The sequence below is a fragment of the Lolium rigidum genome, chromosome 1 (assembly GCF_022539505.1).
Source record: "Lolium rigidum isolate FL_2022 chromosome 1, APGP_CSIRO_Lrig_0.1, whole genome shotgun sequence".
In the NCBI taxonomy this organism is placed as follows: Eukaryota; Viridiplantae; Streptophyta; class Magnoliopsida; order Poales; family Poaceae; genus Lolium; species Lolium rigidum.
The window spans coordinates 233491765-233563686 of NC_061508.1; the positions used below are offsets into that span (position 1 = coordinate 233491765).

The 71922-nt window shown below is 42.4% G+C and overlaps 4 protein-coding genes across 4 annotated transcripts; 2 read left to right on the forward strand and 2 right to left on the reverse strand.

Moving 5' to 3' along the window:
* Positions 1–5952: 5952 nt before the first annotated feature.
* On the reverse strand, positions 5953–10933 carry LOC124691418 (choline transporter protein 1-like). The gene is made up of 10 exons (XM_047224707.1): positions 10635–10933; positions 9377–9735; positions 9116–9261; positions 8544–8727; positions 7978–8051; positions 7687–7800; positions 7233–7589; positions 6831–7109; positions 6458–6685; positions 5953–6359 (listed from the first exon to the last, which is right to left on the reverse strand). The coding sequence occupies exons 1-10, from the start codon at positions 10847–10849 to the stop codon at positions 6168–6170; spliced, it is 2148 nt and encodes a 715-aa protein (XP_047080663.1). The 5' UTR covers positions 10850–10933; the 3' UTR covers positions 5953–6167.
* A 2425-nt stretch (positions 10934–13358) lies between these two features.
* On the forward strand, positions 13359–18445 carry LOC124691428 (protein odr-4 homolog). The gene is made up of 11 exons (XM_047224715.1): positions 13359–13449; positions 13556–13789; positions 14169–14267; positions 15205–15293; positions 15599–15715; positions 15976–16081; positions 16233–16317; positions 16409–16518; positions 17242–17378; positions 17629–17725; positions 17941–18445. The coding sequence occupies exons 1-11, from the start codon at positions 13366–13368 to the stop codon at positions 18238–18240; spliced, it is 1458 nt and encodes a 485-aa protein (XP_047080671.1). The 5' UTR covers positions 13359–13365; the 3' UTR covers positions 18241–18445.
* A 2128-nt stretch (positions 18446–20573) lies between these two features.
* On the forward strand, positions 20574–22127 carry LOC124683321 (molybdate transporter 1-like). The gene has a single exon (XM_047217863.1). It carries the CDS (start codon positions 20574–20576, stop codon positions 21966–21968), a length of 1395 nt encoding a protein of 464 aa, XP_047073819.1. The 3' UTR covers positions 21969–22127.
* Positions 22022–26301, reverse strand: LOC124656096 (single-strand DNA endonuclease 1-like). The gene is made up of 14 exons (XM_047194904.1): positions 26234–26301; positions 25980–26137; positions 25772–25833; positions 25554–25681; positions 25404–25455; positions 25260–25332; positions 25028–25101; positions 24440–24499; positions 24149–24293; positions 23958–24057; positions 23722–23804; positions 23525–23625; positions 23314–23444; positions 22022–23092 (listed from the first exon to the last, which is right to left on the reverse strand). Exons 1-14 carry the CDS (start codon positions 26299–26301, stop codon positions 22138–22140), a joined length of 2190 nt encoding a protein of 729 aa, XP_047050860.1. The 3' UTR covers positions 22022–22137.
* Between the last annotated feature and the right edge of the window lie 45621 nt (positions 26302–71922).

Sequence of the window (71922 nt, forward strand, 5' to 3'; positions counted from 1 at the left end):
TATATTTGAAATGATTTGGTTCAATTATTTTTAACCCGCTATGTGTAAAAGTAATGTGACTTATATCTTATCGTACGTTATATAGCACATAGTGAAAGATATGTGTGAATTATCAGAAAGGAGTTGTAAGCAAGTATACAAGTTTAGTGTAAATAATTCTATGCTTACCTTATAAAAAATATAAAGAGAAACCAACATGGTTCCATTGTAAAATATGTTAAACAAATATCATATTTACATATAGTGCAGACTTACAATAAACAAACACTTATATGCGAAACATGTAAATACATTTGCTTAGTGTTCTCGTTTGAGTTAGAGCATTATCCCTTTTTGATAGGCAGGATATAATTTGTAAGAAATTCAAGCTTGATAAGAAGAAAGTATTGGCTGGATGAAATTTAACAACGCATATATGTCATGTTATGATTCATAATTATAAAAATAGAACAAATGGGTAAAAGTAAGAGGAGCCAGACCAGTCGTGAATGAAGGTTAAGAGAGCAATAAGTCAATATGTCTTGATAAATGGGGTTAACCTTTTTCACGCAAATGATATGGTTCATTACGGTGGTGACATGGAGATTTAAGATCATTTACTTTGTGTGCTTCATCCAACACTACTAGATTTAGATGTGCGCCTTGGTGCACTATCTCGTGAAACTCGAACCGATCTACATCTAAATAGAAATACGCTTTATAGAATTTAGAAAACAAAGTTAATAAGGTGAAACTAGACCCAACCACATAAAAACAAACAGAACAACAATAATTATATACAATCATGAAAATAGTTAAATATACTACTTCCACCTATCCGAAAAAGTGCCAGATGATTAATACAATTGTGTTTGACAATTAAAACCTTCTAGAATCAAAAATTTCATCTTTGGTGGCGTTTCAAGTTCATCGGCACTAACCGGGCGAGCAGGCGCTTGGCGAGCTCGACGTGGATGGGATCGGAGCCTCCATCTCAAGCGCTAGCTTCAGATGCTGCTTGGGCTTTCTGCCGGTGTCGTATGGGTCAGTGGCGGATCCACACCTCGGGTTGTGTAGTCATTTGACTACACCCTTTTTTGTAATGCAAGTTTAAAGTATGTAAAAAATAATTTAAAAATTTGTACAAATACATATATTTGACTACACAACTTTAACATTTTTTTTAACTTAACTCTGAGGCAACAACCCCACATCATAATTTTATTTAAACCGCACAACTTTAACATGACTACACACTGTTGTTGTTGTGTTGTTGTTCTGGCTCCGCCACTAGTATGGGTCCGCCATCTCGAGGAAGGCATAGCCACTGGAGGCCAGGGTCAACCCTATCGCGGGCGTGGTCGCAATATGCATAAGATGGTAGATGCAGAACATGATACGTCACTATATGCTTAGTAACAATGGCTTAATTGCACCAAAACGGTTCAATATAATAGGTGGTTTATTTCAGTAGTTTGGTAAAGTTGTAAATATAGTTACTTGAATCAACTAGAAATTATACATGGACCAGTCTAATCCAATCAACCAGAATCAGTGAATGAATTCTAACAGCCAGATATCTGAAACTGGTATTAGACTGTTTAGATAGCGCAACAATCAATTATCTATGTAGCTTTTAATTTTTGCTAATCGGACGGTTTAGAGATGGTTCGTTCGCTCGCGCCGATTCAGTCGAGTTTGGGTTTTGTGGAGGGAGGCAAACTCACGAAACCAAGGGGACGGACTGGATCGGCGCTTGTTTTGTTAGGTACAGGTAGGACTTGCATGAAAAATGGATGAATTCCAACTGAAATGCACTTTTAATCCTAGGTGCTTATGCTCTCTTTACTAAAAAATAGAAATTTAAAAATCATGGAAAAAAATTTGCCCCGTAAATCTCCACATTCTATGTGCTTGCTTAAAATTCCGTAAAAAACTGACATTTTCTATGGCATGTTCAAAAGGGACAAAAAGGCTCGCAAAAAACCCTATTTTTGCAACGAATTTTATCTTTTTTACACACGCCACATAAAAATTTGGTTTTTTTTCTTGAAACCACATAGTGAGCACGTAGATGTGAATATGTAGGCACAACATTTTCTTTAGAAATAGTATAACATTTTTATTATGCTTAAATGTATTCTAAATAAATGGAGCATATGCATCCAAGAGCAAGAAGGCCATTCATGAATCCCAATCCATTTTTATAATTAATTTTATTTTGGCTTTGTGGGCAGCCTCTAAACGAGCTCAAATTATATAAAGCAAAAAAATTCTTGGATCGGGGTGGCCAATCCCTTGTTGCAGGAAGCTGAGGCAAATGATCGATGCATTGCATCGTCACCCGAACACACGCAAGCATGTGGCTTTCTCTCTTCTAGGGTGAATGGCTTATTGCAACCACCAGCCATATCCACGACGTCCAACACATCGACGGCAAACTGGTTGTTGCTCCTCCTCCGTTATTGATCCTCTTCTACCGTCCTCATATGTTCCCCCCTCCTCCTCCACGTAGGAGGATGCCTGCAACCATGGATGATCTCAAAATCGAGATTGATGTTAGTGTGGACCTCGAGAAAATGGGATTCCAAGCGGAATAGATTCAAGGTCGCTTGATCTGACTTTGGTGCTAACGAATTTAGTGGACTTTCTTGACATTATGGGTAGCTAAACTGGCCTCTAAGAATGATTTTTTTAATATTGTACTAGAAAACGCATACAGAGCATGCTAACGAATTTAGTGATCATGTGTAGCATGGAAACAAAGCACGTGCGCGCGCACACACACATATACAGGTAAACTAACTGGTGCACCATGGTGCACGAATCATAAAAGAAAATCTGCACAATAACTAGGAAGTGATTTGTCCCGGTTTCTGATAATTGGAAAGTGTATTTTCTCTCCTATTGATATTTGGAAAGTGATTTTCTCTCCTTTATACACCTATAACGCAATAGTATTTGCAAACACTATTGCAAATACTATATTGATTGCTTTGACTAAGACAATAGTATTTGCTTTGACCAAGACAATGTATATATCAATTGCTAGGATAAAACAAAACAATACTCGTAAGCATTTAAACTAAATGTTAATGTGGGTTAATGCAAGGGTGTTGTTAGTCTCTCTCCATTTAAGGCCCTACAAGTTCTACTAGAGCCTATATTGTCTATAAAGGCAAAATTCTAGTAACACATATGGAGCATACACATGTCATCAACATATTATTCAGCTCAATCATACATATAAGATACACTTGACCCAAAAAGGGACAACACCATCACAATTCTCAATGCATATATACTCTTCATTCTTATATTTGGGTATATCTTGTTAGATACAATAAATTTATATTAATATATCATCTAGTATACAATATAAAGATCTTTATTAAGATATATAAGGATACACGCAAATATATACACAATATCCATGCTATTATTATAAATTAATCCAAGAAGGCATGGGATCTTGTCTTTTATTATTTCCCCACACTTGAAATGATTTGGTTAAATGTGTTTCCAATGTGATATATATAAAAGTAATATGATTTATATTTTATTGTATGGTAATATAGAACATCAAGAAATATGTGTGTGAATTGACAAAAAGGAGTTATAATTAAGTATACAAGTTTAATGTAAATAATTGTAAGCTTACATTATAAGAACATAAAGAGAAACAAACTTGGTTACATTATAAAATATATTAAACTAATATCATTAATATCTACATATATAATGCAAACTTAACACGAACAAACACTCATATGCAAAATTTAGAGGAGGCCAAAATACATCAAGATCTCTAGATAGTGTAGTATCGGTCGTTAAAACCCTTTTCAGACACAAGATATTTTTGATTGCAATGGTGACTTGGGCTTCATCCAGTACCATGTAGTCTCACTTTTAATTGGGTGGTCCTAGTTATTCGTGCACTTTGGAACACATTTCATTAGTTGTCAGCAGAACATCTTTCCCCGAAACACTTTGGAACACTTTGAAAGGTATGCTACATATAAGCACATTTTCATAAAGGATGTTTTATTGAATTCATAACAACACAATGGTTTTACAAGTTGGGTAATTAAAGACATCATTGGCCACATGCTCCAACCGCATACACACCGTTGCAATCAACTCGTGATGTTCCTTACGGAGGCATATACACGTAGATAATCTAGAAAAAGATGAAACTTCGCTATCAAACACCATACAATCTCTACACATATATAGCGACCAACCTAAGGTCTGGCCACAATTTTTTAGGTAAAAATCCAAGGTCTGGCCTTCATTGGTTGTACCTGGCAATGGCTTGTTGAATCCATTGTTTTAGAAACTTGGACTTTCTCTAGGGTGAAACCCCACGATTTTCGGGCATGCGACGCCAATGCTTGTGCATTGTTTCATTTTTGGAGGGGTTGCTTTTGGAAAATCTCATTTGTAGTCCGGATGTTGTCTTCAGTGGTGGTTAGAGTGCTGTTGTTGCGAGTGTTTCATCACCTTGACGGGGTCTTTGTTTCATTTTTTTTTATCTTTTTTCTTGGCTATGTGCGTCTTTGTTGTCTTTAGACATTTTCTTGATACGGAGATTGAGTATAATTGGTATCTTCGCGATATTAATATATTATTTTTATAAAAAAAGAACTATAGCGACCAACCTCCCACCTGAGTGAGGATTCTGAACTTGGGGTCTCACCCTTTTCACCAGTTTTCCACTATACTTGTTGTGGCTACGGTGTTGTGCACCAATACGGGGCTGAAGCACGATCGCAAGCAGCTATCTAACCAGCGATCCATTCTCATTTTCTAACGAGGCTGCCATCCATTGAAATCCGTGGTGGATGGCATCCTCGAGCTCTTTGGCGGGTGAGTTATGTGTTTCAAAGATCACGTTTGGTAATTAAAGATGGTGATCAGAATGCCTATGCCATATTTGTGCTGCTGGGGTTGATTCACTAGAGACGGGCGAGAGCTCCGACGTTGGTCCTCAATTCAGCGGAGAAGATTTCTAAATGTTGCGAGTCATCACTTCAATGTAATCATCAATCATCTACCCCATTTTTTTTAGATCAAAAGGGGTGAAATCCATTGGTTCCATTCAACATGCAACCAAAATGTCACCGAGTTTTCAAGGTGAGCTGTGGACTCGCCCAGTTGAGTTCGAAGACAAGACAAACAAAACAAAGAAAAGAAAAAGACATCCAAACGGAACTGGCTCCACGAGAATATATCTAGAAGGACAGGCGAAGACGACATTCTTCTACTTCGTGACATTCTTCCACGAGTATAAGTTTCTCGCAAGGCAGTTCCTGGTGCCAACGATCCACGCGCTCATCTGAAGAAGATTTGGCCTGAACTTTGTCAGTCAAATCATATACGGAGTACCTCATATGTGTGTGCAAACACGGTTGAGCCACTGGCTCTACGCACGTGCCGGCGACGCGTGGCGTTGTCCGGGAACAGCTCGGCGAGGCCGAAGTCGCCGATCCTGGCGCCGTAGGCGGCGTCGAGGAGCATGTTGCTGGCCTTGATGTCCCGGTGCACGATCGTGCCGGACGCCATGCCCTCGTGCAGGAACGCGAGGCCGTGCGCCATTGCCGACGCACACGCCGCGCCGGACGCTCCAGGTGAGCGTGGCCGGGTCGCTGGAGGCTGCCGTGGCTGAGGTGCTCGTAGACGAGGATGCGGTGGGCTGAGGAGTGGCACGAGGTTGGGGTGCTTCACGTTGGCGGTGACTCTGATTTCCGTCCGATTGCCAATACTCACAGCACATGATCATCAATCATCACTGAAAATTCGTCTTAAGTGCAATGTGCAGCAAAAGTAGCAAGTTTTGGAGTAGTACGAAGAGGAACGCAGGCCATTCCTTGACTTGCTGGTCATGACAACGAATGCCAGTACCGGACAGCTGCTATCAGAATTATCATGCTGATATATGTTGGCTGGTTGAATTGTGAACATAACCACGCATCAAAAACAAACATCATACACTGGACCTTTTCATCTTGGTTACATCATCCAGTAGAGACTTCTCCATCTTTCGCTAAAAATGTCAGTCATCACCAAGATTCAATAGTCATAAGTCAATTACCCACCCAACAGCACAGGCCAAACAACTGTTACATTATACTGAACTACCGTAATAACAATACTACAGTAAAATCAATGATGGGAAGAAAGCTTCATCAAGGTCCCTGCGTGAGTCTCTGTAGCTGGCTTGGGTCACCCAGCGTCTCCATTAGGAGACGGGGCGCATACTGAGCCTCCCCATCGTGCTCCTCTGCATCCTGGCAGAACGACATGATTATCGTCTCGACCCCCACCTCCACCACCCCGAAGAAAAGCTGAGCCACCACGTAACCAAGCGCCCAGCACAACTGCAAGCGCCGCCGATTAGTTAACTCCGGATACGTATGTATTCATCAAAGATGAATGCTGTGTTCAACCATGTTTCGAAATGATACAACTTGCTTACCAGCACAGGGAAGAGTGGAGATGATATCTTGTTGTGAGCAGACCTGTACTTGTGGTTGTCCAGCATCAGGAACGCGAAGAGCGCGCTGAACAGGCTCACGCACAGCTTTCCCAGGAAGAGGATCACGTCCCCTATGACGTTCACTTGTCCGATGCGCAGTATGTTGTTCATTATCAACCCGGTCGCGAGCTCAGAAGCTTTGCAGAATCCCTTCCCCGTAGTGGCAATCTGCACTAGCCATTCGCAATGGTGAGAAACCCATTCATATCCCACAAGCTAGCCTAACAAGGGAAACTAAAGCAGCACATATACTGTCAAGAAGATAACATACACAGTTAAGAAGGAAACATGTAGGATAAGCGCTGATACTTACCACAATATAAGCATTCCGGTTCACTGATTTGATGGTCCAATCTATGCAGCCCAAGCAGCAGTTAGACGAAGATGACACTGTCTTCTGGAAGCTGCTTCCACCAGCTGAATCAACCGTTTTCAGCCTACGGCGTAGTGATTTAAGTATCGACTGCACCCACTCTACGGTGGACACGATCAGTGAACCTAGAGCCACAGATCCAAGACTGTAGCGCAGCAAACGCTTCAGTGAAGACACCACGGTATGAAACGTTATGTCATGCTGCATAACATCGTTGTGCTGCACAAAGTAGTACCTTCTAGTGTTATCTAGAAAAATACTTAACTAGGTCGAGGTGATGAACATCACTGGGAAGTTCACGTCTATTATTGTTTGCCAGAGCAAGATTTGTGTGGTGCTTACCGACGTTTCACCACGTGCCCAGTAGTATGAAGCAACTGATCCAGCAATTACAGTTGAAGAGCATGCGATGAAGAATTGTGTTGCCCAGTAACAACCAAATAGGTGGAAAAAAATGGCAATGCCAATATGAGGGGTGTAATGGACACTGTACCCACAACAGTTGTCACAATTCACTTTTCCCTCCTTTAGATCAAAGGTACAGCAGTTTGCTTTGCAATCATTTTGTAAAACTTGACCAGAGCTGAAAAGATATAGTGTGGCTGCAAACCAGAACATATAGATGATAGCAAGGGCGAGGTATGGTACGACCGGAACAATAATGAGTTCCTGGACTTCACCAATGACCTTTGCAGCCACCTGCATCCAATTCATCCTGATGAGTGCTCAGAAAATACAAAGCTTATTGAGGGAGACAATGTGCATGTGAAGCCAGTTGATTCAGCACCATACGCACCTTAAGGACAGATGTCGCTTTCAGTATACGCCGAACTATAGCTATTGAAGTCAATAAAGCAATGATCATTACTATTGTCATCAATACAGCAGCAACATGAAGGTGGGTTATTTCCTAACAAAAAGATAAATGGTGAGATAACAAGAAGCTTAGCAGTATAGTGCTAAAACTACTCCCTCCGATCCATAATAACTATCGTGGTTTTAGTTCATTTCTAGTCAAATTTGAACTAAAACCACGACACTTATTATGGATCAGAAGGAGTAATATCAATAGGAGGCACAAGCATACCCGTCCACTTATGCTGACATATGGATCACTTGGACCAATTACAACAGTTAAGGGATCATTGCCAATCCAGCCAGCTGAGCACGTAAAATAGTCAGAATACATGAGAATATGTATAAGACAATCTGCGCTGATAAAGATCACATGATGCCATTTTACCAACTATTACCTCTGTTCCGAAATATAAGCCTTTTTAGAAAGCTAAATTAGCTTTCTAAAAAGCCTTACATTTTGGAACAGGGGTAGTATAATACTAGTATCAGTATTTATTAGTTATTACTACCTCCATTCCATAAGAGAAGGCATATAAATTTGGTCAAAAGTCAAACTATGTACAGTTTGAGCTAACATTTAGAAAAAACTATCAACAATTATGAAACTATATTCATATATTATGAAAAATGTATTTCATGATGTATCTAATACGATTGATTTGATATTATAGAGTTTTTCTTTTTTGTATAAGTTTGGTCGAACTTTATCTAGTTTGACTTTGACCTAATTTATATGCCTTGGTTTATGGAGCACAGGGAGTAGTTATTACTTACGAGTAGATTGGTGCATCCTACCTTTTATATAGAAGAACATTGTGACGGATATTACAAGGGCATTGAAGAGGATCACTGTTATCCATGGCATCCCCGCAACAAAATAACGGATCATCGCTAACCATATCACTGCTAGAAACTGTGGGAGTAACCCCCCACAAGCGATTAACACAGGCCAGGATTTCCCAATATCTGCAACATATCTCTGCACAATATAAAAAGGTATCAGTTCCAAGAATCTACACGTGGGCATGCAACCATGTGCAAGGCTCTCAGTTTTTTATCTATTTATTTGCAGGACCATAATTCTCCAATTGAATCTAATAAATTTAGCCAAATAATATTAATCACACGTGGCTGCTAGTTTTTTTAGAAACACATGTGGCTGATAGTTTATTTTAGAAAGACATGTGGCTGCTAGTATTTCCTTGTTGTATGAACATTTAATGTTATGTAGCTTGCAGAAAAATAATGTTCAACCAGAGAACAAAACTATGCTTTTCCTATACATGGACAGACCTGTCAGATAGGCACAATAAATTTCTTGTGAGACAGATAGATGGACTGACAGTGCAAGCAGTACAAAGACAAACCTTTAAGACAGAAGATTTATAATTGATGGTATTGTGAATAGTCTTGTCTATTAACATGTTTTCATCGATGCTGGCACCACCCATCCGCTGCCAATGCTTCAGAGAGACATTGGATGGCCGTGCAATAAACTGGCAGCTCCAGTAGACTGCGGTGACAGAAAAGGAATAAAATTAGCGGATGTACTTTGCATTCCTCAGATATTGGCAGCATCTTGCTGAGTATTCGCGGACTTGATATTCAACTATTCATGCCAGACTTACCATTTATACTTGGAAATATGATGGGGTAACATGGACCCTGCAACTGAAGAGAAGTGTTCCTCATCTCGGGAGTGAGGTACTCAAAATAATCATAGTCCCTGTCAATCCAATCATCGACAGAGAGCCGTATGTCACCTTCCGGGTAATCACAGACAAAGTTCAGCCCATCTTCTGCAGGGTAGGGGCATTCCATCAGGCAGATGGACTTAGCATCAGCTAGATCAATTTTGCTATCCTTTAGCCCACTTTGGTACACCTGGTTGGGGTTCATCCAGTAACGGACATCCAGCTCACTCAAATCTGGATCAGCATGTTTGCTGCCACATATGTTCCCTTTGTAGTCTAGTCCATAAGTTAGCCTGCATGACCAGAGCAGAAAATATCAATTATATATGGATATCTTCGCCAACAAAGGCCATTATAAGTTCTTAAAACATTTTTTTAACAACGCAAAATGAGTAGCACACGAAATGTTTGCAACAAAACGAATCTTTCGTGCTGCGCAACTCGCACCCTGTAGAATCATCACTTTCTTTGTGGGGACTGGGGACTCAATGTTCGTAAGAGCAGACAACTACAGCAATAAATCTCTGCAGCTCCTTAAAAGAGCTGTGCCAAAAATGGGAACAGCAATACATGAATGATGGCAATGTGAGCAACGGACCGTTTTAAGGACCACACTGTTTTGCTGTCTTTGTGTGTGTGCTGAATTGGAGGGTGGAAGCAAGGATTCTCCTCGTTTGGTCAAAACCTCACTTCTAAGATTAGTGAAACAAGAATGCATTGCATAGAGTGGACGGAAGCTCCACAATAGGCAACAAACACTTCTTGCGTTTTCTACTCAGTTGGAACTAGCAAACATCAAAAGGGGGCTAAAAGTAGAATTATAAAGGACCATATTCCGTGCTGCAAGGGTGCCGAAACTAGGGGGCAAATACATGGTTTACTTGGAATAAATTGAGCATAGATTCAACGCTATGGAAGCTCCATAATGGAGCAGACAGTAACTGTAACTGAGAGTAGAAAAAAGGAGCAAAAAATGAACGAGCAGGAACCATTTAGGAGTATCATGTTTTAGCCCCCTAAGCTTAACTTGTCCTCGAAAGATCTACATGAAACAAGAGCGAAATAGACAAATGCGGCACTCATTCACCAAGAGGAGTCACTCCTAATGGATTTTTTTAATGGAAATTAAGCGGCACCGACAGCGGCAGAAAGAGAATGCAAGAGCAAGAAAAAGGTGGGGAAGGAGAGCGACCTGAGCGGGTTGCCCTGGTTGAACCCGAAGCTGGAGTTGACAATCATGGCGACCGAGAAGGCGGCGAAGAGGGCGAGGAATGGCAGGTCGCGGCACTTCCGGTCGTGTCGAATGACGCCGGTTGCGGCGTCATCTCCTCCTCCTCCTCCTCCTCCGGCTCCGGCGGCGGCGGAGGAGAAGTGGCGGCCAATGATGTCGTCGATGGGCCCTCGCATTGCACCTTCCCCGAGCTCAGCTCAGCTGCTCTGGATTGGAGCAGTGCTGCCTCCTTCCTCCTCGGGTTAATGGGGAAAGTGATGCTCGTGCTGCTGCCGCCGGCTTCCTCTTCACTGGGACTGAGAAAGTGATATCGGAGCTAAAAGCGTATAGCACAGTTTACGCAACCTGGCACAGGAAGACGGTGACACTATTGTTTACGTGAATGAGGTGGCAGTTTTGCAAACTGCTTTCATGCAAGGAAGAAACATCCTAGATGGAGTGGCAGTTTTGCATGAGACAATACATGAGATACATACTAAGAAATTAAATGGGGTTATTTTAAAATTAGATTTCGAAAAGGCCTATGATAAGATCCATTGGTCTTTTCTTCAGCGAGACACTCAGGATGAAAGGTTTTTCTCCTGAGTGGCGGGCTCTAATTTATGATTTTGTGTATGGAGGTAGTGTGGCAATTCGGGTTAACGATGACACCGGTCACTATTTCCAAACACGAAAAGGGTTACGCCAAGGAGATCCGCTATCACCGATGTTGTTTAACATTGTAGCGGATATGTCGGCGATACTCATAGAGCGTGCCAAGTCTGATGGTCAAATTGAAGGTGTGATCCCACATCTGGTTGATGGGGGGTTATCTATCCTTCAATATGCCGATGACACAATTCTTTTTATGGATCATGATCTCGAAAAGGCTCGTAATCTGAAATTAATTTTGTCAGCGTTCGAGCGAGTTGTCGGGATTGAAAATCAATTTCCATAAAAGTGAATTATTCTGCTTCGGTGATGCCCAAAATGATATGGCTCTATATACAGAGTTGTTTGGTTGTGGGCAAGGCCAATTTCCTATTCGCTATTTGGGTATTCCGATTCATTATCGGAGACTTACAATTGCTGAATGGAAAATTGTGGAAGAAAGACTACAAAAACGCCTTAGTAGTTGGAAAGGTAATTGTTGTCCCTGGGAGGAAGATTGGTACTCATTAATTCGGTACTCACCAATATGGTACTGTATATGTTATCATTCTTTCTTTTGCCGAAAGGAATTCTGCATAAACTCGATTATTATCGATCCAGATTCTTTTGGCAAGGGGATAGCGAGAAAAAGAAATACCGACTGGTGAAATGGAGTATAGTTTGTAGTCCCAAAGATCAAGGCGGACTTGGAGTTCACGACCTAGAGGTTAAGAATTCAGCTCTGCTGGGTAAATGGCTTTTTAAGCTTCTTACCGAGGAGGGGATATGGCAAACTATCCTTCGGAGAAAGTATATTGGCTCGAAGACTTTATCCCAAGTGGTTTGGAAACCTGGGGATTCTCACTTCTGGGCTGGTCTCATGGCGACAAAGAATGTTTTCTTTCGCCATGGTACTTTCTCGATTAAGAACGGAGAACAGATACGTTTCTGGGAAGATGTTTGGTTAGACAATGCTCCCTTAAGTGAACAGTATCCCGCTCTGTATAGTATTGTTCGTCGCAAAGGTGATACCATTCGTTGCGGTAATGGCTACCTCACCCCCGAATGTGACGTTCAGACGGATTTTACTTGGACAAAGACTATTAGCATGGAATGATCTAATTCACCGACTGGGAGATATTCATCTATCACCCGAACCGGACGAATTTAGATGGAATCTTCATGTAGATGGCAAGTTCTCGGTTAAATCGTTATACAATGCGATCCTTCACTACGATACACCGGTTGATAATAATAAGAAAATGCGGAAGATGAAGATACCATTAAAAATCAAAATTTTTGGATGGTACCTTCGTCGAGGAGTTATTCTTACTAAAGATAATCTTGTGAAGCGAAATTGGCACGGAAGTTCAAGGTGTGTTTTCTGTCATCATGATGAAACTATTAAACACCTTTTTTTCCAGTGCCATTTTGCGCGTTCTATTTGGTCAGTCATCCAAGTAGCGTCTACCCTGTATCCCCCGACTAGTGTAGCCAATGTCTTTGGCAACTGGCTTCATGGTGTCGGCTCAAGGTTTAAGTTGCTTCTTAGGGTGGGGGCGCTTGCAGTTATACGGGCGCTTTGGCTAAGTAGAAATGACAAGATTTTTAATGATAAAAATTGTTCTTTGTTGCAGGTCATCTACAGATGTACAGGTATTCTCCGTTCGTGGTTACCTCTTCGGCGGGTGGAGAACCGAGACCTATTTACGGAGGTCCGTACACGGTTGGAGGCTACGGCGAGGGATACTTTTTCCCTACATGGGTGGCGGCATAGTCCGCGGATTGTTGCACCACCCTCATCTTAGGCGTTATATGATTCATCGCTTCGATATGTATTTCGCCTTTTTGTTATATACTTTGATTCCAGATACATAAACGGCTGTGTGCATCCTGGTTATGCAGAGGCTGGATGTAATTGCTTACCAAAAGTAATAAAGCATCCTTTATCGAAAAAAAAACGTGAATGAGGTGGCGAAAGCGGTGGGCCGCGTGTTGCGTCACGTGAAGTGACGGCTCCTCGACGACTCCGGCGCAGACAGACAGACCAGATCGCCCTGCCATGGTGAAGGCGGTGGTCGCCGACGAGGCGCGCATCAAGGCCTTCGAGGACGCCGTCGCCTCCTCCGGCGCCCCTCGAGCCCAGGTCACCCCGCCTTCCTCCCTCCCTCCTTGCGCTCGTCCGATTGCATCTCAGCCCGCCGCCGTCGTGGAAGCGGATGTTTGATTTGACCGGTTCTTCCTGCGTGCAGGTGGGGCTGGTGGTCGGCAAGCTCAGCGCCTCCTCCGACCGCGCCCTCGTCTACTCCCTGCTCCCCACGCCGCCCACCGACGCCGGCGAGCCTGCTTGCTCCCTCCGGGCCGCCGCCCCCTCAGCTGGCAAGGCCAAGTCCAAGGGAGGCGGTAAGGGTGGCGCCGCGTCTTCTTCCGACGCGCCACCGACGCTCCAGTTCGATGTCGATTGGGTCGCTGAGCACGCTCGACAGGTGCAGCCTCCTGTCATCACCTGTTACTCTGCACAAACTCCTAACATTACCTAATCTCTGAAGCTTTAGGATAGCAGTAGCACTCATCAACATTGACAATTTAGAGTCTGCTTCGTTCTTAGATGCAAACTCATCCTACGGAGTCTGCAACAAAATCCGGCTTCTATCATTAGTTCTCTCTTGTAAGTTTCAGGCCTGAGTGTTGTAGACCAGCAATATGTGTCTGATGTGAGTCGTATGGTCAATTGCATTCAAAATTCAGCCATGTTTTGGTTCTTTTGCTCGAACTTGTTCCAGGGTAGCACAACCTTTTTTGTCATTTCGACTAGGATTAGCTACATATATGAAAATGCTGCTCAAATTTTCTCCTGGTCTGCAGGTGTCGAGGATGCTCCTTGGAGGAATGAGTGTCATAGGTATCTACGTATGGGCCTCTGAAGGCTCCTTCAAAGCGACTTCTCCTTCTGTTTTATCACAGGTACCAATAATAATGTCCTAAATAACTGTACTACAGTTGTTGGGTCGCCAGCCCACCTTTTAGTGTTGTAAACTTGCTCGTTCACGGGTTTGCTATTTGGAATGAGATGGGCATATACTTATTATATGATAACAAAATAAGGTTGTGAGAAGACATAATGTAACTCAAGTCCGAGTTATTGCCCATAGAACTATAGAAAGGAGAAGATTTTTACAAATTAGGCTTGGTTAGTGCTTCATATTAGATGTTCCATGCTATATTTTCTAGTGACAATAAAATATTTCTAGTATAAGATGATGCTAGCTAAATCATTAACACTTGCCAAATCGAGTAGGCATGCTCTTGTTGGTCTTATCTCTCTTGTCTTTGGAATAAAGCTCAGCAATTAACCAATTTGATGTGCTGATCTGGGCCAACTATACTGCCCTAACCGGCCCAACTATCCTCCCTTACCTGGCCCTTCGACTTCCTAGGTGGTCTGGTCTTTGCTGTAACTAAGGATGCAAACCGCCAATCCGCAAAACAAGTTTCTAAGTATACACCAAGTCAGCTTAGTATAATTTCTTCCTAGGTTGACTTATGATATGTTTATATGTGGGCTTCTGCTAGTTCTGATTGCATTCCTAGCTATAAGAATGTTGGCGTAATGAGTCAACTTGAATGTAACAAGTAGGATACCTTTACCTTGTAATTGTAACAGCCTTTTACCATGCCATAATGACCATCTTTAGACCAACAGGCACCAACTTCTTGTTTGATTCTTTTGGTGAATTTTGGGGTCGGTGTACCTTCTGCTGGGATGTATTTAGATTGTTTTGCCAGCGTATTTCTGATCTTTTAGGCATATACAGTGACTTCTTCGTAATTCTGTTGTTCCTTGTATTGGGGTTCTAGGGCATGCCATTGTACAGATTATCAAACTGATGTTATTTTCCAGGTCATTAGAGTGGTTTCTCAGGCAGTTCCTTGGTACGGCAGTGATTTTGATGAGAGGCTGCTCATTCATCTCTCTTACAGCCCGAGAAGGTACTGTATATTTTTGCTATCTTACTTTGATTTCCTCTCCCCCAATAAGTAGATGTGGTAGGCTGGCAGCATCTTCTTAGCACTTTGGATTGATCAAACTTTAGGAATCTGCCGAGCTTGGATTTCAACAATTCGTATCTGGTTTCTTTTATTGTGACTGTCCTAATTTTTTATGTCAATAATTGTTACTGCTCATGTAAAAATTTCATTGCTCAGCTACATTCTGATTTCAGTTCCTTTCTGGAAGGAACAAATACAGTTAATACACACGCAGGTCATAACATAAGAAATTTTATCCATTACAGGTGGGCCTGTCGTATATGTGAGATGGCATCAGGAAGTTTAAGGCCATGTGACTTCAAATTTAGCAAACTGTTAACTTCACTTCAGACTTTCAGATGCACATACAATTTTGAGACAAGGTACTATTTTCGGAATGTTGCCTAATACTTATCTGGGAAATCCTTGTGTCATTTATGCCCTAAAGCTAGAAGGGTGTCATTTTAGGTGAACTGAATTTTGTTAAATATTAATTTACCAAAACAAACAACTGTACTTGTCAGTTTATAGTCGCATGTGCTGTAGCAAATCCGTGAATTTGGCAATGTTACTTTTCCTTTTAGTGGGCTTTCATCTGTCTCATTCTGGAGTGATTATATACTTACAATGCATATTGGCGTAGGTTGAATGTTGTCCAAGCCGAGTCTTTTAAGAAAGTTATGTCAAAGGCAATCAGTCATCTCACAAAGGAAGTGCAGAATGCCAAAGCTTTAGTTGACGGAGTTCTGGTAAATTACCACTCCTTGGCCTTTTTGGTTGGAGAAGTGCAGTAAATCCAATAATGTGCATCACCCTAAAAGACTGACAGTGAATTCTTTAAGTTCTTGTTTGTGTATAACACCCAGTTAAGCTTATAATGTTCTCTATGTTCTCATCTAGTTGTCAGATGATATGACCATCACTTCAGAGAGTTCACACAAAGTCGATTTTCTTGTACCTTTCAAGACAAATTTGCCTGCCGGAGGTGCCTCCCCTAATGCTGTTTTTTACTGTGTTATATAGTTCATTTCTCTTGTTATTATTTCAGAGCCTAATAGTTAGTGCTTACACTAAAGAATGCAGTTTAGAGGGAGTTGCTGGGTTGCTTGTCTTTGCTGGATCTGTCAGTGCATTGGCATACTTGGGCCCAAAAGAATCTATCACAGAAGCTATATCTGATCTGAAGGTATTTATGAGATAAAATTCCCGCTGTTATCTAGTTGCCACTTTCTTATAACATGTGTCTTTTTGAGCTTGGAACCACCAAATTGTATGACTGGATATCAACTGAAAAATAACTTGTCATGGTGAAAATGAATAGGCATTTCGATAGACATTTCCACACTGGGTTGGGATTTTTAACAATCTGATTCTTCATGAGTTTACTGAAGTTTAACAATAGGAACCCTTTATTAACTATATATATACTGCATAATTATTCGGTGTCTGCAATGTAGAACTGTAGATGTTTATTTTCACTTAGTGGTACTTTTCATTGTTAGCCTACCCCTACTTGCTTGGAAAAAAGGCTTTGATGTTGTTGGTGCTTTTCATTGTTACTCCCTCCGGTTCATATTAATTGACTCTAATATGGATGTATCTAGACACATTTTAGTTCTAGATACATCTATACTGAAGTCAATTAATATGAATCGGAGGGAGTACTAGATTTTTCTGCAGGTTACTTGCCACTGCAGTATTAACTGCTCCTTATTATAGTTGAATTGAATCTCCAAAGAGTTAACATTATAAATCGGTCCTGCATTGGTTTATTTCTAGTCATTTTAACTTTTTGTTTTATAAGATAGTCATTTTAAATTAGTTGTTAGAATTAAGCAATATATTTTAATGGTTAGTAAACTAATAGTATTGCATGCTTGCCTTTTTACCAATCCTCCTCCCTATTAAGGCGGACATCGTTGCGAGCCTAAGAAGCAGATTGGATATCATCCTCGATGATGATGAGGTAGACGATGACTCGACCACTAATGATGTGGAGAATTCACCATCTCAGAAGGCCACACAAGTTATATTTCACGAGTTGAGGTATTTGCTATCTTCTGGGCAATATTTCTGTTTTGAATAGAACGGAAAGTACACCCGCCATATTTTACAGTTTTACACCCAACACTTCTCCTCTGATTAATGTTTCCAGAATCATAATACAGACATAGTTTTCCTTTGATTATAAGTGAAAAAACGTGCAGGCTAAACTGATGCAGTTTTTTATTCGGAGCATCTCTGCAATGCATGTTTCTTCTACGCAACTGATCACATCTTTTCTTTTTGCAAACAGAGAACCTTATAGTTTCTCATTCCCTCGAAGGATTCTGATTCCTTGGTTGGCTGGCTCCTATATATGCGACTACCTGCAGCAATCAGAGACAACAAAGGTACTCTTGTTCTCCTAGCTATAGTTTGAATGCACCAGGGATCTCAGTTATCAAGCCCAGAATAATAAACTCTTGTAGCGTACGTGCATAGCATGCCTATATCCCCTATATCTTGTTCGCTGGTTAGTCTGGTGGCATATGGCTTTGTCTCGCATACTGCTAAGAACATAGTAGGATATGTTGGACTTGACTCACCTTGTGTGTGCTACCTGCAGGACGCACTAGAACGCTGCAAGGAAGTGATATCACTGGAAACAGACCTGGAGGACTCCTCAATCCTAGAACCAGAAGTGGCAGCGGCTTCCGCCACGATAGCATCATTCTGGGATGTGGTGCCTGGTGCTTCGTCACGTGCACGTGCTGAGCCCAGTCCGAAAGATGGGCCCTCTGAACAGGCGAAAAGCTCAAGGAGAGCACAAAGCAGCAGTTTCAGCATCCTAGCTGCTTTGTTTGTGCTCCTGGTTGCTCTTTTGGTTGGGTATATGTTTGCATTTTCCGCCAACTCGAAAACCTGATTAATTAAATGTGTTACATCACCCAAACCAAGATGACATGTTTTGTGTATCTTACATTTTTGTCCAAAATCCAACTCTTGAAGTGAAAAGTGTGGAGTCCTTTTCTGCGAACTGTTTGTAGGTGCTGCGGCAGCTGCGCATACATGAACCATCCTTTTCTATGAGAGGGACAAATCTTATATGGAGTATTTTTTGGGTGATGTAAGCTGTGGGGTCGTTCTCATTGTTTGGGCATTGAGATGTGTGATGCCTAGACTACCATAGTAGTAGAAGCTCATGATCACGCTCCAGTTTGCACCCACCAAAAGAAGAGAAAAGGCATCTGGCCTGCGAACAGATGGACGGCTCCTAATTAATCTTTCTCCTGTTTGGCTGGCAAACATTGGCATCGAATGTGTTCTCTGCTGGTAGTATAGTTGTTAATCATATGCTAAGTTGACGCTACCAGTGAGTGTTGGCCTAGGGAAGTAGGCATCTGACTGTTGACGAGAACCACCTGAAATGAAAGTCAACCAACAGCAGCCAATCTCTGTTTCTCAGATTGGGCTTTGATTTTGACATGTCAAGATATCTCTGTCTGCAGCTCTAAATATCATCCAAATATTTGTCGTTGCTGCCAAGATGAGAACACCGTTAAACAAGCTGTAGCTTACATACATGCACACTAGCCAATAGACGCTGACTTTCGCTGCCCTGCCGCCTGCCTCTTGGTGTGTCAATGAGCCAACAAATCACCAGCAGTTCAGCTCAATTCCCAACTAGGCCCGGATAAAGATAAACTGACATAGTACTACAAGGCAACACCTGCACTCGCTTAGGTATAGCCTCTGCACAGTCAACTCACATCTCAGCCTCTCTGCACTTGGATCTTTTGTTTTATTCGCTACCGGTTCAGCATTCCACAAAATATAATACAAGAAAGATTTTTTTCATCCCTTTTGCTAGTTCTAGATTAACAGAGAATTAAGTTACTTCTAGATCAACTCTAAAACGTAAGATTTGCTTCAAGATTCGTGCACATTAGAATTACATATGAGTGCGCAATTACATGTGGGTATGCAATTGCATTTTTTCCCACAAGTACACACGAATTGTGTATGGAATTGGGTGATCGAGAATCAAATTAATTCTAGGTCGACCGAGAACTAGGAGAACTAATGCCTCATCTGACCCTCGGTGAAACTATTTCGGAATCTAACCTCACCGACTAGTATGAAATCAAAGTAGTGCATATCGGCGCCAAATATCTCTGGTGTTGAATCAAGTCGGCGCCACAAGGTCTAGGGCCAGCGCGGCGCCTAACCGCTAAAAATATCTCGTGTCGAATTTACTCGACGTCTAGTCAAATTTCCTTGGCGTCGACCTGCAAAATTTTGGCTCCATCGATCCCCATTAGTGTTGAATCCAGTGGTTAGATTTCGAAATAGCTTTGTAGAAGTTAGATGAGCCATTAGTTTTGCCTAGGATGGCAATGGGTACCCATGATCCGCGCCGGATAAAAACCCATTAGGAGCACGAGTATGAGATAAAATATTACCCATGGATACGTCAATGGGAAAATTTCATACCCATCAGATAGAGCGGGTACGGGTATGGGACCATAGAACCCATACCCGCGTACCATTTACCGGCCTAAAAATTTGACAAGTGTACCGCCGACATACTTAATTTTCCTCCTAACCACATATTCATGTAGCTAGGCCAAACCTCAGCTTCCCTATCCCACAGTGGGTGGAACGTCAGTGAGGATTAGACCCTACTTAGGACCGCTTCACCTTATGTCATGTGTCTGCCGTGGTTTATATACTCTTTACGTGATCACATCCCGATGTGTTGTTGTTTATGGAAAAGTGTTACAACTTATAATATGCTCTTTTTCATAATTATGTTTCGATGTTTATAATGTGTTGTTTTTATAAATTATGGTTACATGTTATTTATGACTTTTTTTGGGGCCAAATTTATTGTGTTGTAAGTGCGAGTATTTTTACCCGTGGGTACCCATTTACCCTACCGGGTGACGGGTATGGAAAAATCTTGTACCCATCGATGGGCATGGGTACCCATTTATCCTGCCGGGTGACGGATAAGATTGAAGATGACAGGTGATGGCTCGACCCGTACCCATAACCTGCGGTGCCATCCCTAGTTTTGCCAAAGGTCAGATCTGTAAAAAAATACAAGTGTACAACAGTTGCAAGCAAGTACAGTACTATATACCAAGTAGAACAAGTAGCACAGACGTCACTCGTGCTAATGCTTCCCTCCTATAAATCCTGCGCTCTGTTTGGCGCCTAATCTAACAACCTCAGTCCCCCTTCCCCAACACAAACATGACATCGGCACCGGCGATGGCCACCACCACCGCCGATCCTGAGGCGCTCACCGGCTTCCACGGCGACGCCTCCAAGCAACCGACGTCGCTGCTCGGCCGGGCGCGCGACAACCTGACGTTCCGGTCGGTGTGGTCGGAGCTCAACGGCGCCATGGGCGACCTGGGCACCTACATCCCCATCGTGCTCTCGCTGTCGCTCTCCCGCCACCTCGACCTCGGCACCACGCTCATCTTCACCGGCATCTACAACGCCGTCACGGGCCTCGTCTACGGCGTGCCCATGCCGGTGCAGCCCATGAAGTCCATCGCCGCCGCCGCCCTCTCCGACCCGTCGTTCGACATCCCCGAGATCATGGCCGCCGGCATCCTCACCGGCGCCTTCGTCCTCCTCCTCGGCGTCACCCGCCTCATGAAGCTCGTCTACTGGTTCGTGCCGCTCCCGGTCGTCCGCGGCATCCAGCTCGCGCAGGGCCTCAACTTCGCCATGGCTGCCGTCAAGTACATTCGCTACGAGCAGGACCTCAGCAAGGGAAAGTCCGCGGGGAGGCGCCCCTGGGCCGGGCTCGACGGCCTCGTGCTCGCCCTCGCCGCCGTCTGCTTCATCATCCTCGTCAACGGCGCCGGCGAAGACCAAGTCCAAGTGGCGCCGGGCACCGTTGTCGCCGACCAAGAAGAAGAAGAAGGAGGCCAAGGAAACAACAGCCGCAGGAGCTGGAGGCGTCGCTGGGCGTCGGCCATCCCGTCGGCGGTGATCGTGTTCGTGCTGGGCGTGGTGTTCGCCATCATCCGGCATCCGGCGGCGGTGAAGGAGCTGCGCCTGGGGCCATCGAGGATGCGGGTGGTGCACATACCGAGGGAGGCGTGGAAGCAGGGGTTCATCAAGGGCGCGGTGCCGCAGATCCCTCTGTCAGTGCTCAACTCGGTGGTGGCCGTGTGCAAGCTGACGCGCGACCTGTTCCCGGAGAAGGAGGCGTCGGCGACGTCCGTGTCGGTGACCATGGGCGCCATGAACCTGGTGGGCTGCTGGTTCGGCGCCATGCCGTGCTGCCACGGCGCGGGCGGGCTGGCGGGGCAGTACAAGTTCGGCGGCCGCAGCGGCGCGTGCGTGGCTGCACTTGGCGGGCTCAAGCTGGCGCTGGGGCTGCTCCTCGGCGGCTCCGTGCTGCGCGTGCTCACCAACTTCCCGGTCGGGCTGCTCGGCGTGCTGCTGCTCTTCGCCGGCGTGGAGCTGGCCATCGCTGCCAGGGACATGTCGACCAAGGCGGAGGCGTTCGTCATGCTCGTCTGCACCGCCGTCTCACTCGTCGGCTCCAGCGCCGCGCTGGGCTTCCTCTGCGGCATGGTGGCGCATGGCCTGCTGCTGCTCAGGGCATGGACAGTTTCTTCCATGTAAAAAATGAGAACTCTGGATACATGTACAGTAACCAATTTAGGCTATATGCATCTATCGATGCATAGGCCAGGCGTAATGAAAGCTTTCCAATTTCTAAAAAGAAAAGTATAGACACCAGCAATTGGATCAGATAAACCAGATTAATCAAGCGTTCAGATATACAGTATTATTACAGTTCATCTCTTATGCTCTTCAGAAACAATCTTAGCTCTCTCGCTTTCCTCTCGTGATCATCATCTTCAGGAGACTTAACACTACTGTCAGCTTCGCTAATGTCTATGACATTCTTGTCAAGCTTAACGTTCCTTCTCCTGTTGACAATGGCCGGGGAAGGAGAACACAAATCAATGGCGCCAGCTTCTGATTCCGCCAATGAATTAATCTGAGCATTACTTCGGCTACTGGAAACCTGGGCCCCATCGACGACTGGCGATGATGCTTCCACCGGCACACAGCCGTCGCCGGTTCCAGATTTATGTCTGCCATCTGAAGCGCCCAGCATGCTGCCTTTCTCAGGAAGATTGCTTAGATCTGTCAGAGCTCTTCGTTCAGCTTTGTTGCAGGGTGGCAAGTCTTGCAAGCTGCAAGGTCTATCAGCAACCAGAGGCAGGGGTGATGACAGATCAATCAGGTCGTCGTCCAGGGTGAACTTCAGAGCATCACTGGAATGGGTGCTACTCTGTGACTCCAGATACTGAGCATCACTGGACTGGGTGCTACTCTGTGACTCCAAATTATGAGCACCACTTGACTGGGTGCTACTTTGTGACTCCGTCATATCGGTCAGCAGACTCTGGCACTGCAGATCAATCCCATTCATGGTAGCTGTGGTTGATCCGATGAACTTTTGGGACTTGCATGCCCGGAGGGGCGGCGATGGAGAAGACAGATCAACGATATCCATGCCAGGTACCACGGCATGTCCGTCTGCTGTCTGAGGGCAACTGCTTGCAGGCGGAAACGTGGCACACTCCGACTCGATACCTAACAACAATTCTTGGAGCCGAGCATCAACATCTTTTACTTCAGCTTGTTGTGCTGATTTCTTGGGCCTAGCTTTCCTCTTCTGCTTCTTCTCTTCATCCTTCTTTTCCAAAAACTCAGTTATCTTTTCTGGGCATGCGCTGTAATTGCACAGGTGGGGCACTTCAAAAGGTTAGTAAACTAAATCCTCCTTATAATATGATCGCATATTAAGATAAGTATATTACAGTTGAACTTGAGCACTTATAATAGCGACAATATAGACTAATTTATACTTCTGAACTTCTCTTATACAGGATAAGAATTTAAGCAAATGCTTGGCTGTTGCAGTGTAGGAGAGGAGGGGTGAAATTACTACTACCTTCTGATGAGATCCCCTGGAACCACTGAAGTTTGGAGCCCATACATGTTTCTCCATGAAACCTCATAATACTCGCTTCCATGAACTTTTCGCTGCTTCGTGATTGCCAATACAGGGCATGGTACTGGAATCTGCAAATTAGATGCTTCGACTTGATAAGTAGAACTAGAATGTTTACTTCAGAAATGCCCCGAGAATGCAAAGATACTACCTCATTCAACATTGGATTCAACCCAAGAGCTGAAGACGTCGAGCGAAGATTTGAAAACCTTCGAAGTTCTCTCTCAGCTATCTTAGGAAGGATGTATTCATCTGTAAACATTCTCAAGGACATAAGTAATAGTGATAGTACATTCCTATGGCATATAGCTGCTAAATCCAGGCAAAACAGGCTAGGATTTCAAATACCAGTCTTCTCTGGGGTCCATTCAAAATATTTCTCACATATCTGTTGGAACTCTGACCGACGAAACGGGTGCTGGCAGCATACCCTATGGACATAAAAAATATTAATAATCAAGAGAAAACCGTACGATTTATGTTGCAAAAGAAGAGAGGAAGAGAGCTAACTGAAGAAGCATATTTCTACATTTTTTACCTGAAAATAACAAACCAAAAAAGGCAGTAATCCAATAATTAATTACCTCTGCACATTTTCGGAATCAGGTGAGTGACATTTTGGCTCCAGAAATGCGTTTATTACCTCACGGAATTGACCACCAGAATCTTGACTCATCCCAACCTCTGTAAGTAAGAAATACAGTGCATTATGTGTGTGGTAACAGTGTAAGATGTAACTACATAGCTAAGGAATACACATTACAAACTTCTTTACCAGATGTAACTACATCACCAGCCTTGTTTTGGTTAATGCCAACTTTTTTCCCTTTACATTTTCTCGTAGCTTTTACTCCATCAGATAAAATCTGATCAAGGATGGAATCATCTCCTGCAGACTTTACAAGACGACATGCTGCTTCCTGAAGCACATAAGAGAACCATTACAGGCTATAGAGTTTAAGATAGTTAAGTATAAGAACTCATCCAATACAATCACACTGTACTAAGTTATAGAGTATTACAGAGTCAGCAGTCCAAGAATAAACACTATGCATTCCGTGCTTACCGGGCCAAAACCACGAACTCCATTAGAATAATCACAACCAAGAAGCAGCGCAAGTGATATCTGGAAAGTTCAGAAGAGAGAACCAGTTCAAAAGAATGTATCAAGTTTGTGCATTCTAGGACTAGAAAATAGGAAGCACTTTAAAACTCCTGATGAAGCAGAAACAAGTAAAATACTAAAAAGGTGAGTCTTTTAATTAGTTATTGGGGGCAGGTAGCATCATTCTATTGTTGTTGAACATTTACCGGACTGAGCAAACAATGGTACTAGTCGGTTTTATTTGTGTACAACCCCCCATGACCTTTATGTAACTATAAACCATTCCATGCTAGCTTGCTGACAAAAAAATAAAAATATCAAAGGTAATTTTATTTGGTATCTCTAAAATAACTCTATGTGGAAATTATCTACTTTTAGCATGTCAGATGAACAGAATAGAACCATTGCGAATATAATTGCTGCATCTCTTTGGGGTATTTATCAGATTTTTTTTCTTTTTGGTCATATTGTATTTGATGGAAGAGTCAAATTATCAGTTACAAGATATCCCATAGGGTCAACTCAAGCAGGATAGGTCATGCAACATACCAGCGATTTTCTGCCAAAACCAAGTTTTTTCTCTATGTCCTCCATTTCATAGCAAACGACATAACCACCATCCCCTATTTTGAGAGAGAATATGAGCAAATCACAAGAGTTTAGGCTATACAGATAGGGCAGCTTTGTAATAAAAAATAAACAAGCAGACAATCCAATGTAAGGGTTCTTTATAATTATAGTAACATTCAACAAACCAGCAGTTCTTAGTGGTCAACTGTACCTATGAAAACATCTCTGTAAACCGTCCTTGCGCCAAAAAGAAAAGCATCTGAATCTGATGTAAAACAGCCTTCCTGATAAAACATAAAGAATAAATAAGTGGACATGCATGATATCAGGTGATTAGGAGAAGTATTGTACTTACACACACTGAGGTTAAATTTAGCAATGCACACTGTGCTTCTGCTTCCTCCACGCTGTTAAAGAAAACCAAGGAATACAGTTACGGGAAGACTTCCAACAATTTCAGGTCTATTATCAATTAATGGATTGACTGGAGCAGAGAGAAACCTACCCATCCAAGCAAGGGATGCCCAGGGCCAACCCTAGATGCTTCGCCTCTTTAATCATGCGCGAGAATTCCGAACTCTTATTCCGACGCAGCGAGGTCAATGGTTGCGAACTCGTATCATCGCAATTAGCCTAAAGTGAATCAAGCAACTGGGTTCACACAAATGAAATTGGCCACATCATATTCCAGGAAGTGTGGAGTTTGGTCAAATCATAACTGACCTCAGAACTGGATCCCAGCCTACGTCTATAAGTAGCCAACTTGATTGAAGGTATTGCCCCATCTGCAGATAAACAAGAACATCCAAGAACTGAATTTTATGACAAAACCTGATCTGGCAACCCATTTCATTCACCCTACTCACTAAATTTTACAGCCCTAGGTGGGAAACCGTAAATAGGGTAGGGCGAGGGATATTTCGGGATTGACCTGTGACGAAGATGAGGCTGCAATTTAGGGCGAGGAGGGCGCGGATGCGGTGGAAAAGGTTCTTGAGGTAGACCTTGTCCTTGACGAAAGCCGGCGAGCGATTGGCGGTACAGAACTGCACGAGCCAGCAGGAGAGATCTACGCATACCTTCTTGTTCCTGAGCCGCCAACGATGGAGAGCACGGAATCAGCGGGGGAAGGTGAGGGAGGGGGGAACACGCACGCGAGAAAGCGAGCAGGGTTGTGGGACTCACTGGAGGTGATTGAGCGGCAGCTTCTGCTTGCAGGAGTCGAGAATGTCCCACAGGTTCTTGACCCCCATGGCTTCTACCGCCGCCCCGCACTGCCGGAGCCGGAGGAGACGCCGGCGGCGACGACGACGGAAAGGGGGGGTCGCCGGTGGTGGTGGGGATTTGCAATTGGGTTTCAAAATTGGGAAAACGGCTGTTTTCTGGGTAATAATTTTTCGGGAACGCGGTGATCCGCGTGGCACGCCTCTTGCACAAGTTTACATAATTCTGTAATACGCTTTCAAACTTCGTCCACAGATACACAGAGGGCGCATTCAGTTCATTCATGGATTGTGTATACATCAACCACATGACCTCGGCCTGGCCCGAGAATGCTCAATTTCATCGTTTTCAGTTAAACATATGGAAAAGTCTTCCTTTCCTTCGGAGGCTGCGAGCGCACGGTGCCTCCAGGTCGCGTGCCGTTCGATGGGTTTGATCGCTCGTTCCAGGTCGCGCGCTAGTCTGCCGCTTTACTCCAACATACGTGGGGCCCACTTTAGATCTCCTCCTGCGATTGCCCAGATCCAAGCTCCCATGCCGTCGATGGAGACCACCTCACTGCCGGTATTCCTCCACCACCACCACCTCCACCTTCACCCCGACCTCCTCCACCTGCACATCTCCTCTCACGCGACGGCTCGTTCTTTTCCCTGTCGAGATCTGACCGGAATCGTGGCCTCCTGTGACGTCGCGGTCGGGATCCACCGCGGCTGCAAGCGGCGAGAGGTGCTGCTACAAGGGAGAGTTGGCGCTGTGCGAGCAGAATGAAGCGGCGAAGGAACCCGGCCTGGCGGCGCTGCAAGGCCGTCTGGTGGTGCTAATAGCCTGGTCCAGCTGTGCTGTGAGGCCGGGCCAGCGGTGGTGAAGTAGTGGCCGGCGAAGCTGCGAACAGGCGTTGTTGCAAGAGGTGGTCATGGGAACTGCGAACGCCGGAACAGGCGCCCACCGAAGCTTCAAAGGCGACTCGCCGAAGCTGCAAAGGCTTCTCGCCGGAGCTACAAATGAAGGGCGGTGGTGCTGCAAAGCCTGCTCGCCGGAGTTGCAAAGGCTTCTCGCCGGAGCTACAAATGAAGGGCGGTGGTGCTGCAAAGCCTGCTCGCCGGAGTTGCAAAGGCTTCTCGCCAGAGCTACGAGCGAATGGCGGTGGTGCTGCAAAGCCGGCTCGCCGGAGCTGCAGAGCCTTCTTGCCGGAGCTACGAGCGAATGGCGGTGGTGCTGCAAAGCCTGCTCGCCGGAGATGCAGAGCCTTCTTGCCGGAGCTACGAGCGAAGGGCGGTGGTGCTACAAAGCCTGCTCGCCGGAGCTACAAATGAAGGACGGCGGTGCTACAAAGGCTGAACGCCAAAGCTACAAAGGTTGGTCACGACAGCTGCAAAGCGTGGTCGTGCTTGCTACGGGGGACGAGCTTCTCCAACGACGAGGAGATCATGATGATGCATATGCAGTATATGCTACGAGGGTTTTCTTCTCCGGCGACAACAACTGCTGCAGGGGAGCCACCGCGGGCAACTGCTACAAGGGGCGCCGCCGCGAGCGACTTCTCCGACGCCGGCAAAAGCTACTGCAAGGAGCGCCGCCGCCGGCGACATCTCCGACTGACATAGGCATCCCCAATGGGCCTGCCGAAGATGGTACCCGGGGTGTACTGAAGGCCCATGACTCGAAGAATAAGAAGATTCGGAAGCCCAAGTTATTATTAAGGAAAGGTAGAGTTGTATTAGAAAATACTACTTGTAATCTTGCGGGACGGGTTGGAAACCCTCCCGGACTTTGTAACTTGTGTATTACGAATCCCTCGGCTCCGCCTCCTATATAAGGGGGAGTCGAGGGACAAAGAAGGGATCGATTCATTGTTCACGCAACCCTAGTTTTCATAATCGTCGAGTACTTTTCGGCTGAAACCTTCGAGATCTACTTGCCCTCTACTTCCGACTAAAACCCTAGTCTACAATCTGTAGGCATTGATAAGTTAATCCCTTGTCAATTGGCGCCGTCTGTGGGAATTAGAGGTGTCAAGGATCTGATCTCGATGGCACGTTCAAGATCGTCGACTTCGTCGGTAGCAAGCAACACCATGGAAAGAGGTAAACAGATCGAAACTGGTCTCGTTGATTTTGTTCCTCACCCGCTCTCCCGTTTGGATGCATATGCGTATCTGGAGGAGCCCATGGAGATGACGTTTGGAAGGTTCCACTTCCGCGTCGAGAAGGAAGGATCATATCGTCTCGAGATTCCGATCTCGTCGGGATTATCGGCGGTCGATCCCGATTTTTCAAGCTCTGCATCATCAATCGAGTCAAGCGACGAGGAGATTTTGTCGCCACGCTTCATCAGCTCCATGGCAAGTGAAAAACTCGCCAAGATCTTCAGCGACATGTCTTTTGAGTCATCTGCGGACTCCTATATAAGCGATGACTCGAGCGACACCGATAGCTTTAACTTCATCGACAGATCCAGCACTGTTGGAAAGGTCTTCACCAATCTCTATGATGGTGTCACCAAACCCGACAAAGTTCAGAATCCAAAATATCATCAGATCTACGCAATTGGAGAACCAAGCCGGCCAGAACCAGCGACGTCAGAGGCTTTCGACGATGCGGGAAATCCGTATGTCGGTCCCGCAGATCTCGCGCGAAGTTTGGGAACAAAATATATCGGAACAGGAACACGAGAGATGGTGCGATTTCCGCAGGCCGTATGGGATCGAGTCGCAAGAGCTATCGATGGTACAGAACCAATGACCATTACGGCGACACCTGAGGATTCGCAAGCGTATCAATATAGGCTTGCACGTATCAGGAGGGAGCTCGAGAAACAGAAAATCGAGTTGGACAGGAGGCGGGGAAGCGACCTCCGCATCAAGCAGGCGAAGGGCAGAGCTAAGCCGACATTCAGGAACTTCGGGAGATAGTCATAGGGAAGCTCGAAGGAGAGCGAGATGTGGTGACCCGACATACAACTGCATGGTGTAGTATGCAAGTCTGATATAACACCAATGAAACACCGTTCCACTAGTATTATATCGCTCAGAGTGGTACAACAGAAACATATGCGGGTCCAAGGCATGTCTATAGAATTACATACAGACTATGTTACATAAGATCAGCACAGCCTCCTACTTTACAATGAGGTAAATCTGTAAATAAACTCCAGAAGAACCACTCGTAGTCTAATCCTATCACGAACTCTATTTGTAGAGTATTTGACTAGCTATAGGGGCTATGAATAGATTCTAGCTAAATAGGAGCTATGTTTAGGAAGCTAGTTCCTTTCTATTGCTAATCTAGGTTTTCTCCTTGTTGGATGTGGTATCTGACTCCTCTGACAGGGTCCTGTCCCTTGAAGTAGTTATTGACTCCTTGACCTTCGAGTTGCACTGTAGATCCTCCTTCGATGCCTCCATATCTAAGCAGGGGATTTAAGAGTGGGATGAGTACGAGCGTACTCAACAAGTTCATTATAGGAAAGAGGTGTTTAATGCACTAACTACATCATTAGACCAGAAATTCTAATACCAATGCAAGTTTTCATAACCATTTCTTCAAAAGGTTGCTTTTTATTCAGAAGAACTATGTCCGTCAGCCTTCACCGGTTTACTAGAACTTCATGGAGTTCCTTTCCAGTAGCTGTTCGCAGTTCCATATCCCGGAACAGGGAGTGACAGGTCACGATTCATTACACTCTGGAGAGGTGTGTTGCTTTACCCATAAGAGATCTTAACCTTGGTGCCAACCGGGCGCGCAACCCATCCACACTTCCTTTGGTGTGAGGCCCGGTATAAGGTCTAGCCAATCATGTTCCTCCGCTACCTCGAACACCCACCCTTTGTTGCATGACCCGACCCTGGGTCCTCGCCGGTCCTCTTATACCAATTAAGGATGGACCCCAACCATGACGACAGTCTGGGATCGAACCAAACTCCTTCGCCGGTAGCTGCAACCCATCATAGCCCGCAATACCGTGGGGACTTAGGACTCCACAGCCTCACCGCTTGCTCCTTCGGGCGACAGGTGTACTACGGACAATGCCGTGGGGACTTAGGACTCCCCAGCCTCACCGCTTGCCCCCTTGGATTACAAGTGTACTACGGTAAAGCGCATCCGTTGATGAACGAGAGGTGGAAACACTTTTGACTACTCCGTCCCACTCCGGATCTTATGGTTAACACGGTTGTTACGGCACAAGAATCACTGGACGAATGTGTTGTTTAATCCTAGATGGATATAAACCCTTGCAATGGAACCTCCACCATATCAACACAATCCATGGTTCCATTGCCCACCACTTAGTCATATTCATAGTTATGAAAATAGTGGTTTTGCTTTTTATGCAATAGTGATAAACATAGTAATTTGCAAGTAATTTGATAAAAATACTCAAATGACATGAGCAAGCGATGAACTTGCCTTTCTTGACTGCAAGATTATGCAGGCAAGGTCTTCGATACGCAATAACTCCAGATTCTGAAATAGCATCATCGTCCGGTAAGGACGATGTTTAAAAGATTGGCAAGGATGCAATAATGCGTAAGTATGAGATGCAATCGCTCTAAGCGTGGCATAACCCCTATGATTTAGGATTAGTGAGTTGTAATGATTAGTTTCGGGTGTGTTGCACTTTTAGAGTGATTCACAAACAAGGTTCTTATTCAGGGTTGTGTTGTTTTAGAATCATCAGCAAGTGGTAAAATGCATAGTAACAATCATACACACCAAGGAATACTAGTTGTATAATAAGTAAAGAGCAGTTGTCAATTTTAAGTCCTATAGTACATGGGTGATGATTACTTATTATATAATTCAAAAGAATAACTTTTGAAGAACATGTTCTTTAATAAAGAACAAGTATGATAATTAGATTGGTGGGGTTCTATGGTTGACTATGGTTTCATCTAGTTTCTGGAGTAAGTATTTGATGGATCACAACCTAGTTGGATTCATCAACACCAAGGGCTTGTAAGGTTGAGTTAAGCCTAGGCATCTTGAGCAATTTATTATAAATAGTTGCTATTAAGGTTGGTATACCTTGTTGGTGATAGCTGGTTATTGGCTATAGGTCCTATTAGGCAGGATTGATGATGATTCCTTATTTTCTTCAAAAGAATAACTTTTGAAGATCATACTTCTTAAGTAATAAGAAGTATTACAATTAAGGTTGAGGTTGTGTAGGTTTTACTTTTGAATTCATCAAGTAAAGAATAATTGGTTCCTAAATAAGGTGTTTTATAAACATGTTACACTATTAGGGTTTAGGTGTATGGCAATTGATGCCAAATATTAAGCATGGTTGCTATATAGAGTTTATCACAATGGTGTGATGCTAAATAGGGATAAATAATGATGATGGCTTTGGTAATAGGTTCTAGGGTTTACACTTGGTTGACTCTACTTGATTATCTAGGTCTGATGAAGATGAACACACGGGATACCCATATTTTATGTGGATTTGAACAAGCATTTAGATGCTAAATATGAACCTATGATTACTAATGAAGTAACATGATGACATGTTACTTGGGTTTTAGGTTTGGGAACAATTTAGGGTTCATATGAAGTAATGGAGCTAGGGTTCTAAATTGAATTAGGGTTTTAGGTTTCACATGGAATGATAGGGTTGTAATATCATACAATAAGGAATTAGGGTTTCCTAATTACCATATAGTTCTATGATTAATAACTTCATTATGAAGTTGAAGTTATTAATAACTTTGAAATAAAAATGATATAGGATTGGGGCTTTTTATTATTTTTAATGAATTAATAATTAAGGTAATTATTAATCAGGGTTTAAATCCTTCTAACAAGGATTTATCAAATTAACAAATAAAGAAAATTAGTTTTAATGTTTTCTTTATTTATTTACTGGTTTGTATTTAATTTGGAAAGTTTTACTAATTATTGAATTTTAATTGCATTTAGAATTAAATGGAAAGACTTAATTAATAATGATTAAACTATTAAATTTTTATTAAAAATAAAAATTTCATATTATATTTTTATTGAGTAGAGTTTATTTTTAGGAGCATTTTGATATCTCATTTCTATTATTCTGAATTAAAATTGATTTTATAAGTTTATGTAAAGTTTCAGCAATTCTCTGTAATTTAAAATAAATAAGAAATTCCAATTCTACCCGGACTAAACCTACCCACAGAGACTGACTGGTGGACCTAAGCCACGCTGGCTGCCACGGTGGCGACGACGTGGCAATCCTCATGGTGACCGGCGGTCAGGGAGCGATGGTCGCCGACGTTGGGCTACTCCCGCGGACGCGTGGATGGTCTGGTTGGATGCGTGGCCTCCTACTGAACCGAAAGGTAGCGGCGTCGCGCCCTAATGGTCGCCGGAGTAGCTCCGGCGAGCACCAGCAGCGGCGGCGGACAACGGCTCACGTCGACGGCATGCTACCGGATGAATTAGGACGCGGAACTAGTACCTATCAACGGGAAATCTTACCGTGATGCTCTCCAGAGGGTCGACGACGTTGATTAGGGACGGAGGTGAGCTCAGCTTCGCCATTTCCGGCGATGACCGGTGACAGAGACGAGACCGATTCGCGGTACACGATGCTCCCCAGATCGATTCCTTGCTCGGCTTGAGCAAGTCGAGCATGGCGACGACGGTGGTGACCACGGCGTGGCTTGGGGAGGCTCCAGACATCGGCGGAAGAAGGTGACCGGAGATGCTAGGGTTTCGATCTAGGGAGGAATTCAGCCGAGAGGGAGGAAAAGGATGATGGCTAGGGTTTCTCTAGGTATTTATACCCCTCCGGCGGTCGTCGATGGTCGAGGAATTCCACTTCGGTGGCCGGGACGTGGCTCACCGGCGTCGCGCTGTTGTCCATGCGAAGGGGAGAAGGAAACGAAGACGAAGTCGTCGTCTTTGCCCTTATCCGAGCGAATCGGTACGTGGGTCGTCCCTGGGTTGTGGTTTGGGCCGGAATGCAGGCTGCTGCTGGGCTGCACCACGGGCTACACGGCCAGGTGAGCCTGGTAAGGTTTATCTCTTTTTCTTTTCAGTTTTTATTTTCTATTTTCAATTCTGGTTTGAATTCAAATTTGAATTCTTGTCTGTTTTGCAAGTGTTTAACAATTTGGTTTTCATGAGGTCTAATACAAGGATCATTGTATTATTGTATTGTTTTTGAATAACATAAATATATGTGAGCCTGGTTGCAAATTTTAATTAGACAAGAATTTAGGTATTTATTTTAATTTTCTTTCTCATTTGTAATATAACTCCATGTTGAATGATTAGAGTTTATTATTCTTATTACAAATGTTTTAGAAGTTATTATGAGGACTTGGCTTCATATTTGAGGAATTGGTCACTTGCACATGATTTTATGTGAGTTCTAATGTATTAGGGTTTTATAGTTTCTATCATAACCCCCCTTATTAAAGTTAATATTATCATTAAATTTGAAAGTATCTAAGTAGGTATTGGTTCCATCATGATTGATCTTGGTTACAAAGATAAATGGTTGATCACTACATATATGGTTTTAATTATGGTTTTTAGCACTAGGTGTTTCTTATGTTCAATTATTGAAGCATAAGGTTTAACTAATGAGCAATTCTAAGTTGTAGAGATGATATGACATCATATTGCATTGGCTAGGTTTACTCTCCCCAATGCAAGATAAAATGGTTACTTGCTTAATATTTCATGTCCTCCTTTAGTTACTAAGGATTTAAGAATTGGTTTTATCTTCTACCAATAGACTTCTATTATTATCCTTAATTTATCATTGAAGTAACTAGAGTGGTTATAGTTCTTTTTGTAGTTAACTTTGGTTATAAGAATGAATGGTTGCTCACCATATAAATTATAGGCTTTAACTCTAAGCTTTTCTTATGTTCTTTAATTGAGGAATAAGTGGAAAATAGATGTGGTAAGAATCTACTTATGATCACCAAGTGATTCACAAGTTAAGATTGAGATATAGGCCTAGGGTTGATTACTAGTGATCTTCCTATAATTTTATGTGGTGAATGATATCTACTTATCATATAGGTTTTAACTTATGGCTTACTCTTCTATTTCTCCAAAGCATGATCATGGCATTACCATGAGCAACTTATTCTCAATGTCTTCTACTCCCAATTCTTATTTTGGAATGGATTATTCTAGGGTTCTACTCAAGGAATGATGATGTGATTATCTAAATATGTGGTATTCCTAAGAATTCTACCTTGCTATCTTCTGTAGCTTGTTCTTCAGGAATTCTGATAAACCTGCATCTTGTGGCATGCCTCCACCTCCTAGCTGCTTCATCTTGATCCTAACTATTTTATGGAATGGCTCAATGTGTTGGTTTTCTTGCATCATGGTGCAAGATGATGAAATGGATGAAGTGTGGGGCTCCTTTTATAGGCTTGGGCATGCTCTAGTAACATGACACATGAGTGGATGACTCTTTCTTTAATTTGATGAGTAAGGTGCTTGGTTGTCATGCTCTCATCCATAGCAATCCTTTAAGCATGAGGTGGCATAGCTTAGGATTCAAGCTATGTAGATATTTTCATCCTATGTGGCATTGAGATTATCCTCTCATGTGATTTATTTTTTGATAGCCAAGTGGCTTTTGTTACTAAATATCTTGTGAATGATTTTATGCTTGTGGTTGAGTCACTATATCATATGTGATTGTATTTATATTATTATTGGGATCAAAATGTCAAAGATAAGGATTATACCCCAATTTTGAATGGTGATGTTTGATTTCACCAAGGCATGATCATATGAGTTTCAAAATACTCATAGTTTATTTTATTCAAATTGTTTGAACTATAATTCGTAATGTAAACGAATTTAGTTTTGTGATATTCCACATATTTAATAAGTTATGATTGAAATCAGAAGGTGTGGCTTTTATGCACTTAGGTCCTTGTGTTTTGCTATATTTGGTATTTAGTTTTAAAGTGAATTCAATTGTACCTCAAGGTAGTTGCTTAACTTTTAAGTGTTAATAATTTAGAGTGTGCTTCTTATCTCTTTAATGGTTATATACCTCTCCCATCTCTAGGGTTTAATGATAAGCTTTTGTTGGTGTTAAGTTCAAGAGTTTAGTTCAAGAAATACCATGAGGTTCATGGTAGGACTATTTATTTGTTTAAGACATGGAAAAGATAAGTTAAGAATAGTTTCTCCATTTTATTGTTACTTGATTTCCAATTGAATAGATGTTCATATGTTATGGCAAGGAATACCATATTATGATCTTTAATAAGATCAAGTAGTTGATCCTTGTTTAATATGTTCTTGTGTTGGTTTTAATTCCATTTGATCTAACCCCTTAGATCAAATCATCTCTACCCAAAACAAGGTTTTAGAAAAGGTCACACTGAGGTTTATATCACTTGGACTTGATGATCTACTTCAATTCCATCAAGGTCAAGTGAAACTTCGATTCATCGTGACTGTTTTACTTTAAAGCGCGAAAATTCCCCGGATTTTCTATGCATGAATGCAATGCACACATCTGTTTCCTCTATTTTGTAACCCTAGATCCTGGGATATTACAGTCTCTACCCCTTAAACTAAACTTCATCCTCGAAGTTTGAACTCTCTCACGTTTCGGAGTGTGGATCTGACTTGTATAGACTACAACTTTTCTCGAACTGCCTGGTGATCCTTTTGGATATAATTGAATATATCCCTTGTCTAGATTCTTCCTGGAATCCAATAGTGTCTGTCTCTGAGCCATGGCTTCTTACTTCAATTCCATGATTTCTTTCAATATCATAATCTTGTTTCCTTTCTCATTGAAGATTCAATGATTGGGACTTCTTCTGGTGCTTCTAGTCTTAACTGAGGACTAATTTGATAACATACTCCTAATTTGTAAAATAGGTCTTTGTTTTCCCTTACTACCAAAAGTGCAATAATGGTACTTGGTAAAGTACTTATCATGGAAATGATCATGATGGTTTATTCATCTAAGAATGGATTAGATTCTTTTAGTCCATCCAATCATGGTTTATAATTGATACCTATAACTATTTTGGTTCTTTAGGTTCCATGAAAGGAATCTTTCAAATGGACTTTAGTTTTGGTATAGTCAACATCCTTCAGTCTTTGGCCTTCTCGAACTGTATTTGGTCTACGGTATTTTCTTCGTCCAACTTCATTAACATTAGCTGGCTTGAGCTTAAGTACTTCTGAGTAGATATTACTCACTTTCTCAAGTTATATTCCACTTCTTACTTCCTCGAGGTATGAACCTCGGCTTCTGGTCTGACTTCCTTCTGAAAGTATTGTTCATCAACCTTATGAAAATAAGATCGAACTTCCTCTCAGTTCAGACCTTCTTCATCTATCTTGCTCAAAATATTGAGTTAGTGTACGTCCATCTCAATCTTTACTCTACCCCTTTGAGTTTTCTTATGGTCTTCAACTCCTTTTCTTCCAACCATTGGATTGATGGTTAGAATATTGGTCTAGGTGTAGCTTATGGTTCGTACTTCTTCTAAGGTCTTGAGAATAATATCTGTGGTGTATCTACTCAATTGTGGATATCCAAGGTGAATTCTTCGACTAAATGATTATAGGTCATAGTGATTTGGCTGACAATTTTTTTTATTTGTTCAGTCTTTCTTGGTATGAATAATCCAATTGTGGACTACTTGATACCAAATGTGGATATTTGTTATCTAAAAATGGATTCTATTATAGGTTCTGATCAACTGGACGAGACATCTCCTACTTTATCTCGCAGTATTTATCCTATACCAACTGTGGTCTTCTGATACCAACTGTGGTCTTCTTATATCTTCTATGGTTTCATAGGTCATCTTCCTTCCTTCAGGGTTTATTTTGCAAGAAAACCACTATGAATATAGTATCCAAAGTGATTTCCCATGCATTCCCTTTTCCATAACGACTATGGTTCTACTTCTACTTCTCCATAATCATCATATTTCTCACCTTCATGCTTCTTATGTACTAAAGTACTCCTTTGTTGAGGCAAAGCATGAATTTTGATTGGCACTTCCTTTAGAGTATTGTGGTTGCTTCCCACAATTTGGCTTCCTTCTTTTGATGAACCTTCATCTTGTCTTCAAAATATTCAGAATTCGTCACTTCCTCACACGAATACCATTACCCTCTAGATCTTTAACATCAAGTAGGAACTTGATATTGCAACATGCATTTGCATATCAAAGTCAAACTTCATGTATGGATCTAGTCAATCAATGAAAATCCAATAAAATCCAAGAAGATTCAGCTTTGTGCTTATAATACACACCATCATAAGCCTGAATATAATAGTTGAGTACGACATCTCTAAACATCAGGCTCTGATGTGTAGTATATAACACCACATAAGATAGGTTTATATCGTGATACTTAGCACGAATATTTGGCATTCTACTATTTGTCTTGACATTTACCTGAATTGCACAATTGCAATGAGATAAACTTGAAACAAAGTGGTCTAGGATAGTTAAGGTTAACCTAATTTTCTTTGGAAGTAGTAATTTAACTTCCCTTTTTCTTGAGGAATACCTCATATGATATCTTTAGGTTCCAACATCGTTACTCTAAACAAATCACTATTGGAATATAGCTCCTATACTTCCATGTGTTCTTACCATGTAACTAGGGTTCTGATGTACTTGACACCGTTCCCATGGTTTTGGAACACAAATCTTGCTCTGTAGTTGAAGACCTGACTTCTTATTGTACTCCTCTTAATTATTTAGGATGTTCTAGTCCATCACATAACGATTCTCAGGTGAATCATAAATGATTAACAACTCTGCCTTGTCAATAAACATATTAATTTCCTATCTCTCCTCCTTACATCCCATGATTGACTTATCATGGTATATACTACCTCATATGACTCATAGTTATCACTTACTATCAATTGTTTCACAGGTCTAGATAGTTTTACTTACTCATTATTTAACTTGATCTACATCTTCTATTAGGATATCTTAATTATCTTCATCACTTGATATTATTCCTATTACAGGTCTGGATAACTCTTACTTAATCATAACATATGTTGGTACACATCTTCCAATAGGATATCTTCCTTATGGTTGTATCCTTTTGATACGTCCCCGACGTATCCATAATTTCTGTCGTTCCATGCTTGTTTTATGACAATACTTACATGTTTTGCTTGCACTTTATGATGTTTTCATGCATTTTCCGGAACTAACCTATTAACAAGATGCCACAGTGCCAGTTCCTGTTTTCTGCTGTTTTTGGTTCCAGAAAGGCTGTTCGGGCAATATTCTCGGAATTGGACGAAATCAACGCCAAACCTCCTATTTTCTCCGGAAGGCTCCGAACACCGAAGAAGAGTCGGAGAGGGGCCGAGGGGCCACCACACCACATGGCGGCGCGGGCCGGGCCTAGGCCGCGCCGGCCTAGGGTGTGGCGCCCCCGAGTGCCCCCTGCGCCGCCTCTTCGCCTATAAAAGCCCTTTCGACCTAAAAACGCAGTACGAATTGACGAAATTCCAGAAAGACTCCGGGGCGCCGCCACCGTCGCGAAACTCCAATTCGGGGGACAAAACTCTGTCCCGGCACCCTGCCGGGATGGGGAAGTGCCCCCGGAAGCCATCTCCATCAACGCCACCGCCTCCGCCATGCTCCGTGAGTAGTTCCCCCATGGACTACGGGTTCTAGCTGTAGCTATGTCGGTATTCTCTCCTCCATGTACTTCAATACAATGGTCTCATGAGCTGCCTTACATGATTGAGATTCATCCGATGTAATCGGTGTTGTGTTTGTTGGGATCCGATGGATGATACATTATGATTAGTCTATCTATAAAGTTTGTGAAGTTATTGTTGCTTGCAATCTTGTTATTCTTAATGCTTGTCACTAGGGCCCGAGTGGCATGATCTTAGATTTAAGCTCTATACTTATTGCTTAGATTGTATCTACAAGTTGTATGCACATGTCATCTGTCCGGAACCAATGGCCCCGAAGTGACGAAATCGGGACAACCGGAGGGGATGGTAGTGATGTGAGGATCACATGTTTTCACGGTGTGTTAATGCTTTGCTCCGGTGCTCTATTAAAAGGAGTACCTTAATATCCGAGTAGTTTCCCTTGAGGCCCGGCTGCCACCGGCTGGTAGGACAAAAGATGTTGTGCAAGTTTCTCATTGCGAGCACGTACGACTATTATTGGAAAACATGCCTACATGATTAATGAATTGATGTTCTTTCTTAATGCTTTATCAATCCTATCAATTGCCCAAGCTGTAATTTGTTCACCCAACACTTGTTATTGGAGAGTTGCCACTAGTGTAGATCGCTGGGAACCCCGGTCCATCTCTCATCATAATATACTTGTTCTACATGTCATTGGAAGTAGTATCAACTATCTTCTCGTGCCATCGCTCTCATATTGCTATTACTGCTGCTAGCGTATTCTTGTTACTATTGCTCTCATATTACTGCTACTTTCACATCACCCCTGTTGCTAGTGCTTTTCCAGGTGCAGCTGAATTGACAACTCAGTTGTTAAGGCTGATAAGTATTCTTTACCTCCCCTTGTGTCGAATCAATAAATTTGGGTTTTACTTCCCTCGAAGACTGTTGCGATCCCCTATACTTGTGGGTCATCAAGACTATTTTCTGGCGCCGTTGCTCGGGGAGGCATAGCTCTACTCATAAGTTCACACGGGGAGTACACTCTACCTCTCTCGCTGTTTTTGTTTTACTTTATTTTGTTTTGCTTAGTTTACTTTTGTCTAGTTTATTTGTGCTTAGTTTATTTCTGTCTAGTATTAGTTTGCTTAGTTTACTTTTGTCTAGTTTATTTCAGTTTTGTTTTACTTTCCTCATATACCCAAAAATCCATAAAAATTTGAAAAATCGAAAAATTAAAAATTGCTGTTATGGGAGAACCTACAACCTACTTGGAGCTTATAGAATGTTATAATTGTTATAGAGAATCAAGAACTGGTAAAATAATGAGTGCTATGATAGAACAATTGAATACAATTGCTAAAATCTTGCTTAAATGCCATGATATAAACTGTTGCTCTCAACAGGATACTAAACATCTTAAATTTCAATGTGGCTTTAGTGAGGAATTTTTAATTAAGAACTATAATCGGAATTGCTATATTCATTATGGGTTCGAAGAGGTAGAACAATTTGTCTTATTTATGGGAGCCTCCGAGATAGAATCCTTCATGGTTGAGAATTATGAAACTTGTGTTGTTTGTAAGGGCCTTAAAGATTATGTCTCTACTATCCTTAATTCTTGCATAGAATGCTACAGTAGGAATCCTTATATCCTTGATTATAAAGAGAGACACATTAATGCACAAGAATGCACTCACAATTTGCAGGAACCGGTGGAAGAAGAAATTGATGAACCTGAAAGCTCATTGGATGAAAAAGAGGAGGAAATTGATGAACTTGAAAGCTCATTGGATGAAAAAGAAGAGGAGAGCGACGAACAAAAGGAGGAAGAATGGATTAGCTACCCATGCCAACCTTCTAATGAGAGTAACTCTTTATCTCTTACACTATTTGATTGTCCTCCATGCTTACCGGAAGAGGTTGAATGTTATGTTCCCGTGGATTCTCTTGAAATAGTACCTATGAGTAAAACTTGTGAAAATAATTGTGCTACTGTTATTTATGATAATCCATGCTACTTTGATAAATCTTATGATAATGCTTTGTTTGTGCCTGATGTCGAAATGCATGGTACTAAAGAATTTTGTTTGGCAAATGTCTATGATAAATCTCTAGATGATGGTCCTATGTTACTTGATAATATTAATTGTACTACTAATGAAAATGGGATTGGAGAGTTCTTGACTTATTCTATGAGTCCCATATCTATTGAGATTGATCAACTACCTTGTTATATTATTAATAAAAGTAAGTTTGAAAGTTTTAATTCCACTATTCTTGAACTTGATAAAAATTATGTGTTTGGAAATCATGAAAAGTATGCTGCATGTGATAGCTATATTTTTGAGTTTGTTCATGAAGCTACTGAAAATTATTATGAGAGAGGAAAATATGGTTGTAGAAATTTTCATGGTACTAAAACACCTCTCTATGTGCTTAAAATTTTGAAGCTACACTTGTTTTATCTTCTTATGCTTGTCACTTTGTTCTTCATGAATTTATTTGTGTACAAGATTCCTATGCATAGGAAGCATGTTAGGCTTAAACTTGTTTTGGATTTGCCTCTTGATGCTCTCTTTTGTTTCAAATACTATTTCTTGCGAGTGCATCATTTAAAACTGCTGAGCCCATCTTAATGGCTATAAAGAAAGAACTTCTTGGGAGATAACCCATGTGTTATTTTGCTACAGTACTTTGTTTTATATTTGTGTCTTGGAAGTTGTTTACTACTGTAGCAACCTCTTCTTATCTTAGTTTTGTGTTTTGTTGTGCCAAGTGAAGCCTCTAATCGAAGGTTGATACTAGATTTGGATTTCTGCGCAGAAACAGATTTCTATCTGTCACGAATCTGGGCTGTTTTCTCTGTAGGTAACTCAGAAAAATATGCCAATTTACGTGCGTGTTCCTCGGATATGTACGCAACTTTCATTAGTTTTGAGTTTTCTGATTTGAGCAACGGAAATATTTTAATAAAATTCGTCTTTACTGGCTGTTCTGTTTTGGCAGATTCTGTCTCTGTTTTTTGCATTGTCTCTTGTGGACTTTAAGCGAGGTTTTCTAGAAGTGGAGAGCTGTAGCTAATGTTTTATTGAGTTCTTGCAATGTGCCACTACAGGACCAAGGTGGATTCAAATTTTTTGAGTACTAACCCCTCTAATGAAGTTTATGAGAAGTTTTGTGTGAAGGAAGTTTTCAAGGGTCAAGAGAGGAGGATGATATATGATCGAGAAGAGTGAAAAGTCTAAGCTTGGGGATGCCCCCGTGGTTCATCCCTGCATATTTCAAGAAGACTCAAGCGTCTAAGCTTGGGGATGCCCAAGGCATCCCCTTCTTCATCAACTTATCAGGTTCCTCCCCTGAAACTATATTTTTATTCGGTCACATCTTATGTGCTTTACTTGGAGCGTCTGTGTGTTTATTTTCGTTTTGTTTATGTTTGAATAAATTCGGATCCTAGCAATACTTGTGTGGGAGAGATACACGCTCCACTTTTTCATATGAACACTTGTGTTCTTCATTTTACTTTTAATGTTCAATGATAAAAGTTGGAAGCTACAATACTTATTTGGTTGGAAAAGGAAAATGTCTCATCATGTCTTGGATAATTTGACACTTGGCAATTGTTTTGAGCTCTCAAGTAGATCATGATTAAAGTTTTTTCATGTAGTCTAAGCCTATTAGTGGAGAATTACTTGTAGAGCTTGTTAAAATTGGTTGCATAATTGATCTCTCTTAAGGTCTAGATATTTTCACGGTAAAAGTGTTTGAGCAACAAGGAAGACGAGTGTAGAGTATTATAATGCTTGCAATATGTTCTTATGTAAGTTTTGGCTGCACCGGTTCATACTTGTGTTTGCTTCAAATAGCCTTGCTAGCCTAAGCCTTGTATCGAGAGGGAATACTTCTCATGCATCCAAAATACTTGAGCCAACCACTATGCCATTTGTGTCCACCATACCTACCTACTATGTGGTATTTCCTGCCATTCCAAAGTAAATTGCTTGAGTGCTACCTTTAAACAATTCAAAATTTATTACCTCTGGTTTGTGTCAATGTTTTATAGCTCATGAGGAAGTATGTGGTGTTTATCTTTCAATCTTGTTGGGCAACTTTCACCAATGGACTAGTGGCTTCATTCGCTTATCCAATAATTTTGCAAAAAGAGCTGGCAATGGGATTCCCAGTCCCAAACTAATTAACAAAAATAGACACTCCTCCATGGTATGTGATTGTTGGACGGCACCCGAGGATTCGGTTACCCATGGCTTTTGTAAGCAAAGGTTGGGAGGAGTGTCATCATAATAAAACTAAAATAAAAAGGCACTCCTTCATGGTATGAGATTGTTGGCAGGCACCCGAGGATTCGGTTAGCCATGGTTTGTGAAAGAAAGGTTGGAAGGAGTGCCACCCAAAAATAAAAATAATTCATGGGAGCCGCTCTTTGAAGGTTTGTTTGGCAAGGGGTTAGTGTACCCATTACCATTCGTTGACAACAACAAACACCTCTCAAAATTTTACTTTTTATGCTCTCTTTATGTTTTCAAAACCAAAGCTCTAGCACAAATATAGCAATCGATGCTTTCCTCTTTGAAGGACCATTCTTTTACTTTTATGTTGAGTCGGTTACCTACTTCCTCCCACCTTAGAAGCAAACACTTGTGTTAAGCGTGCATTGATTCTTACATACTTGCATATTTGCATTCATCATATTACTTTGTGTTGACAATATCCATGAGATATACATGTTGAAAGTTGAAAGCATCCGCTGAAACTTATATCTTCCTTTGTGTTGCTTCGATGCCTTTACTTTGAATCTATTGCTTTATGAGTTAACTCTTATGCAAGAATTTTGATGCTTGTCTTGAAAGTACTCTTCATGAAAAGTTTTGCTATATGTTATCTACTTTTTAGCAACTATAGATCATTGCCTTGAGTCACTTCATTCATTTCATATGCTTTGTAATAGTATGATCAAGGTTATGTAAGTAGCATGTCACTACAGAAATTATTCTTTTTATCGTTTACCTGCTCGGGACGAGCGAGAACTAAGCTTGGGGATGCTGATACGTCCCCGACGTATCCATAATTTACTGTCGTTCCATGCTTGTTTTATGACAATACTTACATGTTTTGCTTGCACTTTATGATGTTTTCATGCATTTTCCGGAACTAACCTATTAACAAGATGCCACGGTGCCGGTTCGTGTTTTCTGCTGTTTTTGGTTCCGAGAAAGGCGGTTCGGGCAATAGTCTCGGAATTGGACGAAATCAACGCCCAACCTCCTATTTTCTCCGGAAGGCTCCGAACACCGAAGAAGAGTCGGAGAGGGGCCAGGGGGCCACCACACCACATGGCGGCGCGGGCCAGGCCTAGGCCGCGCCGGCCTAGGGTGTGGCGCCCCCAGGTGCCCCCCTGCGCCGCCTCTTCGCCTATAAAAGCCCTTTCGACCTAAAAACGCAGTACGAATTGACGAAATTCCAGAAAGACTCCAGGGGCGCCGCCACCGTCGCGAAACTCCAATTCGGGGGACAAAACTCTGTCCCGGCACCCTGCCGGGATGGGGAAGTGCCCCCGGAAGCCATCTCCATCAACGCCACCGCCTCCAGCCATGCTCCGTGAGTAGTTCCCCCATGGACTACGGGTTCTAGTCTGTAGCTATGTCGGTATTCTCTCCTCCATGTACTTCAATACAATGGTCTCATGAGCTGCCTTACATGATTGAGATTCATCGATGTAATCGGTGTTGTGCTTGTTGGGATCCGATGGATGATACATTATGATTAGTCTATCTATAAAGTTTGTGAAGTTATTGTTGCTTGGCAATCTTGTTATTCTTAATGCTTGTCACTAGGGCCCGAGTGGCATGATCTTAGATTTAAGCTCTATACTTATTGCTTAGATTGTATCTACAAGTTGTATGCACATGTCACTGTCCGGAACCAATGGCCCCGAAGTGACAGAAATCGGGACAACCGGAGGGGATGGTAGTGATGTGAGGATCACATGTTTTCACGGTGTGTTAATGCTTTGCTCCGGTGCTCTATTAAAAGGAGTACCTTAATATCCGAGTAGTTTCCCTTGAGGCCCGTGCTGCCAACGTTGGTAGGACAAAAGATGTTGTGCAAGTTTCTCATTGCGAGCACGTACGACTATTATTGGAAAACATGCCTACATGATTAATGAATTGATGTTCTTTCTTAATGCTTTATCAATCCTATCAATTGCCCAACTATAATTTGTTCACCCAACACTTGTTATTGGAGAGTTGCCACTAGTGTAGATCGCTGGGAACCCCGGTCCATCTCTCATCATAATATACTTGTTCTACATGTCATTGGAAGTAGTATCAACTATCTTCTCGTGCCATCGCTCTCATATTGCTATTACTGCTTGCTGTGTTATTCTGTTACTATTGCTCTCATATTACTTGCTACTTTCACATCACCCCTGTTGCTAGTGCTTTTCCAGGTGCAGCTGAATTGACAACTCAGTTGTTAAGGCTTATAAGTATTCTTTACCTCCCCTTGTGTCGAATCAATAAATTTGGGTTTTACTTCCCTCGAAGACTGTTGCGATCCCCTATACTTGTGGGTCATCACCTTTCTTTGGACTACCATGTATTGTATACCAACTGTGATCTACTCATCTATTGTTTTAAGGACTTAATGGTATGCTACATATTTGGGATTAACTAACTAACTTTGGAAGGATATGTAAGAAATGTTGACTCAAGTGTGTCAGGATTATTCTCAAGTGAATATCCATCTCAAGTCATAAGAAGTATTTGGTTTAGCATAGTTGCCTTAGCTAATACAACTTCCTATAGACACTACCAAACCTATGGGTCTCCTTTAAAGGGTTTTTAATCCTAGGGTCAAAGCATTTGCTCTGATACCAACTGTGGTGACCCGGCATACCACTGCATGGTGTAGTATGCAAGTCTAATATAACACCAATGAAACACCGTTCCACTAGTATTATATCGCTCAGAGTGGTACAACGAAACATATGCGGGTCCAAGGCATGTCTATAGAATTACATACAGACTACGTTACATAAGATCAGACATGACCTCCTACTTTACAATGAGGTAAATCTGTAAATAAACTCCAGAAGAACGACTCATAGTCTAATCCTATCACGAACTCTATTTGTAGAGTATTTGACTAGCTATAGGGGCTATGAATAGATTCTAGCTAAATAGGAGCTAGGTTTAGGAAGCTAGTTCCTTTCTATTGCTAATCTAGGTTTTCTCCTTGTTGGATGTGGTATCTGACTCCTCTGACAGGGTCCTGTCCCTTGAAGTAGTTATTGACTCCTCGGCCTTCGAGTTGCACTGTAGATCCTACTTCGATGCCTCCATATCTAAGCAGGGGATTTAAGAGTGGGATGAGTACGAGCGTACTCAACAAGTTCATTATAGGAAAGAGGTGTTTAATGCACTAACTACAGCATTAGACCAGAAACTCTAATACCAATGCAAGTTTTCATAACCATTTCTTCAAAAGGTTGCTTTTTATTCAGAAGAACTATGTCCGTCAGCCTTCACCGGTTTACTAGAACTTCATGGAGTTCCTTTCCGGCAGCGTTCGCGATTCCATATCCGGAACGAGGGAGTGACGAGTCACGATTCATTACACTCTGCGAGAGGTGTGTTGCTTTACCCATAAGAGATCTTAACCTTGGTGCCAACCGGGCGCGCAACCCGTCCACACTTCCTTTGGTGTGAGGCCCGGTATAAGGTCTAGCCAATCATGTTCCTCCGCTACCTCGAACACCCACCCTTTGTTGCATGCCCCGACCCTGGGTCCTCGCCGGTCCTCTTATACCAATTAAGGATGGACCCCGACCATGACGACAGTCTGGGATCGAACCAAACTCCTTCGCCGGTAGCTGCAACCCATCATAGCCCGCAATACCATGGGGACTTAGGACTCCCCAGCCTCACCGCTTGCTCCTTCGGGCGACAAGTGTACTACGGACAATGCCGTGGGGACTTAGGACTCCCCAGCCTCACCGCTTGCCCCCTTGGATTACAAGTGTACTACGGTAAAGCGCATCCGTTGATGAACGAGAGGTGGAAACACTTTTGACTACTCCGTCCCACTCCGGATCTTATGGTTAACACGGTTGTTACGGCACAAGAATCACTGGACGACATTTGTTATTTAATCCTAGATGGATATAAACCCTTGCAATGGAACCTCCACCATATCAACACAATCCATGGTTCCATTGCCCACCACTTAGTCATATTCATAGTTATGAAAATAGTGGATTTGCTTTTTATGCAATAGTGATAAACATAGTACTTTGCAAGTAATTTGATAAAAATACTCAAATGACATGAGCAAGCGATGAACTTGCCTTTCTTGAGCTGCAAGATTATGCGAGGCAAGGTCTTCGATACGCAATAACTCCAGATTCGAAATAGCATCATCGTCCGGTAAGGACGATGTTTAAAGATTGGCAAGGATGCAATAATGCGTAAGTATGAGATGCAATCGCTCTAAGCGTGGCATAACCCCTATGATTTAGGATTAGTGAGTTGTAATGATTAGTTTCGGGTGTGTTGCACTTTTAGAGTGATTCACAAACAAGGTTCTTATTCAGGGTTGTGTTGTTTTAGAATCATCAACAAGTGGTAAAATGCATAGTAACAATCATACACACCAAGGAATACTAGTTGTATAATAAGTAAAGAGCAGTTGTCAATTTTAAGTCCTATAGTACATGGTTGATGATTACTTATTATATAATTCAAAAGAATAACTTTTGAAGAACATGTTCTTTAATAAAGAACAAGTATGATAATTAGATTGGTGGGGTTCTATGGTTGACTATGGTTTCATCTAGTTTCTGGAGTAAGTATTAGATGGATCACAACCTAGTTGGATTCATCAACACCAAGGGCTTGTAAGGTTGAGTTAAGCCTAGGCATCTTGAGCAATTTATTATAAATAGTTGCTATTAAGGTTGGTATACCTTCGTTGGTGATAGCTGGTTATTGGCTATAGGTCCTATTAGGCAGGATTGATGATGATTCCTTATTTTCTTCAAAAGAATAACTTTTGAAGATCATACTTCTTAAGTAATAAGAAGTATTACAATTAAGGTTGAGGTTGTGTAGGTTTTACTTTTGAATTCATCAAGTAAAGAATAATTGGTTCCTAAATAAGGTGTTTTATAAACATGTTACACTATTAGGGTTTAGGTGTATGGCAATTGATGCCAAATATTAAGCATGGTTGCTATATAGAGTTTATCACAATGGTGTGATGCTAAATAGGGATAAATAATGATGATGGCTTTGGTAATAGGTTCTAGGGTTTACACTTGGTTGACTCTACTTGATTATCTAGGTCTGATGAAGATGAACACAGGGGATACCCATATTTTATGTGGATTTGAACAAGCATTTAGATGCTAAATATGAACCTATGATTACTAATGAAGTAACATGATGACATGTTACTTGGGTTTTAGGTTTGGGAACAATTTAGGGTTCATATGAAGTAATGGAGCTAGGGTTCTAAATTGAATTAGGGTTTTAGGTTTCACATGGAATGATAGGGTTGTAATATCATACAATAAGGAATTAGGGTTTCCTAATTACCATATAGTTCTATGATTAATAACTTCATTATTAAGTTGAAGTTATTAATAACTTTGAAATAAAAATGATATAGGATTGGGGCTTTTTATTATTTTTAATGAATTAATAATTAAGGTAATTATTAATCAGGGTTTAAATCCTTCTAACAAGGATTTATCAAATTAACAAATAAAGAAAATTAGTTTTAATGTTTTCTTTATTTATTTACTGGTTTGTATTTAATTTGGAAAGTTTTACTAATTATTGAATTTTAATTGCATTTAGAATTAAATGAAAAGACTTAATTAATAATGATTAAACTATTAAATTTTTATTAAAAATAAAAATTTCATATTATATTTTTATTGAGTAGAGTTTATTTTTAGGAGCATTTATCACATTTCTATTATTCTGAATTAAAATTGATTTTATAAGTTGATGTAAAGTTTCAGCAATTCTCTGTAATTTAAAATAAATAAGAAATTCCAATTCTACCCGGACTAAACCTACCCACAGAGACTGACTGGTGGACCTAAGCCACGCTGGCTGCCACGGTGGCGACGACGTGGCAATCCTCTCGGTGACCGGCGGTTAGGGATCGATGGTCGCCGGTGTTGGGCTACTCCCGCGGACGCGTGGATGGTCTGGTAGGTGAGCCTAGTAAGGTTTCTCTCTTTTTCTTTTCAGTTTTTATTTTCTGTTTTCAATTCTGGTTTGAATTCAAATTTGAATTCTTGTCTGTTTTGCAGGTGTTTAACAATTTGGTTTTCATGAGGTCTAATACAAGGATCATTGTATTATTGTATTGTTTTTGAATAACATAAATATATGTGAGCCTGGTTGCAAATTTTAATTAGACAAGAATTTAGGTATTTATTTTAATTTTCTTTCTCATTTGTAATATAACTCCATGTTGAATGATTAGAGTTTATTATTCTATTCCAAATATTTTAGAAGTTATTATGAGGACTTGGCTTCATATTTGAGGAATTGGTCACTTGCACATGATTTTATGTGAGTTCTAATGTATTAGGGTTTTATAGTTTCTATCATAACCCCCTTATTAAAGTTAATATTATCATTAAATTTGAAAGTATCTAAGTAGGTGTTGGTTCCATCATGATTGATCTTGGTTACAAAGATAAATGGTTGATCACTACATATATGGTATTAATTATGGTTTTTAGCACTAGGTGTTTCTGATGTTCAGTTATTGAAGCATAAGGTTTAACTAATGAGCAATTCTAAGTTGTAGAGATGATATGACATCATATTGCATTGGCTAGGTTTACTCTCCCCAATGCAAGATAAAATGGTTACTTGCTTAATATTTCATGTCCTCCTTTAGTTACTAAGGATTTAAGAATTGGTTTTATCTTCTACCAATAGACTTCTATTATTATCCTTAATTTATCATTGAAGTAACCAGAGTGGTTATAGTTCTTTTTGTAGTTAACTTTGGTTATAAGAATGAATGGTTGCTCACCATATAAATTATAGGCTTTAACTCTAAGCTTTTCTTATGTTCTTTAATTGAGGAATAAGTGGAAAATAGATGTGGTAAGAATCTACTTATGATCACCAAGTGATTCACAAGTTAAGATTGAGATATAGGCCTAGGGTTGATTACTAGTGATCTTCCTATAATTTTATGTGGTGAATGATATCTACTTATCATATAGGTTTTAACTTATGGCTTACTCTTATATTTCTCCAAAGCATGATCATGGCATTATCATGAGCAACTTATTCTCAATGTCTTCTACTCCCAATTCTTATTTTGGAATGGATTATTCTAGGGTTCTACTCAAGAAATGATGATGTGATTATCTAAATATGTGGTATTCCTAAGAATTCTACCTTGCTTGTCTTACGTAGCTTGTTCTTCAGGAATTCTGATAAACCTGCATCTTGTGGCATGCCTCCACCTCCTAGCTGCTTCATCTTGATCCTAACTATTTTATGGAATGGCTCAATGTGTTGGTTTTCTTGCATCATGGTGCAAGATGATGAAATGGATGAAGTGTGGGGCTCCTTTTATAGGCTCGGGCATGCTCTAGTAACATGACACATGAGTGGATGACTCTTGCTTTAATTTGATGAGTAAGGTGCTTGGTTGTCATGCTCTCATCCATAGCAATCCTTTAAGCATGAGGTGACATAGCTTAGGATTCAAGCTATGTAGATATTTTCATCCTATGTGGCATTGAGATTATCCTCTCATGTGATTTATTTTTGGATAGCCAAGTGGCTTTTGTTACTAAATATCTTGTGAATGATTTTATGCTTGTGGTTGAGTCACTATATCATATGTGATTGTATTTATATTATTATTGGGATCAAAATGTCAAAGATAAGGATTATACCCCAATTTTGAATGGTGATGTTTGATTTCACCAAGGCATGATCATACGAGTTTCAAAATACTCATAGTTTATTTTATTCAAATTGTTTGAACTATAATTCGTAATGTAAACGAATTTAGTTTTGTGATATTCCACATATTTAATAAGTTATGATTTAAATCAGAAGGTGTGGATTTTATGCACTTAGGTCCTTGTGTTTTGCTATATTTGGTATTTAGTTTTAAAGTGAATTCAATTGTACCTCAAGGTAGTTGCTTAACTTTTAAGTGTTAATAATTTAGAGTGTGCTTCTTATCTCTTTAATGGTTATATACCTCTCCCATCTCTAGGGTTTAATGATAAGCTTTTGTTGGCGTTAAGTTCAAGAGTTTAGTTCAAGAAATACCATGAGGTTCATGGTAGGACTATTTATTTGTTTAAGACATGGAAAAGATAAGTTAAGAATAGTTTCTCCATTTTATTGTTACTTGATTTCCGATTGAATAGATGTTCATATGTTATGGCAAGGAATACCATATTATGATCTTTAATAAGATCAAGTAGTTGATCCTTGTTTAATATGTTCTTGTGTTGGTTTTAATTCCATTTGATCTAACCCCTTAGATCAAATCATCTCTACCCAAAACAAGGTTTTAGAAAAGGTCACATTGAGGTTTATATCACTAGACTTGATGATCTACTTCAATTCCATCAAGGTCAAGTGAAACTTCAGTTACTGTGACTGTTTTACTTTAAAGCACAAAAATTCCCCAGATTTTCTATGCATGAATGCAATGCACACATCTGTTTCCTCTATTTTGTAACCCTAGATCCTGGGATATTACACGAGATCTCGTCTGCAAAATATACCTGAAGCAGAGAGAGAAAACTTGGTTCAAAACCTCGACATGTCTTTTATGTCAATCGACACAAGGGGGAATATTATTCCCAAAACACCGGAAGCGGGATATATGGCAACACAAGCTTTCATCCTAGCGTCCAAGCCACCTCCCGGAGATCCAAGAGAAGCATTGTATAACATGGCCATGGCAGGGTGTGGAGCCATGGGAGCAGCATTCGCAGCCACACCTCCCGAAGGATCAGCAAGGAAAAATAGTCCACGACCCACTGCAGCTGTACCAGGTCCCGAAAGAACAAGTGGAGCAAGAGACACAGCAGCACAAGCACGGGTGGATAGAGCACGACAGAATAGAAGAGAAAAACGGCATTCCCCAGAGATAGATGACGAGGATATGTGTGGGCTACCGTGCTTTACAAGAAGGGTCCGGAAAACTCGAGTTCCTTCACGGTTTAAGTTACCCGATAATTTCAAAAAATTCGATGGTCTGCAAGATCCCGAGGATTGGCTGGTCGATTACCTCGAGAGGGTGAAACTGATAGGCGGAACCAGAGCAACAGCCATGTAGAGCATTCAAGTACACTTAAGTGGAGCCGCAAGATCTTGGATCAAGAAGCTTCCTCCAGGTTCCATCGATAGCTAGGACAGTTTTGAGGATGTGTTCGTCAAGAATTTCCGATCCACCTGCAAAAAACCTGCATCACTAGAAGAGTTGAGATCATGTCGACAAAAGCATGATGAGTCAATGAGGAAATACATCCAGAGGTGGAACATTATCAAAAACTCGGCAGAAAACATATCTGATGAGAGGGCAATAGATGCGTTCGTAGCAGGAATTCGACGAGGAGATTTCGTCGAGGACTTGGGGAGAACAAACCCAAGGACAGTATCAGCTCTAATGGAGATAGCAAACAGATGGGCGGATGGAGAAGATGTCGTTCACAATAAGCGACATAGGTCACCAGAGGAGGACCGCAGTCGAAACTTCCAAAATAGACGACGATTCTCTCGGCAGTTTTCGAGTTATGACGCGCCTGGCCAAATATCGGCTGGTTTCCGAGGAAATACTGGAGGAAATAGTCGAGATGATTATCAAAGGTTTAACAATCAGCGAGGCGACAACAGAGATGACTCTCGGAATAACAGGCAAAACAGCGGGCAAAGGTTTCAGAGACCTTTTGTAACGCCCGAAGATATGATGAACGGGCCGTGTCAGATGCATTTCTACCTCGACAGTAATGGGAAGAGACAGTCAGGACATCTGCAGAAGGACTATCGCAATTTTCAAGCAATGTTGAGGGTCGCAGGGCTAGCTAATGCTCAAGCAACAAATAGAAACCCCCAAGGGCCTAGGAGTGAGATCCACCTGCCACCTCCTCCCGCAATTACATACGAAAATCGGCACCAGCTCAGAATCGCGGCAGCACCCCACCCACCTCCATATGTTGATCCTAACTCCAACGGCGCAGTCTCGATGATTCAGAAAGCTAGGCAGTCTAATAGGGCTCAGAAAGTAATCTCACGACAAGTGTTCATGGCAGAGAAGATGCCTCCACCAACGATTGAGTACCTAAATTGGTCGGGACAGGACATTGGCTTCACAATTGCGGATCATCCGCAGCAAGTTCCTCGACCAGGGCAGTCAGCACTAATCTTACCAGCAGTGATCGCATGATTCGACGTATCTCGAGTATTCATCGACGGAGGCAGCAGGCTAAACCTTATGTATGCAGATACACTAAGGAAGATGAACATATCCTTGGCAAATCTAAAACCAACTGACACACGTTTCCATGGAATCACGCCAGAGAAGCCGAGTTATCCGTTGGGGAGAATCAATCTCGACGTTCAGTTTGGGACCCGAGAAAACTACAAGATAGAAAGACTGGAGTTTGAGGTTGTGGATTTCCCGTTGCAATATCACGCTTTGTTGGGACGACCAGCATATGCCAGGTTTATGGCGGTACCACATTACACATGCTTATTATGGAGGTTGCCAGGACCTAAGGGACCAATCACAGTCAAAGGAAGTTTCGCATTAGCTGATAAATGCGACAAGGATTTTCATCGACTGTCAGAAACTTTCGGGATGCAAGCAGAGTATATGGCGTCAAGGCTCACGACTGATTATGATGTGTTACCAGATGTAGGAAGACCTCTCAGGGATCCAACATTCAACACTACGAAAGATTCCAAGGAGGTGCAGATTCACCCGATAGATCCAAAGAAAACAACGTCCATCGCAACAGACATAGACCTCGCATAGGAAAGCGCGCTCGTCGAGTTCCTCCGTGGGCACTGGAAAATCTTCGCATGGTGTCCAGCTGACATGCCAGGAGTACCCAGGGAACTTGCCGAGCACCACCTAAACTTGGATCCATTAGCGAGACCAATCAAACAACCTTTGCGACGTTTTTTGGAACCAAACCGCAAAGCCATGCTGTCAGAAATAGATCGACTTAGAGAGGCCGGTTTTATCAAAGAGTTACATACAGAGGCCATGTGGGTAGCTAACCCGGTTCTGGTCCCGAAGAAAAACACGAAAGTCCTTCGCATGTGTGTCGACTTTACGTGTCTCAACAAACACTGTCCATAGGATCACTTTCCCTCCCAAGGATCGATCAAATCATCGACTCCACGGCAGGATGTAAACGTCTATCCTTCTTGGACGCATACTCTGGTTATAACCAGATCAGATTAAAAGAAGATGATGAAGACAGCGTTTATAAAACCTTATGGCGTGTTTTGCTACAGAACAATGCCTTTTGGTCTGAAAAACGCGGGAGCAACATATCAGCGGATGATGCAGAAGTGCTTGGCAACACAGATTGGAAAAAACGTATAAGTATACATTGACGATGTCGTCATAACATCAAAAAAGGGGACAACTTTGATCGAGGATCTAAAGGAAACTTTCGACAACCTTGACAAGTTTTGCCTGAAGCTGAACCCGACGAAGTGTTATTTCGGCGTCCCTGCAGGGGAACTTCTTGGGTTCCTAGTCTCAGCGAGAGGAATCGAGGCCAATCCAGAAAAAATTCAAGCTATTGTAACAATGAGGAAGCCAACAAAGTTAAAAGAAATACAACAGTTAACCGGGCGAGTCGCAGCTTTAAGCAGATTCGTCGCCAGGCTAGGAGAAAAGGCGTTACCATTCTATGCTTTGGTTAAGCAAGGAGAGAAGTTCCAGTGGAACGAAGAGGCAGATAGAGCTTTCGAGGATCTCAAGCACACAATTTCGACACCACCAATCTTGGTGGCGCCTAAAGAGAAGGAACCCCTCCTGTTATACATTGCAGCCACACCTCAGGTGGTCAGTACATCACTTGTCGTTGAAAGAGAAGAGGAAGGGAAACTTCATGGAGTGCAGAGGCATGTATATTTCATCAGTGAAGTCCTATCGCCTTCAAAACAGCGGTATCCGCAGTACCAGAAGCTAGCATATGGAGTGTTTACGACCGCAAGAAAATTGCGGCACTATTTTTCGGCACATACGATAATAGTGGTCAACGAGGCGCCTCTATCCAATATATTAAACAATCCAGAAGCTACGGGTCGTGTCTCCCTTTGGGGAATAGAGCTTTCCCCTCGGGATATCACGTACGAAAAAAGAAAAAGCAATAAAGTCGCAAATTCTACCGGATTTGATCGCAGAGTGGATGGAGTTACAAAATACAGGACCCCCAGATCTGTCGAGAACCTGGACTATGAACTTCGACGGGTCCAAGAGATTAGAAGGAGCTGGAGCAGGTGTGATACTAATATCACCTGAAGGCGACAAATTAAAGTATGTCTTACGGATGACGTTTCCAAATGCGTCTAACAATGAGGCAGAATACGAAGCTCTCATACACGGGATGAAGATGGCGAAGGATTGCGGCGCCACCCGACTAAAAATCTTTGGCGACTCACAACTGGTGGCTCAGCAGGTCATGAATCAATGTGATGCAGTCAATGAAAGTATAATAGCATACAAGGAAGTATATAACGAGCTGGAGAAATTGTTTGATGGATGCGAGGTAAATCACATCAACAGGCTGAGCAATGATGAAGCCGATGTTCTTGCAAACATCGGGTCGCAATGCCTCGCGATTCCGCCAGGCGTGTTCTGGGAGGAGATAGCAGAGAGATCTACAAAGTCGAAGAAACCAAAGAAGAAAGAGAAGGATGAGAAACCCTCGGGGGCTACGAAAGTAGCATTGGAAGAAGAAGATTAACAAGACCTAGTAATGATGGTGCAGATTCCATGGATGCAAGCATACATATCATACATCCTAAGGAAAGAAATACCTGACGACCCAGTTGAAGCAAGGCGAGTTATTCGACGATCTAAAGCCTTTACGGTGGTTAAAGGGGAGTTATACAAGCGAAGTATTTCGGGTGTGTTATAAAGGTGCGTCACACCCGAAGAAGGAAGGATAATTCTGAAGGACGTACACGAAGGAATATATGGTCATCATGCAAGTAGTCGAGTGATACGTCTCCGACGTATCGATAATTTCTTATGTTCCATGCCACATTATTGACGATATCTACATGTTTTATGCATACTTTATGTCATATTTATGCATTTTCCGGCACTAACCTATTAACGAGATGCCGAAGAGACAGTTGTTGTTTTCTCGCTGTTTTTGGTTTCAGAAATCCTAGTAAGGAAATATTCTCGGAATTGGACGAAATCAACGCCCGGGGTCCTATTTTGCCACGAAGCTTCCGGAAGACCGAAGAGAAGACGAAGTGGGGCCACGGGCGCCGCCACACTAGGGCGGCGCGGCCCGAGGGGCCGCGCGGCCCCGGCGTGTGGGGCCCCGTGACGCCTCCCGACCTGCCCTTCCGCCTACATATAGTCTTCGTCGCGAAACCCCCGCACCGAGAGCGACGATACGGAAAACCTTCCGGAGACGCCGCCGCCGCCAATCCCATCTCGGGGGATTCGGGAGATCGCCTCGGCACCCTGCCGGAGAGGGGAATCATCTCCCGGAGGACTCTTCACCGCCATGGTCGCCTCCGGAGTGATGAGTGAGTAGTTCACCCCTGGACTATGGGTCCATAGCAGTAGCTAGATGGTCGTGTTCTCCTTATGTGCTTCATTATCGGATCTTGTGAGCTGCCTAACATGATCAAGATCATCTATCTGTAATGCTATATGTTGTGTTTGTTGGGATCCGATGGATAGAGAATATTATGTTATGTTGATTATCAATCTATTACCTATGTGTTGTTTATGATCTTGCATGCTCTCCGTTATTAGTAGAGGCTCTGACCAAGTTTTTACTCTTAACTCCAAGAGGGAGTATTTATGCTCGATAGTGGGTTCATGCCTCCATTAAATCTGGGACAGTGACAGAAAGTTCTAAGGTTGTGAATGTGCTGTTGCCACTATGGATAAAACATTGATGCTATGTCCGAGGATGTAGTTATTAATTACATTACGCACCATACTTAAAGCAATTGTCTGTTGTTTGCAACTTAATACTGGAAGGGGTTCGGATGATAACCTGAAGGTGGACTTTTTAGGCATAGATGCATGCTGGATAGCGGTCTATGTACTTTGTCGTAATGCCCAATTAAATCTCACTATACTCATCATATCATGTATGTGCATGGTCATGCCCTCTCTATTTGTCAATTGCTCAACTGTAATTTGTTCACCCAACATGCTATTTATCTTATGGGAGAGACACCTCTAGTGAACTGTGGACCCCGGTCCATTCTTTTACATCGAATACAATCTACTGCAATACTTGTTCTACTGTTTTTAGCAAACAATCATCATCCACACTATACATCTAATCCTTTGTTACAGCAAGCCGGTGAGATTGACAACCTCACTGTTTCGTTGGGGCAAAGTACTTTGGTTGTGTTGTGCAGGTTCCACGTTGGCGCCGGAATCCCTGGTGTTGCGCCGCACTACATCCCGCCGCCATCAACCTTCGACGTGCTTCTTGGCTCCTACTGGTTCGATAACCTTGGTTTCTTACGAAGGGGAAACTTGCTGCTGTGCGCATCACACCTTCCTCTTGGGGTTCCCAACGGACGTGTCATCTACGCGCATCAAGACTGTTTTCTGGCGCCGTTGCCGGGAACTGAAGAAAAGTTACACCACAAAGATTTCTAACTCCCACGTCAACTACACGCCAGCAACTGTTTTCTGGCGCCGTTGCCGGGGAGATCAAGACACGCTGCAAGGGGAGTCTCCACAATCCAATCTCTTTACTTTTTTTTGTCTTGCTTTATTTTATTTACTTTCTTGTTTGCTGCATTGTATCAAAACACAAAAAAATTAGTTGCTAGCTTTACTTTATTTACTGTCTTGCATTCTATATCAAAAACACAAAAAAATTAGTTACTTGCATTTGCTTTACTTATTTCAACATGTTTCCTTTTAATTTTACTGTAAAAGATATACCTGTGGGACAAGGGTCTATAATTGGAAGAGATAATATAGAAGAATTTTTCACCCATGTTAGTATGCATGAAGATCTTAAAGATATACCCCTTGCAAAAGCTGTCCCTACTTATGAAGATGCCTCTGTTTATTTGGTACGCATGATGGAAGATAGATTTATTAGTCCCAACCCCATGATACAACACATGTTTCTTACACTTTCTGATATGGAGCGGGGAGAGAAGAGAGATTTTGTTCTAAAAGTCTTAGTGCGAGAATTTGCGGATATAGCTAAAGAAGCTAGAAAATTTTTTAGTAAGCATGAGAGGCTTGGTACGATCACCGATTTTAAAAGAACACTTGAAAAAATGGATATGGATAGAACTAAGTACACTAATAGTGTTAATGATGGTGGGGAGATTAAAGCACCAATACCATGTAAGCTCCTAGCGATGCATGAAGCTCTAGATGATAATTATGCTTGGCTTGTTCCTGAAAATTTGTTTGATGAGAGTAGAAAGCCCAAGACTAATGAAAAGGGAGCCGCTGAAACCTATGTATCCAAAATACTATGCATGGTTGAGAAAACTCCAAACCCCGTCGTCGATGCATCGTCTCTTGATAACACTTGATATACACTTTCTGCGCCTAGGCTGAAAGGCGTTAAAGAAAAGCGCTTATGGGAGACAACCCATGTTTTTACTACAGTACTTTTATTTTATTCTTGAGTCTTGGAAGTTGTTACTACTGTAGCAACCTCTCCTTATCTTAGTTTTGTGCATTGTTGTGCCAAGTAAAGTCTTTGATAGTAAGGTTCATACTAGATTTGGATTACTGCGCAGATTTCTTTTCTGTCACGAATCTGGGCCTAATTCTCTGTAGGTAACTCATAAAATTATGCCAATTTACGTGAGTGATCCTCAGATATGTACGCAACTTTCATTCAATTTGAGCATTTTCATCTGAGCAAGTCTGGTGCCTCAATAAAATTCGTCTTTACGAAGCTGTTCTGTTTTGACAGATTCTGCCTTTTATTTCGCATTGCCTGTTTTGCTATGCTTGGTGGATTTTTCTATTCCATTGACTTTCGGTAGCTTTGAGCAATGTCCAGAAGTGTTAAGAATGATTATGTCACCTCTGAACATGTAAATTTTAATTGTGCACTAACCCTCTAATGAGTTGTTTTGAGTTTGGTGTGGAGGAAGTTTTCAAGGATCAAGAGAGGAGGATGATACAATATGATCAAGGAGAGTGAAACCTCTAAGCTTGGGTATGCCCCGGTGGTTCACCCCTGCATATTTTAAGAAGACTCAAGCGTCTAAGCTTGGGGATGCCCAAGGCATCCCCTTCTTCATCGACACATTATCAGGTTCCTCCCCTGAAACTATATTTTTATTCCATCACATCTTATGTGCTTTGCTTGGAGCGTCGGTTTGTTTTTGTTTTTGTTTTGTTTGAATAAAATGGATCCTAGCATTCATTGTGTGGGAGAGAGACACGCTCCTCTGTTGCATATGGACAAATATGTCCTTAGGCTTTACTCATAGTATTCATGGCGAAGGTTGAATCTTCTTCGTTAAATTGTTATATGGTTGGAATCGGGAAATACTACATGTAGTAATTCTAAAATGTCTTGAATAATTTGATACTTGGCAATTGTTGTGCTCATGTTTAAGCTCTTGCATCATATACTTTGCACCTATTAATGAAGAAATACATAGAGCTTGCTAAAATTTGGTTTGCATAATTGGTCTCTCTAAAGTCTAGATAATTTCTAGTATTGAGTTTGAACAACAAGGAAGACGGTGTAGAGTCTTATAATGTTTACAATATGTCTTTTATGTGAGCTTTGCTGCACCGGTTCATCCTTGTGTTTGTTTCAAATAACCTTGCTAGCCTAAACCTTGTATCGAGAGGAAATACTTCTCATGCATCCAAAATCCTTGAGCCAGACACTATGCCATTTGTGTCCACCATACCTACCTACTATATGGTATTTCTCCGCCATTCCAAAGTAAATTGCTTGAGTGCTAACTTTAAAATTTCCATTCTTTACCTTTGCAATATATAGCTCATGGGACAAATAGCTTAAAAACTATTGTGGTATTGAATATGTACTTATGCACTTTATCTCTTATTAAGTTGTTTGTTGTGCGATAACCATGTTCCTGGGGACGCCATCAACTACTCTTTGTTGAATATCATGTGAGTTGCTATGCATGTCCGTCTTGTCTGAAGTAAGGGAGATTTACCACTCATTTAATGGTTAGAGCATGCATAATGTTAGAGAAGAACATTGGGCCGCTAACTAAAGCCATGATCCATGGTGGAAGTTTCAGTTTTGGACATATATCCTCAATCTCATATGAGAACATTAATTGTTGCTACATGCTTATGCATTAAAGAGGAGTCCATTATCTGTTGTCTATGTTGTCCCGGTATGGATGTCTAAGTTAAGAATAATCAAAAGCGAGAAATCCAATGCGAGCTTTCTCCTTAGACCTTTGTACAGGCGGCATAGAGGTACCCCTTTGTGACACTTGGTTACAACATGTGTATTGTGATGATAATCCCGGTAATCCAAGCTAATTAGGACAAGGTGCGGGCACTATTAGTATACTATGCATGAGGCTTGCAACTTGTAAGATATAATTTACATAACACATATGCTTTATTACTACCGTTGACAAAATTGTTTCTTGTTTTCAAAACCAAAGCTCTAGCACAAATATAGCAATCAATGCTTCCCTCTGCGAAGGGCCTTTCTTTTACTTTTATGTTGAGTCAGTTCACCTATCTCTCTCCACCTCAAGAAGCAAACACTTGTGTGAGCTGTGCATTGATTCCTACATACTTGCATATTGCACTTGTTATATTACTTTACATTGACAATATCCATGAGATATACATGTTATAAGTTGAAAGCAACCGCTGAAACTTAATCTTCCTTTGTGTTGCTTCAATACCTTTACTTTGATTTATTGCTTTATGAGTTAACTCTTATGCAAGACTTATTGATGCTTGTCTTGAAAGTACTATTCATGAAAAGTCTTTGCTTTATGATTCATTTGTTTACTCATGTCATTTACCATTGTTTTGATCGCTGCATTCATTACATATGCGTACAATAGTATGATCAAGGTTATGATGGCATGTCACTCCAGAAATTATCTTTGTTATCGTTTACCTGCTCGGGACGAGCAAGAACTAAGCTTGGGGATGCTGATACGTCTCCGACGTATCGATAATTTCTTATGTTCCATGCCACATTATTGATGATATCTACATGTTTTATGCATACTTTATGTCATATTTATGCATTTTCCGGCACTAACCTATTAACGAGATGCCGAAGAGCCGATTGCTTGTTTTTCGATGTTTTTGGTTTCAGAAATCCTAGTAAGGAAATATTCTCGGAATTGGACGAAATCAACGCCCGGGGGCCTATTTTGCCACGAAGCTTCCGAAGACCGAAGAGAAGACGAAGTGGGGCCACGGGCGCCGCCACACTAGGGCGGCGCGGCCCGGGGGCCCGCGCGGCCCCGGCGTGTGGGGCCCCGTGACGCCTCCTGACCTGCCCTTCCGCCTACATATAGTCTTCGTCGCGAAACCCCCAGTACCGAGAGCCACGATACGGAAAACCTTCCAGAGATGCCGCCGCCGCCAATCCCATCTCGGGGGATTCAGGAGATCGCCTCCGGCATCCTGCCGGAGAGGGGAATCATCTCTCGGAGGACTCTTCACCGCCATGGTCGCCTCCGGAGTGATGAGTGAGTAGTTCACCCCTGGACTATGGGTCCATATCAGTAGCTAGATGGTCGTCTTCTCCTTATGTGCTTCATTGTCGGATCTTGTGAGCTGCCTAACATGATCAAGATCATCTATCTGTAATGCTATATGTTGTGTTTGTTGGGATCCGATGGATAGAGAATATTATGTTATGTTGATTATCAATCTATTACCTATGTGTTGTTTATGATCTTGCATTCTCTCCGTTATTAGTAGAGGCTCTGGCCAAGTTTTTACTCTTAACTCCAAGAGGGAGTATTTATGCTCGATAGTGGGTTCATGCCTCCATTAAATGCTGGGACGAGTGACGGAAAGTTCTAAGGTTGTGGATGTGATGTTGCCACTAGGGATAAAACATTGATGCTATGTCCGAGGATGTAGTTATTGATTACATTACGCACCATACTTAATGCAATTGTATCGTTGTTTGCAACTTAATACTGGAAGGGGTTCGGATGATAACTCTGAAGGTGGACTTTTTAGGCATAGATGCATGCTGGATAGCGGTCTATGTACTTTGTCGTAATGCCCAATTAAATCTCACTATACTCATCATATCATGTATGTGCATGGTCATGCCCTCTCTATTTGTCAATTGCTCAACTGTAATTTGTTCACCCAACATGCTATTTATCTTATGGGAGAGACACCTCTAGTGAACTGTGGACCCCGGTCCATTCTTTTACATCGAATACAATCTATCGCAATACTTGTTCTACTGTTTTCTCGCAAACAATCATCATCCACACTATACATCTAATCCTTTGTTACAGCAAGCCGATGAGATTGAAAACCTCACTTGTTTCGTTGGGGCAAAGTACTTTGGTTGTGTTGTGCGGGTTCCACGTTGGCGCCGGAATCCACGGAGTTGCGCCGCACTACATCCCGCTGCCATCAACCTTCGACGTGCTTCTTGGCTCCTACTGGTTCGATAACCTTGGTTTCTTACCGAGGGAAAACTTGCTGCTGTGCGCATCACACCTTCCTCTTGGGGTTCCCAACGGACGTGTCATCTACGCGCATCATCGAGCTATCGCGGCCAAGGTTTTTAGAGCAGGGTTTTATTGGTTGACATCAATCGAGGACGCGAAGGAAATAGTACGAACTTGCGACGTGTGCCAGAGATTTGCCGCAAGACCTCATTCTCCGGCAGCAGAGCTGATGCCAATACCGCTGTCTTGGCCCTTTGCTCAATGGGGTCTCGATATGGTGGGAAAACTACACAAGGCCTTGCCAGGAGGATACGAGTATATGCTCGTCGCTGTCGACAAATTCACCAAGTGGATAGAAGCAAAGCCGATAAATTCACCAGATGGAGCGTCGGCAATCAAGTTTGTGAAAAGCATTGTCTTTCGGTTTGGAGTACCTCATAGCATCGTCACGGACAATGGTAGTAATTTCACATCCAAGGAATTCAAGGCATACTGCGCAGAGGTGGGCATCAAATTGCACTTCGCTTCAGTTGCGCACCCGCAGACCAACGGTCAAGTCGAGAAAGCCAATGGCATCATCTGCAATGGTATTAAGAAACGTTTGTTAGGTCCATTGGAAAAAGCTCGACATACTTGGCCAGAAGAGTTGCCGAGTGTGTTATGGAGTATCCGAACAACACCAAATACAGCGACACAGGAGACTCCATTCTTTCTGGTCCATGGAGCTGAGGCAGTACTGCCGATAGAAATAGAGCATGATTCTCAAGAGTCATGGAATACGATGAACAAGCTTCCAGAAAAGCATTGGAGGACGATGTCGACGCACTTGATGAAGCTCGAGACGAGGTGTTATCACGGGTCGCTAAGTACCAGCAAGATCTGAAAAACTACCATAGTCGATGTTTGCGACCAAGATCTTTTCAGGTCGGGGACTTGGTTCTACGACTCAATTAGAAAAGCCATGAAAAGCTCGAGTCGCCGTGGCTTGGCCCTTACATCATCACAGAAGTAATCGAAGGAGGTGCATACAGGATAAATGACAAGAAGTCAGGAGCTGCCGAACCAAATCCTTGTAACGTGGCACAACTCAGGCGTTTTTACGCCTAGAGTCAAAATATAGTCCTCCTTGTAAAAATACAATGTACTGAAACGCCCGCGAGTTTTCACACGCACTCTTTTCCTTTTTCAGGGCACCGAGTGGGGCTGGAAAAGGGTTTTAATGAGGCGGACTCGCGGTGCTGCAATATAATAAAGATAGTGGAGATATATATCTTTTTCTTCGACAGGCTCGGGGGCTTGCACCCAGAAGTTACAATATATATACATCACCGAAAAATTTTCGCCTTGGTGCAAAGCACCTCGCAAAATAAATGAAGATACAAAATAGTGATCAACAAAAAAGGCTCGGGGGCTAACACCCGCAAATATAGTATACTCAATATAATTTATTCTGCCTTGGTTCAACCTCGCTTACACAATGAAGAAAATCGCCACTGAAACACTCGGGGGCTTGACAGGAAAAATAGGGAGTGTATATTTCGTGGCTTTACAATATAGATTATGTTTCCAATACACATGGTGCAATCACCGAGAAAAATCGACAAGATAAAGGGAAAATTCTTAATGGCCGCCTAGTATGTTATCTATGGTTATTCGCTCATTATTGGAAGTACGAGTACTATGTTCAGCATAGCTACCATTCACGAAGAAGTCAGCATCCATCCGAAGCAATTCATCCATCATGTCTTCTGCTACAGGCTTCACCACATCATCAATTTTGTCAATATTCCTCTTCCTCTTCTCCATCTTGGCCAGACACTTGGCAACAATTCGACTCATGTTTAACTTCGGATAGCAGATTTGTATCATAATCATAGCAAATCTCGCGCCAGCAGACATTTGATCCTGTACAAATCCATGGATTCGAGGTGCATCCCGGAATTTATCCATCAGAGCAGGCAGGGTTTCTGGCATCTTGTTGCGCGGGAACATGGCGCTATAAACTAAGGACAATGTCCTTGTGCAGAAGTCGAGAAAATTGCGGACCTGACCCGCACGATCTTGAAACCTGACGATTTGGCGAGTACGTTCAGGCGTAACCCAAAAATTAGAATCATGCTCCGATGCAAGGAGAAGTACACTGGATCGAGCTTCAACACGTTGATCTTCGGCAACGGTATCCAAAAAAAAACTTGTTTTCAGCGGAGGAATCAGAGAGGAAGGAAAAACATTGGGAATAAAGATAAGCATGGTCAAGTGAACAAAGTATACCCGCCATATCCAAGCTGGAATCAATCATTAGCTCAAGCATGTAATCCTCTCGTCGAGAAGCTTCGGCAGCTGCAGCAACTGCGTCCTCTTTTGCAGTTATAGCATCCTGGGCTTGTTGAAGCGCAATCTTTTCCCTCTCCAATGATTTCCGAGACTGCTCCATTATTAAAGTGCTTGCTTCTTCATAGACTGCAATTGTTGGCGGAGTTCTTTTAAATCTTGTGCGGAATCCTTACCCGAAGAATCTTCAATAAATTCATCACCGACAGATATTTTCTTCGAAAAGGAGGAGGCAGGAAAAGTATCGGCAGGACGAGGAGTTGAAGTATAGTTATCAAAAATCAACTGAAAAGAAAAGTTTCAACATCAATTGTGAAAGCAAAATAGATTTCCATTAATTTTTCCAGTATTTACATGGCTATTACAAAAGGAGGGTCCTTAATGATCTACTGAGACAGTCGTCGCCAAAGCTACTACGGCGACAGCATCAAAAGAGAAAACAAAAGAGAAGGCAAGGTGGTCTACTTGATCTCCGGCTGTGATGAACTTGGAGCAGGAGTTGGCTTGCATCCGAGGTAGGCGAGGATTTTCTTCGAATTTGGCTTGGCAGCCTTGATCCGCGATTGCCACCTCTTGGTCTCCATCTCCTTCGTGTCGCCAACTCTCGCCCAGTTGACATCTTGTTGGCTGTCAGCGACCAAGGCAATAGTGCCTTCGACGCCAACTTTCAAACCTTCTTGGCGAAGTTTGAGCCCAAGATCTTCTTGAGAATTGAAGTGTTTGGCGAGAGCAACAAAAGGCGTGGGTTCTTCCTTCTTCGGGAAGAAGTAAGGAAACAGCTGTGACAGACCCGATCTGGCTTCAGTAAGACCTTCACGCGCCTCATCTCCGTGAATCTCAAGGAGGGAAAGAGCGTCCAGAAGGCGATCACCTTCAGGGTTCTCCAGATCATAATCTTGATGCGTTTTCCCTAAGTAAGTCAAAAGAAGCATGTCAGGAAAAAGCAAGCCAAGAAAAATTTAATGATCCGAAGAAATGAAATAAATGTGAGTACTTACTCACAAAACGTCGACTCTGTGACTCAGGCGACTAAGGATTTCTTTTTCGCGAGCAGCCTGTTGAGCTATGTTGTCGCTCAAAGAAGTTTCCGCGTCATGAAGTCTTTGTCGAAGATCTTCAACAGTGGTAGCATCTGCTTCAGCTTTCTTACGAGCCTTTTCACTTTGCTCCAGTTTACGAGCAAGAGAATCAGCACGCTTGTTGGCCTCTACGAGATTTTCATACAAAATAGTCGACATAAATCAAAGTCATGATAAGAAATGATGGAGAGGTCATGTACCAGAAGAAGTAGCAAAATAGTACCTTCGGCTTTTTTAGCATGGTCACGGTACCCGACGAATTGGGTACCGAGACGGATGAATTCCTTCATCAAAGGCTGACAAAGAAAGATAGAGAAAGGAAGCATCAATAAGGTAAAAAGTTCGACAGCAAAAAGTAAAAGAGAAGCGAAAAACAAAAAAAAAGTGTCGACGGCATTGAAATATTCGGCACAAAAGAGAAGAAGTGAAGAACTTACATCATCCAAGGAAGGAGTCGTGGAGCTACCAAGTAGTAAGGTAGGCTCCTTGGCTGGCTCGACCCTTGCCCTCTTTGGTGAAGGGGCACGGGGGCTTGCAGGTGGAGTAGGATGCTCGATGTTTTGCTGAGGAGGCGAGGTTTCATCTCCATCAGGCTGAGCTTCAGGGACAACTAAAGTGCGCGATGTACTCGTTCGAGCAGTCGCGTCAATAGGTTGATCTTCATCCTCGTCACTGCTACAATAAAAGGCGACAATATAAAGAATCAACATAGACAAAAACATCGAGAAGAAACAACAAAGAGCAATAGAGAACTTACGAGCTGACAAGGGCATCCTCGTAAGGATTGAAAGTTGTCTTCTTTTCAGAAGGACCAACTTCTTCGGCAGGAGGTGCGCCGGCCTTGGAGGTGCCAGAATCGGCACCTTCGTCCCTTCTCCTCTTGTTCCTTGGAGAAACAGCGGAAGGAAGGGAGCGTGTCGAGGCAGTGGCCTCAGACTCGGCTTCTTTTTCAGAGGAAGCCGCGGATTTTTGAGAACCCGCGACTTCACTCTCAGGGCGAGAAGTACCCTGGTTGTCATCAGTGACAATAGTACGTTCTTCGACTTTTCCACCTTCAGGAAGAGGAGGAAGAGAAGCTAGAACAGGGTGGTTCTGCAAAAAACAAGGAGTGTCGACAAAAAGTTATGCAAAAGACGCTAGCAAGATAGTAGTCGACAAATACTAAAAAATCGAGAAGACAAGATAGTAGTCAAGAGGGAAAATTATCTCGGGAAGGGCATTGGTGCCACTATATGGCTTAATGCGGCAAGAGGATGGAATAGTATCCTTCTTGCTGAGCGACGAGATTCTTCGGATCAGTTTCTCCAAATCCTTCACAGGAAGGTCTTTGGAGAGCCTGTCGACGTCTTCTTCACCAGCGTACATCCAAAGGGGATTTTTGCGAGCTTGGAGAGGCTGCACTCTAATCCTAAGGAAGTAGGTTGTGATCTGGATACCCGACAGTTCCTTGCCACGGGTGTTTTGTAGCTCATGGATGCGAGTCATCAACGCCTCTGTCGCCAATTTCTCTTCTTCGGTGGCTTCAGCATCCCATGAACGGCGGCGAAGAATCTTGGCTCCTCCGTCGAAAGGAGCAATATTGTACTCCACTAAGTCGGAGCTTTCTTCGTGCACATAGAGCCATCTCTTGCGCCACCCTTGGACGGCGTCGGGGAACTTGACGTCGAAGTACTCGACATCAGAGCGAACGCAAATGACAACGCCGCCGATGTTATAGGCGACGTTGTGAGAGCCATTGCGGCGGAGGCAGAAGATGCGCTTCCACAGAACCCAATTAGGTTGGACTCCGAGGAAGCATTCACAAAGTGTGATAAAAATCGACACGTGAAGGATGGAGTTGGGTGTCAGCTGATGCAGCTGTAGCCCATAGACAAAGAGGAGACCACGAAGAAACTCGTGGATAGGGGGAGAAAGACCGCGGATGAGGTGGTCAACGAAACTGACCCGGTATTCGATTGGAGGCGATGGATAGCTTTCTTCCTTGGGGAAGCGCAGGGCGTTCTCTTTCTTCGTGAACCTGAGCTTCTTCAGCAGGTTCATATCTTGATTGGAGATTTTGGATCTCTCCCACTCCAGATCTTCCGCGGCCATCTTGGACTCGGGCGTGCTGTGCCTGGTAAGTCGCGCATGCGGTGGCATCAACGAGAGTGGAGGAGAAAAGCGCGAGCGTGGTTGAGCTCAAGAGCTATGGGGCGCAATGGAGGATTTTGGCAGAGGAGAGCAGAGGAGCGGCGCGAGCGAAAGTGTGGAAGGAGGAAGACGACGACCTTAAGTAGAGGTGCGGTGAATCGACGCACCGTTGGATGGAGAAATTGTGAGATAGATGGTGTACACGTGGACAAGGGGTAAAAACGCAATTTCACTGAGAAGGGAAGGAACAGGCGCTACAGTGAGTGCGCCAGGAAAAGTGGAGGACGTGTGTCCCCCACTTGCACGACGTGTCAAATTGATGAGAAATTTGGGCCCGCAAGGCAGAGAGAGCGCAGTTCTCGCGTTTTCCCGATACAGTGATCGTGGCTATCGTCAGCAATGATGTCACCTTGGCAAGAGAAAATCTCGGCTATGAAGCTTCATAAGAATGGCGACAACAGAAGATTATTGATTATTCCGAGAGCCTTTGGTCAAATACAAGTTTTTGATCAAATGCTCCGGGGCTACTTTGAAACAATGAAAAACTCGAGAATGACAAAATAGGAATGGCGAGAGCCTATGATCAAATACAAGCATTTTCTCATAGCCTCGGGGGCTACTCCCATCGGGAGCGCTGGTCGCGCACCTGATAGATATGAAAAGTTCGAGAAAGAATGAAAATATAGCGACATGAGACATTAAAGTGTTGAGCCTACAACCAAGCACTAGTCCTTGGCTGTAGCCTCGGGGGCTACTCCCATCGGGAACGCTGTTCGCGTGCCCGATGAAATTATAAAAATAAGAAAGAAGGAAAAAGTGAGCATATTTCGAGTTATACAAATAACTCTACATATACTCCCATCGGGAGGACAATATAAGTCATCCGTTGACTCAATAAAATGTGCTATTCCAACAGCCGAAAAAGCACTCGACAATATATTCTCAGAGCGCCAAAGTTGCGAATAATCTCTGAATGCCGCAAAACTTTGCGAAGGTAAGACCCCAGATCCGTTCTGAGCGGCGTGGCACCGTCTCGGACGTCGGTTTGCTACTTTTTTCCGTATCAACAGATACGAAGAAAAATCCTAACGGACGCGTTAGGTACCCAAAAAATATGACTGGGACTCGACAGAATGGTAAGACCTTAAGCGGCACCTGTCGAAGTTTACACCATTATCCCCAGATCATGTCCAGGGACGTGATCTTGAAGTAGGTTTTTGCGGATTGCCACTAGAGCAGTTAACTAGTACCTGATCCGTCAGATGAACTAGCCCCAACTACCATCATCCCTGTACAATATATAATCGCATATCTAAAGATGTGTGATAAATTCGACAGAAATTATTGAATGATTAAAGTTGGAGATTATCCTTGATTCTTCGATTCAAGCAAAATCTCGGGGGCTACTGACATAGGCATCCCCAATGGGCCTGCCGAAGATGGTACCCGGGGTTTACTGAAGGCCCATGACTCGAAGAATAAGAAGATTCAGAAGCCCAAGTTATTATTAAGGAAAGCTAGAGTTGTATTAGAAAATACTACTTGTAATCTTGCGGGACGGGTTGGAAACCCTCCCGGACTCTGTAACTTGTGTATTACGAATCCCTCGGCTCCGCCTCCTATATAAGGGGGAGTCGAGGGACAAAGAAGGGATCGATTCATTGTTCATGCAACCCTAGTTTTCATAATCGTCGAGTACTTTTCGGCTGAAACCTTCGAGATCTACTTGCCCTCTACTTCCGACTAAAACCCTATTCTACAATCTGTAGGCATTGATAAGTTAATCCCTTGTCACCGACCCTGGCAAAAGCTGCTGCAAGGGGCGCCGCCACGAGCGATTTCTCCGACGGCGGGGACTGTTGCAACGGGCGCGACCGCGGAAGACTTCTCCGACGCTGGTGACATCTGAGGGAGTCCCTGCAGCTGAAGGTTGTCTTCTCCGCATATTTAGTGTGTTAGGTTCGGTGGGGTCTGCGGGGAGAAGAGAACAACTGAACAAGAGCTGTACGTGAGGTGGTTTGGAGGGACACGCGTCGATCTAGGAAGTCGGAGGTTCGATTGCTTTCAGCCTCCGAGGGATTATCAGCGCTTTCCTAAACATATCCGCATGTGTAGTTGTTTCAACATGGTATTGTGTGCGAAAGGTCGTTCCATTCACCTTCTTACGAATAGGTTATCTCATAAGTTCTTTTGATGGACAATTCGGTTCATGAATACATGAAAAATGTCTCAGTCAGATTTATTTATGGGATGGGTTATAAATTGCATCAACCGCATCAATTGTAACCATGACTCTAATTTTGTGTTTATTAGTTTATTGGGAATTATTTTGCGAAACTTCTCTCTCAAATCGATCTTTCCTATATTCACTTGAGACGATGTTGGGTATTGCTGGAGCCGGTGGAGATCCGTCCAACACATGGCTGGTGGTGGGATTTGGATTCACATTCAATATTCAAAACCATAAACCGTTGTTTTTGGGTATTTTTTTGGGAACAAAGTCATACGCCTCTTACACAACTGTAGGTAGCTCTAGAAGTTACGTGCTCAATATAGCTCATCATATATGGATACGTTGCGGGTGCTTTTGGTTTTAAGCATCAACATCATTTTGTGCCCTCTGCTAGGTTCGGAAACACTCGATTCGATCATTTGGACTTAAGCACATCCATTGGATCGTAAATGGTGGCTAGATTCTCGAACATGGTCTCCTTCTTTGATCCATTGCGCACAAATCTGGTGGGGGCTTCTCCGGGGTGTCATGTGGCCCCGGGGGGTGAATGCACGTCTCCCCCATAGCATGCTCTCCTCCGACAAGTAACAACACCGCCGACGCATGCGGTCGGAGGCGGCCCGCGTACTTGGCACGTATGTGAATCCTCTTTCTTAGAAGCACAGTGAACTGGACTTACTCAATCACTTACTTTCACATGGTAAATGATGTCAACATCTAACAAGCATATTACTTTTGTTACCTCTTCCTTCATTTGAGTCTTAAGTTTTCTTTGGAAGTCGGCAATCGGTTTGGCTCTCTATCTAGGAATACTCGATGGGTAGCTATAGTTGGATTTATTCCATTAAGATCAGCTAATGAATACCCAAATGCCTTGCTGTGCTTTCTCAAAACAACCATGAGTTTGATTCTTTCTTCTTCTGAAAGGTCATTACTAATAATAATCGGATACTTATTTGAATAATCTAAAAATTCTTACCTTAATCCATATGGTAGAGGTTTGAGTTCTAGTGGTGGAAATTCTTCATGTCCCTTCCTCTATGGCTCTTCATATTCTTTACTCATATGAGATTCCATTATAGTTACCAAGTCAAGGTACTCATTTTATTCTTCCTTCTCCAGATCTTCAATAATACCCTCTTCATTCTACAAGTATTTCTCTGTCCCATCAATGGGAGTACCATATAATATAGCATCTAGATCGGCAATGGTTATACCTTCTTGATCTTTAAGGTCACTGTAATAAGGCCGCTCTCTAAATTTTAAGAAGTGGAATTTCACTTTCTCTTCCCCAAACTTGAGAGATGTAGTCTCTTCTTTGCAGACAATCTTAGCATTCACATGGTT

Excerpts from the sequence above, each read along its gene's own strand:
- LOC124691418 (XM_047224707.1), bottom strand. The coding sequence starts at position 10,849 with ATGCGAGGGCCCATCGACGACATCATTGGCCGCCACTTCTCCTCCGCC. Across the intron at positions 7,801-7,977 it reads ATGTCAGCATAAGTGGACGG|GAAATAACCCACCTTCATGT; the intron begins GTATGCTTGTGC and ends TCTTTTTGTTAG. Across the intron at positions 6,686-6,830 it reads ACCGGAATGCTTATATTGTG|ATTGCCACTACGGGGAAGGG; the intron begins GTAAGTATCAGC and ends TGGCTAGTGCAG.
- LOC124691428 (XM_047224715.1), top strand. The coding sequence starts at position 13,366 with ATGGTGAAGGCGGTGGTCGCCGACGAGGCGCGCATCAAGGCCTTCGAG. Across the intron at positions 16,318-16,408 it reads GACAAATTTGCCTGCCGGAG|AATGCAGTTTAGAGGGAGTT; the intron begins GTGCCTCCCCTA and ends CTTACACTAAAG. Across the intron at positions 16,519-17,241 it reads AAGCTATATCTGATCTGAAG|GCGGACATCGTTGCGAGCCT; the intron begins GTATTTATGAGA and ends CTCCCTATTAAG.
- LOC124683321 (XM_047217863.1), top strand. The coding sequence starts at position 20,574 with ATGACATCGGCACCGGCGATGGCCACCACCACCGCCGATCCTGAGGCG.
- LOC124656096 (XM_047194904.1), bottom strand. The coding sequence starts at position 26,301 with ATGGGGGTCAAGAACCTGTGGGACATTCTCGACTCCTGCAAGCAGAAG. Across the intron at positions 26,138-26,233 it reads CTGCCGCTCAATCACCTCCA|GAACAAGAAGGTATGCGTAG; the intron begins GTGAGTCCCACA and ends TTGGCGGCTCAG. Across the intron at positions 24,294-24,439 it reads GAGTTCGTGGTTTTGGCCCG|GAAGCAGCATGTCGTCTTGT; the intron begins GTAAGCACGGAA and ends TATGTGCTTCAG.